This window comes from Impatiens glandulifera, chromosome 4 (assembly GCF_907164915.1).
Source record: "Impatiens glandulifera chromosome 4, dImpGla2.1, whole genome shotgun sequence".
Classification (NCBI taxonomy): domain Eukaryota; kingdom Viridiplantae; phylum Streptophyta; class Magnoliopsida; order Ericales; family Balsaminaceae; genus Impatiens; species Impatiens glandulifera.
This window is the reverse complement of record NC_061865.1, coordinates 9383579-9444566: the sequence shown is the minus strand read 5'-3', so window position 1 is coordinate 9444566 and position 60988 is coordinate 9383579. Positions and strand designations below refer to the sequence as shown.

The 60988-nt window shown below is 29.2% G+C and overlaps 5 protein-coding genes across 13 annotated transcripts; 3 read left to right on the top strand and 2 right to left on the bottom strand.

Annotated features, from left to right (window-relative positions):
• The first annotated feature begins 9897 nt into the window (after positions 1 to 9897).
• On the top strand, positions 9898 to 10440 carry LOC124934668. The gene has a single exon (XM_047475187.1). It carries the CDS (start codon positions 9898 to 9900, stop codon positions 10438 to 10440), a length of 543 nt encoding a protein of 180 aa, XP_047331143.1.
• A 5139-nt stretch (positions 10441 to 15579) lies between these two features.
• LOC124933540 (type I inositol polyphosphate 5-phosphatase 12-like) lies at positions 15580 to 16566 on the bottom strand. The gene is made up of 2 exons (XM_047473953.1): positions 15744 to 16566; positions 15580 to 15661 (listed from the first exon to the last, which is right to left on the bottom strand). Exons 1-2 carry the CDS (start codon positions 16519 to 16521, stop codon positions 15600 to 15602), a joined length of 840 nt encoding a protein of 279 aa, XP_047329909.1. The 5' UTR covers positions 16522 to 16566; the 3' UTR covers positions 15580 to 15599.
• Positions 16567 to 32036: 15470 nt separating this feature from the next.
• On the top strand, positions 32037 to 33077 carry LOC124934667. Its single transcript, XM_047475186.1, has 3 exons — positions 32037 to 32415; positions 32512 to 32657; positions 32700 to 33077. Exons 1-3 carry the CDS (start codon positions 32037 to 32039, stop codon positions 33075 to 33077), a joined length of 903 nt encoding a protein of 300 aa, XP_047331142.1.
• A 369-nt stretch (positions 33078 to 33446) lies between these two features.
• On the bottom strand, positions 33447 to 37965 carry LOC124934666 (glutathione S-transferase T3-like). Its single transcript, XM_047475185.1, has 4 exons — positions 37528 to 37965; positions 33861 to 33998; positions 33583 to 33801; positions 33447 to 33464 (listed from the first exon to the last, which is right to left on the bottom strand). Exons 1-4 carry the CDS (start codon positions 37963 to 37965, stop codon positions 33447 to 33449), a joined length of 813 nt encoding a protein of 270 aa, XP_047331141.1.
• A 9610-nt stretch (positions 37966 to 47575) lies between these two features.
• LOC124936906 lies at positions 47576 to 59922 on the top strand. 9 transcript variants are annotated; one of them, XR_007099177.1, is made up of 9 exons: positions 47576 to 47711; positions 48116 to 48147; positions 48513 to 48618; positions 48847 to 49026; positions 49606 to 49675; positions 49889 to 49971; positions 58107 to 58229; positions 59190 to 59263; positions 59345 to 59922. XR_007099177.1 is itself a non-coding variant. In XM_047477436.1 (5 exons), exons 2-5 carry the CDS (start codon positions 48121 to 48123, stop codon positions 49653 to 49655), a joined length of 363 nt encoding a protein of 120 aa, XP_047333392.1. In that variant the 5' UTR covers positions 47576 to 47711; positions 48116 to 48120; the 3' UTR covers positions 49656 to 49799. The 9 variants fall into 9 exon arrangements, 1 of the variants encoding a protein (XP_047333392.1); XR_007099174.1 differs by lacking the exon at positions 58107 to 58229 and having other exon boundaries at positions 59401 to 59922; XR_007099175.1 differs by lacking the exon at positions 58107 to 58229.
• The last annotated feature ends 1066 nt before the right edge of the window (positions 59923 to 60988 follow it).

Sequence of the window (60988 nt, the reverse complement as noted above, 5' to 3'; positions counted from 1 at the left end):
TAAACTCGACCCATTTGTTGCTTTAATTGTAAATAGTGTCTCAATCAACTCTAATTAAAGTTTGTTCGGGAGGAATGAGAAATTACCAATAATTAGGAAGGGAGTATATATAGTTGACAAGAATTTTACCATAGTTCTTTTGTATATCAAAATGTACAATCAAATTTTAAATTGTTGGTTCTGATTGATTGGTCAATTCATTATGTTTTATTCTCTTTCATTTCATTAGTCGATTCAATATATTTTATTCGGTTATGGGTCAGTTCAATAAGTTTTATTTGAGTTTGGTTGATTTATTGGTTCAATAGGTTGGTGTTCGGTTCATGGATTAAAAAAAGGCGGCGACAAAGTAAGTGTAGAATATGTAAATTGTTTAGGGCAAGATATGTGCAATTTGCAAACTGTGTACATATGGAGCTTCTTTAAACAACTTAACAACTTATTTGAACTTGAGTGCACAACTTAATATCTTAAAAGTTGAGTTACACCTAATTTTGCAATCATAAATCTACTTTTTGTCTTTCAATTGTATGCAAAGTGCACACGGTCTTGTCTCTAAACGATTTATATATTCTACACTTTGTGGTTGCATTTTTCTCTCCTTAATGTTGCACCTTTTTCTATTCCTAATTTTTTTTTAAAAATTCTATCATCAATCCAACCCTGTTTTGATAGAAATTAAAAATCATCCTCATTTTTATGAAGATTGTGAAAATTATCATTGAGGTTACATCTTTATGCTCTTAAACTTATTTGGTTCTTTCTTAGTGACTTGCCATTAACTAATTTATCAATATATATATAATAATATTTTTCTATATTTATTCATTAACGATCTGATATTTTTTATGGTTATGTCGGCGATGATATAAACATAATTTTTTTTATAATAAATGAAAAAAGGTATGAACAAGACTTACCAATTAGTTAACCGACAAAAAAATATTATAAATTAGTTAGTTTAAAACAAATTAAGCATTATTATATATATAAATTAGTTAATTAAAAAGTTAAACTTATAATTTTAAGAATAATCCACGTTTATTAAATTTGGCCTTGAATTTAAATTATAAAGTCTTATTATCCTAATTGGTTAAATGGTTGTACTTGATTTTGTTAGGTTGCAAGTTCGAAACATACATTATAACATTTTTTATTTTATTTTTATCCGAGATTTTAACAATATAAGTTCAATTTTTTTAAATAACTAATATATATATATAATGATGCTTAATTTCAAAGTATCCGGATTACCTGGTCGAGAGCTGTGGTTATTTAGATATATATGTGAGAGTAAATTGATACTTGGATCGGATTGTAAATTTAAGCCCGTTAATAATAAAATTAAAAAACAAGTACAACTTTATATATATGTATGTTTTTAATTTTCAACATAATAAAACAAGTACAACTTTAACCAAACTAGCATTTAGCCCGTGCATTTGCACGAGAAATAATATAAAAACTGTGAAAAAAATTACGGATAACATTTTTTATTTTATTTTTAACCGTTTTAAGTTTATGGGTGAGTCAATCCACAATCCGACACAAGTATTCATTTACTCAACATCATTATATATTAGTTAGTTAAAAAGTTGAACTTATATTAATATTAAAACGTCCCGCGTTTATCAAATTTGGTGTTGAATTTAAAATATAAAGTCTTTGTAGCCTAGTTGGTTAAAGAGTTGTACTTGTTTTGTTAGGTTGCAAGTTCGAAACATACCTCTAGCATTTTTAATTTTATTTTTAACCGTTTTAAATTTAAAAACGGGTCAACCCACAATCCGACCCAAGTATCCAAATTAACGACAGCTCTCGACCCGGCAATCCGGACACTTTAAAAATTAAGCATCATTATATATATATAGATGTGATTGAGATGTGGTTTATCGATGGATAATAGATCGATATCAATTGAAAGTGGTTAAAAAATATGAATAAAATATTTGATTGACCAAAGTGTGAGGTCATGATGTTAAATGTTAAAAAATATGAATCAAATATTTGATTGACCAAAGTGAAAGTGTAAGGTCACAAGATGAGATGTTCATTCAGAAAAAATATGTGATGAGATATGTAAGAAGATAAGTTGCTTTACCGAAGTGAATAAAATATGGAATGAGAGTGTTCTATTTTTTATTTTAATATATTGTGATTTATTAAGAATTTAAACATTAAATACATATTATTATTAAATTTATTTTATTTATATTTTTATCTGTTTGTATCGCGCACAAGAATTTTTCTAATAAGTTTAGAAATAGTAATGTATTTTTGAAGTTTTTACTTAGATTAACTATATATTTGGGACTTCTAAGTTCTAATTGCAGGATGATTTCTTATTGTAGGTTTACATCTTGGTTCTTCCAAAGGTTATTTGGAAGAACCAATTCCCTAACTAACCTTGTTTCTCGTTTAACTTCCCAAACTAACCTACTTTGTTCGTTCATTCCTAGACTAACCTACATTAGTATTTAAATTCAGTTTTCTTATTTATTTTTATTTTTTTAATTTATTTATATTTAAACTTATTATTATATATATCTAAATTATTATTTTATTAAAATATTTAAATTATTATTTTTATAAATTCAATTATTTATATTTTAATATATATATATTAAAATTAATATTTTAAATTATTAATTTTATAAATTTGATTATTTATATTTTAATATATATTTACTTTTAATTATTATTTTATATAACTTTTTATTTTTATTTAAAAAAGTTTAATCCTATTTTATATAAAAAAGAATTGTTTAAATATAATGACAAAAACATTATAAAAAAAACAAGATGGTCCAAAATGTCACCAAATAAATAGGAAAATAACAAGATTAAGTATTTGAGAAACAATAATAAAAACATAAATTAAAAATGTTTATCAACTAATAAACCTTAACATAAAATATAGTGTTAACGATTTCAGATATGTTTAAAAAAAATCAATATTGGAGAACTATTGGACGTTCTCCGTTGGAAGAAATATTATAATTTTATTCCCAATGAAATTTTAAGAAAAAGAAAAACTATCGAAGTCAAAGTCAGTGTATTCGAATTGAGATGACTAACGAAAAAACATAATTTGTGGGAGGTGTTGCCAAAAATGTTATACGTAGACAAATATGTATTAAGTAAAATTGTCAATAATTTAGAGAAGAATGATAGTAATTATTTTTATAAATTATTATATATGGTTATGGTTAAAATATATTAATATTTATCAATTATTTATGAGGATAGTAGAATGAATATTTATTATATTATATAGATAATAATTGAAATGTAAATGTATATATTAAAATTAATATTATAAAATTTATTAAAATAATAATTTAAAATATAAATAATAATGTAAATATATACATCAAAATATAAATAATCTAATTTACAAAAAAAAATTAATATTTTAATAAAAATGATTAATTTAAATATATATATTTAATAATAAGTTTAAATATAATAAAAATAAATAAATAAAATTAAAATATGACAACTGATTTTGAATAGTAAAGTATGTTAGTTTGGGAAGTTGAACGTCAAACAAGGTTAGTTTGGAAATTGGTTCTTACAACAGAGGAGATCCTCAACAACGTTGCCATGAATAATTCAGGTCATTTTTCTAATTTTAATTCGTTTAACAATGATTTTTTTGAAGGTCAATATTTTGTAGATAAACAAACTGCAATAGATGCAATAAAATCAAGCCACATAAGAGAATCAAGAAATTATCATGTTTTAAAGAGCACTACGGTGCTTTATAAGACAAAATGTACTATAGTTACATATCCGTGGAAAATTCGAGCTATAAAAAGTAAGCGATCTGGATACTTTTAAATCACTAAACTTCCTGCTCAACATAACTGCCTTTTGAGAACAATCCAAAGAGACCACAAGAAACTTAGTTCAAAACTGATTGGAAGTGTTATAAAACAACAAGTAAGAATATTTTTGGTATTTAATATTGTTGATCTTTTACATATTTCTAAGTTTTTATTTATTATTTTAAATTTATATATTTAGATAATGGAGGGTTCATACTTGAAAGTGAATAACATAAGGAATCAAATACTGGCAATGTATAAATATCATGTTAGCTACAAGAAGGCTTGATTGACAAAACAAAAGGCAATATCAGATGTGTATGGTGATTGGACGATCTCTTATTCTAAACTTTATAAATTTTTAAGTGCTTTGATGCATTTTAATTCAGGCACGAGTGCTTCGATTGAAGTTGTGGTCGATGTTACAAAACTCCACACGTCGGTGTTTAAGCGTGTATGGTGGGCATTCAAACCGATAACTGATGGGTGGCAACATGCTCGGCCAGTTATCAGTATTGATGGTACGTTCTTGAAAGGAAGGTATAACGGGAAATTATTAATTGCAATGAGATCTGATTCTAATAACCATTAATACCCACTTGCTTATGCTATAGTCAATGAAGAAACAACTGCCAACTGATCATGGTTTCTACGTCGCCTTCGTAGATTTATATGTCGAAGTAGAACGGGAGTGTGCATAATTTTAGACCGTCATACTGGAATCATTGAAGCAATGAAGAAAGAAAAAAATGGCTTCATTGGAGACATGGGTATACATCGTTTTTGTCTCTACCATGTCCGTAGTAATTTTAGTTCAGCTTATCCTGGATCACATTTGAAGATGTTATGTTGGGTGGCCGGAAATAATAGTCAAGTGAGAAAAATCGAAGATGCGATAAGACAAATCAAAAAGCTTAATCCCGATGCTGAAAATTGGTTACGAAATATTCCATTAGAGATGTGGACTATGTCTCACGATGGAGGATATCGTTACGGTCAAGCAACAACAAATATGGTCAAAAGTTTCAATGGTATCTTAAGGTCTGCTTGTTTTCTTTCGATCACGTTAATGGTGGAATATATATATTATCGTTCTGTAAAACTTGTTGCAGAAAGGCGTACTCAAACTTTGAATGATCTTCAAAATGGGTATACTTATTGCAATATGTCAAGAAAATTATTTGAAAATATCGAAAGCAAGGCATCAGCATACACAGTTATTCCATACAATGAGCAAAGTGGAATCTTTGAGGTGACTATTGCACGTTACAGAACGAATAGTGGTTTTTGGAAAGGTGGCAAGAAATATACTGTTCACCTATATAAAGGTTTTTGTTCTTGTGGAAAATGGTGCCGATATCACTCTTCATGTTCACATATAGTTGCTGGTTGTATAGTGTGCAATCTCGATTGGGTTAAATACATCGATACATATCACAATCTAACAACACTTTCTAAGATGTGGCAGTATGATTTTCACCCCATACCTAATGAATCATATTGGACGTTTCCAATAACACATAATTGGGAGAAATATGGTAATCTTGTTCTCAATGAAAATTTGAGAAAGAAGAAAAACCAACGAGGTCAAAGTCAGCGTATTTGAACCGAAATGAATAACCCACGAAGAACCTTCATTTGTGGGAGGTGTGGTCAAGAAGGTTATACGAGGCGTAGTCAACGTTGTCCTGAGCAAAATCGTCAATAATTTAGATAAATGATGATTGTAATGATTTTTAAGAATATTTAATTATTATATTATTATGATTAAAATATTTTAAATTTATTAGTATTTATCAATTATTTATTAGAATGTTAAAGAAAATATTTATTACACTATAAATGAGAATTGAAATGTAAATATATATATATATATATATATATATTAAAATATAAATAATTAAATTTATAAAAAAATAATTTAAATTATATATTAAAATATAAATAATCAAATTTATAAAAATAATAATTTAAAATAAATATCAAAATATAAATAATAATTTAAATATATATATATATATATATATAAGTTAATAAATTTGGAATGTAAAAAAAAAGTTTAAATAGTAAATTATGTTAGTTTAGAAATGAATGAATAAATTAGGTTAGTTTGGGAGAGTGAATTCCAAACAAGGTTCTTTGGGAAACCATCTCTTGAATGTTGACTATATGTGTATGAATAATTGATAGTTTATCATGCTTTTGTAGAATTAAGTCATGTTTAATTGTTGATAAAACAGTTTTTGACAAATGATTTTAGTTGTTTTACTAACTTTATCTCTTTTTTATTTTTAAAACAAATTTTTAAAACTGACCAAACCGAATAAACTGACTGAATCGATGATCAAACCAATTAAACTAAACCAATCAATAAACTAAAACCGATGATTTGTGATTTAGACAAACCAACCCCTAACGGTTTGCTTGTGCAGTTTGGTTTATAAACCGACTGAACCGACCCACTTACATGTCTTAACGGGGTCGTTTGATTGTTGGTCAGATTTGTATCTATGGCGGATGAAATCATCGGATTGCATAACCTCCGTTACATTAGATATAAGAGATTCCATTTTTTTTCTTTTCAAGATCAACAGTTAATAAACCTAATACATAGACTTAAATGTATTTAGTAATGGAAGAATATATATTGAAATCTTAAAACAGTGACAGAAAAGATATTGTCTTTCATCCACTGTTTCGCTTTTTTAAAGAAACTATCAATGTAACACATAATCGAACAAGATAATTGCTGTATAAGAAACTATATTTTAGTATTAGCTTAGAAAAGATTAAAAAACGGAATACAAGTTACACATATCTACTTTTTGAAAAAATAAATCAAAACATAAATTTATTATTTTTTTTATTATTATTTTTTTATTTTTTGAAATGAGGGGAGGTCTCTCAATTGTTTACATTTGCTTAAAGAGGTCTTTCACCTTTTTTTGTTTATTTCATTCATATCTATATGTCTGTTTTTTATAGGCATTGGGCTTTCTTGGTGTTGGGTTTGGCCTGCTATTGAGGCTGGGCTCAGTTTGGGCTGATCCAAAAGCTAAGGCCACTTTGATTTAAGATTTTGTAAGTCTTGTTTGGATTTTTTTTTTTATATTTCTAAAAAAATAGTTTAGAATTATTATTAATTTATTTTTATTTATTTAAATTAAGTAGGGTAAAATTTAGGTGTCTACAACTATTTTCACCGATTTTGAAAGAAATTTTTCATATCGTCATAATAATACTTTATGGAATAAACGTATAAAAAAAATGAATAATATAATAAATATTCACTTAATAATTTATATTTTTATTTTTATTTACATATTAAAATATAAATAATTATAAAAATTAAATTTTAAATATATATATATATAATGTAAATAATTAAATTTAATAATAATTTATAATTGTTAAATATAAAAAGAAAATTAAATTTGAATAAAAAGTAGGTTAGTTTTAAAAATAAATTAATTTAAAAAGTTGAATTTTAAATAAGGTTATTGAAAAATCAAAAAGATCTTCAAAAGTTTCCATTTCTCTTATTTGAAGATACATTTACAAGATATTTTAGATTGAGTTCTATTTAGCTGGATTATACAAATAAATTTAAAAATTTTAAAAATTTATTTTGGTCGATAAAATGTTTTTTATATATTTTGATTCATCTATACTTATAATTTATTATTTTTAAATTATAATTTTTTAAAATTTATTCTTTAACTATATTTTTAATTTATTTTCACGTGGATTTCAGTTTATGGTTAGTTTGGTTTAATGGGTTTCGTTCGTAAAAAAATATTACTAAATAATAAAATTATACTTAATTTTTTTTTGAAAAAAATTATATCCACCATGTATATTAGTTTTGAAGAAAAAAAACTTATAGTTCAATGGTTAAAAACTTGATTTACAATAAACATTTTGGTATTAATTATATGTTTTAACTAAATTTTTTATATAATTTTTTATTTTAACTTATGGTCGTTTGACCGCCACTAAACTGTTGAGTTGACCATTTGATAAATTGTAAGTCATTCGGTTCGATTTAAACGACTTGGTCGATTTTGCTTACACCTATGTTATGTATGTCAAAAATTTATTAAATGAAAAAAATAAATGTAAATTAAGTTAAATATGTGTGAATGGGTTCAGTATTGAACAAATCAAAACCATATTAAACCCATCATGTGTTAATCAAGTCCATGGATAAAAAATATATTAAATTATTCAAAAATATGTTAAAAGTCAAATAGATAAAAACATTTTAAATAAATAAAAAATAGTTGAATAAATTTAATTTGTCAAATAAACAAAATTTAGTGTGATTTTCTCAACTCTTACCCAATCCATGTTAATGAATAATATTAGTTGAGTAACAAAAATGAGTCATTAATTTGAATGGTATAAAAGTAGAATAATACAACGGATTTATTTGTTTGCTCTTCATATATGTTATTTCTCCAATACTCTCATAAATTTAAAAAGGACTAAAATAACACGGAAATAGCTTTGAAACAAATTTATCAATTTGGATACAAGATATTTTATCTTGTAAACTTGCATGAATTCTTAGACTTTAATATGACTCAGAAATAATGAAGAGGTAAATGTTAAAAAATTAAAATAACAAAGAAAACAACAATTACATCTATACATAAAAGAGCATTATAATATAATTTAAGGAAAAAGAACAAGAAGATTAACAAAACAAGATGATGAAACTTTGTAATATAATTGTAATTTTCAAGGGCTTAATGATTTCATTATCATTTTAAAAAAAAATCTTTTTTAGAAAGCTAAAATAAACTTTTCTAATAAAGTATTTAATAATGGGAAGAATGTCAATTTTATTTATTAAGTTGGAGGGAGGTGTCAATTGTCAAATTTGTTTATAAAGTTGTAAAATTCTATTTATATATATTAACTTGACAAAAAGTGTCAAAATTATTTAACTTAACGGAATGTTCAAACGACGTTAAATTTTTATACACGTGTCATATCCACGTAATTATTTTATATTTATATTTTTAATCTATTTTTTTCATTTCAAATATACACAAGTTCTTTCCATTCAATACATAAAAATAAATTAATAAATAAAATCTAACTTCTCTCTTCGTTATCGCCCATCAATAAACTCCCATCGGAGTCTCGGGCATCATCGGGTAGAGCTGATTGCTCGTTCCCGATTCAATATCTTTCTTGTCATAATTGGGTTGTCGGTCAATCTTTTCAAATGAAACGATGAATCAATTAATAGATTGATAAGAAGAAATGAAACCCTGTTAAAAGCCTGGATTCGAGGATCCTGCTATGAAAGATTAATGTTTAAGCTTTATAAATTTTTCTTAGTTAACTCTAGATTCTGTTTAATTATTTGATTATAAACATTCTGTTCAAATACTAATATTTAAAAAATATATACAAAATGTAAAGAATTATAGATTAAAAAGTTTCATAACTACAATCCTGCTGCAAGAAGTAATAAACATCTTTCATGGAACATCCAAAGAAGTATTCAATCTCCATCTCTGTCTTGGTAAATAGTCGCCTTAACAAGCTATAACCCTTATAGAATTTCAAATCAATCTTCCTCAAATACGGAGTTCCGTATTGAGATAAATATTAGTAGTAAGTTTCATATTTTAATAATACTAATTATCCTTATCTATTTTTGTAGATAGTTATATTTGTTTTAGAATTAATTATTTCATTATTATAAGTTAGATGTGGATTTTAAACATTACAAGATAGTTTAAGGGCTAAAGTGATATTTGTATATCAAACTTTGCCAATCGGGTATATCACCCTTGTAACCTCTTTGTTTTGCTGTTAAGCATCAATAATACAAAGTCAGTTTTTCTTCTTGTTCTTGAGTTCTTAGCTATTCTATTCATTTTTCTAAGAGATCTTATATGAAAGTACCAGATCTCTATATGGTATCAAAGCACTTCGACTTTGAAGGAGACGATCTACTTGAAGACACAGAAGAGGAGGACAAAGACACACATCAAGGGAAAACTATTTTGAATGGAGCACAAGTGTTGAACTATCATTGACGACAAAGATGAAGATGGGCTTCGTTGATGGGTCTTGCACTAAACCTGAAGATCCACAAGATGTGATACTTTGGAAAATGATTGATGCCATGGTCAGATCTTGGATCATGCATACAATTGAAAAGAAAGCAAGAATTCATTTCCAAAGTGCAACCACATCAAAGGAGTTATGGGATGAAATCAAGTCTAGGTATGAGACAGATAACTGGCCAACTCAATACAAGTTAAAAAAGGACATCTGTACAGCTAAACAAGGTAATATTGATCTTGAAGATTACTATTCTAAAGTTAGATTGTTTTGGGATGAGCAGTTAAATTTACAGCCACACCGAAAATATACTTGTGATAGGAGTCAACAAGATTGTGTAGGTTGTAAACTAGAAAAGGAAGTTATAATGGATTATGAGAAGAGCAATATGCTCCTTTTCCTTATGGGTTTAAATGATTCTTATGAGAATTTAATAGATTCAATATTGGCCATGGAATCAAAACTAACTGTGTACAAGGCATTCACAATGTTTCTTAATGTTGAGAAGAAAGAGAAACATTAATATGGAGCAGGACATATATACCTCAGTAATATTTGTGAAAGAAAATTCCTACAGCAATTCTAGAAGAAATCGAACTGAATATGTGAGGCAAAGAAATAAAACGCAGATATGTACACATTGCAACATGAATGGTCACCTTAAGGAAGGATGCTACAAGATCGTGGGCTACCCTGAATGGTGGACAAACAAGAGAAGGAAGAAGGCAAGTTCATATACAGCTAATGCAACACATTTTGATGAAGAAAATGATTCAGTACAGATTTCAAAATCTCAATACAAGGAAATCCAGAACTTTATGAAGGCTGTCAAGGAGGGAAATGACAAAGTAGCAAGTACATCTAAAGGAAAAGGAAGCTGCATTGATCTTGACTTCGCTGCAGGTAAGTCTTCGAACTCAAAGTTTTTCATATCAACTATTTATGAATTAAGCATGAGTTTAAATGATCTTGAAAACAAAAGGCATGTATGGTTAATTGATTCAGGGGTAAGTAGTCATATATGTAACAATAGGAACCTTCTAACTGAAATTAAACAAACTGAAAAAGGAAAAATTCTTTATCTAGCAGATGGTTCAAATAAGATTATAAATGAAATTGGTAATTTGGTATTAAATAACAAAATTACTTTAAAAGATGTACTATATTCACCTGATTTTAAATACAATTTATTATCTCTTGCTAAACTAATTAGAGATGAGAAAATGAATTGTATTCTTTCTGAAAATAGTTGTGTGATACAGGACCTTATAATCAGAACATCTCATTTGAACTTGGAAAAAGGATTGAGAATCTATTTTTTTTGTTATTCTACAAATGAATTTGATGTAAAAGAAATAGTTTTAGTACTTTTAATTCCTTTTCTGTTAATGATTGTTACAAGATGCACCTAAGATGTGGGCATTCTTCAAATAAAGTACTCAATTTCATTTGTTCAAATTCTGCAAATAAAGTTCCTCATTATGAGACATGTTTACTTTCAAAATCTCATCACTTACCTTTCCCTACTAGCACAACTATGATAAAAGATGTTTTTGATTTAATTCATATAGATCTTTGAGGTCCCCACAAAAAGGAATCTTTCACAAAAACACTTTATATGTTAACTATTGTTGATGATTATTCAAGATGCACTTGGATTTTTCTTCTAACTGATAAAACTCTTGTTTTCAATAAAATTCAAAATTTCTTTTTTTTAGTCAAAAATCAGTACAACAAAAACATTAAGAAAGTTAAAAGTGATAATGGAACTGAGTTTGTAAATTTGAAATGCAAAACTTTTTTTGAACAAATGGGAACAATTCATCAAACAACATGTGCTTATACACCACAACAAAATAGTGTTGTTGAAGGAAAACATAGACATCTTCTTGAAGTAGCTAGATCATTAATGAGTTATTCTGGTTTGCTTATAAAGTTTTGGCCCTTTTCACTTTTAACAACTGCTTATTTGATAAATAGAATGCCCACATCAACATTGAATTGGAAAACACCTTTTTATGTGTTACATGAAACTGAAATTGATTACACTATGTTGAAATTTTTTGGATGTCTATGCTATATGGCTAATACATTTCCACACAAATCAAAGTTTGAAAATAGAGGGATTAAGTGTGTTTTTATTGGATACCCTTCAAACAAAAAGGGTTATCTTTTATATAACTTTGATTTAGATGAAATAGTTACATCTAGAGATGTTGTTTTCTATGAAGAGATATTTCCTTCTAAAGAAGGCACAACCATCACAAATCAATACACAAACTATGATCACATTACTTTGTTTTCTGATCCCAATAATATTTCTATTGATGAAATATCACAAACAATTGATAAATCTACTTGTGATGTGTTCAATTTAGAAAACTCTAAATTCATAGACATTGAGAATAACAAAGTCAAACCTAACTCTATTGGAGCAAATATATTTCCAAATGAGAATAGTACAGATGATATTGATTTAGAAAATATTTGTAGAAAAAAAGGTTCTAGGATCAGATCTGCTCCAACTTGGATGCAAAATTATGTTGTAAACCAAGTTGAAACATAAAACAAACAAAGGAAATACACTCCTAAAACTTTTCCTTTTCACATCTCTAACATAGATGAAGAATACATAAATTTTTTTATCAAACATTGATCTTCACAAAACTCCTTCAAACTACAACAATGCATCTAAAGATCCAAAGTGGATCAAAGCAATGAATGATGAATTAGATGCTTTGAATTTAAATCAAACTTGGGAAATAACTGATTTACCAAAAGATAAAAAGGCAATTGGCTGTAAATGGGTATACAAAACAAAATTGAATGATGATGGTACTTTAAACAAATACAAGGCGAGACTAGTTGCAAAATGATACAATCAGAAAGATGGAATAGATTTTCATCATTGTTTTGCTCCCGTAGCCAAAAGTGTTACTGTCAGATTATTTATTGCTTTAACAACATCTGAAAAATGGCATTTACACCATATAGATGTAAATAATGCGTTCCTTCATGGAAATCTTGAGGAAAACATTTATATGAAACTGCCATCGGGTTTATACGAAATCCAAAATATGAAAAACAAAGTTTGCAAATTGAGAAAAAACCTTTATGGTTTAAAACAAGCTTCTCGACAATGGTATACCGAATTATCTGTATTTCTTATAGAATCTGGTTTCAATAGATCTGAACAGAATCATTGTTTGTATTTCAAACGAAATGATTATAGTGTAACATGTCTATTAATATATGTTGATGATATCTTAATTTCAGGAGACAATCTTGAAGAGATTTCAAACATAAAGAAACTTATTGATTCTAAATTTCCAATTAAGGATTTAGGAAATGCAAAATTCTTTCTTGGGCTGGAAATCAGTCAAGACAAAAATGGTATATATATAAATCAAAGGAAATACATTCTGGATTTAATAGATGATACGGAAATGATGGGATGCAAACCTGCTAAAACACAAATGGTAAAGGGTACCAAATTTGAGAATGAATCTCAAACTCTTTTAGAGGATCCATCTCAATATCGAAGACTAATTGGTAAGTTTTTGTATTTAAATTACACACGTCCAGATATTTCATATGTAGTACAATAACTTTCTCAATATATGCATAAACCACTTATGTGTCATTGGAATTCTGCTCTTTACTTGGTAAGATATCTAAAAGGAACTGTTTCAATTGGAATTTTTTATCCTTTTCAAAACAAGATATATCTTGAAGCATTTTCAGATTCAGATTGGGCTTCTTGTATAGAAACTAGAAGATCTATTACAGGTTTTTGTATTTATCTTGGTAATTCTATTATATCATGGAAAACTAAGAAACAAACAACAGTTTCTAGATCTTCTGCTGAATCAGAATATAGAAGTTTAGTTACAACTGTTTGTGAATTACAATGGATATCTTACATTTTGAAAGATTTGAAATATGAAATTCCTTTACCTATATTTTATTATATTGTGATAACCAAGTTGCTATACATATTTTAGAAAATCCTGTTTTTCATGAAAGAACAAAACATTTAGATAGTGACTGTCATGTAGTTAGAAATCAATATATATCTGGTTTTATAAATCTGCAACATGTGAATTTAAAAGACATGTGGCTGACATTTTTACAAAAGCATTTGATTTCCCACAATTTGAGATATTGAGGACTCGACTACTTATGCAAGATATTCATCTTGAGGGGGGAATATTGAGATAAGTATTAGTATTAAGTTTCATATTTTAATAATACTAATTATCCTTATCTATTTTGCAGATAATTATATTTGTTTTAGAATTAGTTATTTCATTATTATAAGTTAGATGTGGATTTTAAACATTACAAGATAGTTTAAGGGCTAAAGTGATATTTGTATATCAAACTTTGTCAATCGGGTATATCACCCTTGTAACCTCTTTGTTTTGCTGTTAAGCACCAATAATACAAAGTCAGTTTTTCTTCTTGTTCTTGAGTTCTTAGCGATTCTATTCATTTTTCTAAGAGATCTTATATGAAAGTACCAGATCTCTATACCTCGTCTAATGATTTCGGCGAAATTCGCGATGAAATATTTATTGTCGGGTAAGAGGAATGGTTGTGGCCGGTGGCCGGTGAAGAGTGACGAAGAAGACGGAGGGTTAGGTCGAGATGAAAGAGAAGATACATTTTGTTTATTTATTTTAGGTAATAAATGAAAGGGTCAGGTCTGTTTGAAATGAAAAAATAGGTTAGAAAATATAAATAAAAAATAAATACGTGGATATGACACGTGGACAATAATTTAACTCTGTTTAAATCTTCCGTTAAGTTAAATAATTTTGACACTTCTTGACAAATTTATATATATAAATAGAGTTTTACAACTTTATAAACAAATTTAACACCTCCTACCAACTTTATAAATAAAATTAACATTCTTCCCATTTAATAATAGGTAAGTTAAAAAGTATAATAAAATAGTAAAATATTGAACTAAGTATATATTTTTTAAAGAGAAATGATACATATATATGTCTTAGAACATGTATCATTACTCTTTACTAAAATAACACAATGCTGCCATAAATAATTAAGTTCATAAAATAGATTTAAGGGTCAATATACTCATAACTGATAACCCATAATAGAAAGATAGATCATGTCCTTCAAAATATCATCCTCGTCCGAAAATCACAAACCAAATAGTAAGAAATCCTCATAATAATATCCTCTTACTATAATTATTACAAACCATTATAAAATATTGATAAAAAAAGTCCATTCAAAGAAAAATTCAAAATCCGAATCTTCAAAAGTTATTTTAAATAATCACAAGATCTTGTAGAGTCGCTAAACCCTTCTTATTCGCAGACATACTCCAACTAAACAAGCTTTCTCCAAATCTGTACAGATTAAAAAATGTAGAGTATGACAATAAGTTGAAATGTATGATCTATGTAACAATATTTAGTTGCATAGTATTATACTCAATAATGAAATTTGTAATGTCTCAAATTAGTTGTTTCCAATCCTCTCATTTTCAAATAAAAGTTACCTACTCTCAAAAAGAAAAGTAAAGAAATTGTTGGGAGAGCTTTGCCTCTATTTGGGATCTTTGTAATCTAGAATATATGCAAAATATTTGTTGAAAAGAAAAAGAATGCAGGATAAGGAAAGTTACCTTCTCAGTCCATATTTCAATCAATTACTGCCAAAGTTATTAGAGTTCAACCCTTTAAATCTTTTGTTCAACCTGCTATTTTCTGCGTATAAATTAGAGGGTACAACAAGTTAGCCCTAACAGTAAAATTTTAATTGGTGTCACAATAAACATGGAAACATTACCTTGTTGTTCTATCTGATACTGAGGATCCAAGAGGTTGTCTAAACCAACTGTTATTCCTTGCTCCAATCCCATGTTCGAGCTCCCATGAAATAGCATATCCGAGCTCCCACCCATTAGCATGTTCGAGCTCCCAGCCATTAGCTTGTTCGAGCTCCCATCCATTAGCTTGTTCGAGCTCCCAGCCATTAGCATGTTCAAGTTCCCATCCATTAGCATGTTCGAGCTCCCATCCATTAGTTTGTTCGAGCTCCCATCCATTAGCATGTTTGAGTTCCTATCCATTAGCATGTTCGAGCTCCCATCCATTACTTTGTTCGAGCTCCCATCCATTAGCATGGTTGAGTTCCCATCCATTAGCATGTTCGAGCTCCCATCCATTAGTTTGTTCGAGCTCCCATCCACTAGCTTGTTCGAGCTCCCAATCATTAGCATGTTCGAGCTCCCATCCATTAGTTTGTTCGAGCTCCTATCCATTAGCATGTTTGAGTTCCCATCCATTAGCATGTTCGAGCTCCCATCCATTAGTTTGTTCAAGCTCCCATCCATTAGCTTGTTCGAGCTCCCATCCATTAGTTTGTTCGAGCTCCCATCCATTAGCATGTTCGAGTTCCCATCCATTAGAATGTTCGAGTTCCCATCCATTAGTAAGCTCGAGCTCCCATCCATTGGCATGTTCGAGTTCCCATCCATTGGCATGTTCGAGCTCCCATCCATTAGCACGTTCGATGAAGTATTAATTCTTCTATCATTGTTGGATATATCAACAGTTCCTTGCATACATGGTTGCACTGACGATGACCCTTCATTTAAAGATAAAGGCTGGTTCATATCTCCTGCCTGCAATGCAGATCCTGTGTAGTCTTGGCCATTAAATGTTGGATTTTTGTCGTCTTTCATCAGAGAAAATAGAGTGGGCAATTGATTAAAGAACTTAATTGGAAGATTTATTATGGAAAACGAAAGAAAAAGAAAAATACACCTTCCCAACAATCACAAACTAACCATATTCCATTCATAACTCTTATAAATCATATTTGTTGATACTACATTTTGTGAGTAACTTCTAGAATCTGAGTTAAACTAAATATTTTTGTAGCGAATACTCTCAAATATCTAGCAAAAAAAACATCAGCCAAAAATATTTACTTTCTAAAATCCAACAAAAATATTTACTTTCTAACATTCGACCAAAAAATATACTTTCTAGTATCCGCCAAACTGTCAAAGAGTTACATGTGAATGTAATGGTTTTGGAACTCTGAAGCCCTTACAAACAATATATAGTAACATTGTCTTTGTTCATTAAGAACAGATTAAAACTCCATTAATAAGTTAGATTAGATTTTAGTAAGTTGCATATAATTTTAAGAAAAGAGGTCTAAATATATATACATTTCATGCCTTGATATAAATGGTAAGAAACAAAAATGACTCTTTTAGTAGATTTTATTTTAACATATTTTGGTTTAGATGTTTACCTTTCTACACAAAGCACTTTAAAACACTTATACAAACAAACTCGAATTCTTCTCCAAATTCAATACAAATAGAAAATCTTCTTCACTGCAATCTCGTGTGTAAAATTCCTACTAACATATATTTTTCCAAAGAAATCTCACATCATCACATGGTTTAATCATTTAGATATATATACACTCAATTAACTACATTGTCAGGCAAGTGAAAAACTCAAAATCTTTAGTTCAATTTGAATACAAGAGATCTCATCTAATGAAAACAATCATCTTTGAGCATAAAAAGTGAACAATGAAAAAGGAGACGATTTCTTACTTGGTGGAATATGAGATCCATTGGACATGTGAATAGTAGTAGGATCGATTGAATGACCGGTAATTAACTCCACATGCCTTTCTAGCAACTGATTGAATCGCACAATTTGATCTTTCACAAGTAGTCGGTAATGATATGCCTTAAAAAATGCTGGATTTGCCTTTTCAAGTTGTTTCCACGCTGAACATATGAAAGTGATTACATTCTTAAAAAGCAGTTTAACACTAAAACTATAGGAAAATGAAAAATAAATACTTGATATAAATGAGGTCTTCATGCATTTATGTATTATTAAAGAAGATGCAATAAATTCATTACCTTTCAAGGAAATGCACAACATGTCTAAGAAAAACATAAAATATGAAAGAGGAAAATAAAAAAAATTACCAAGTTCAGTATATGCGGGTTTGATTTTGGCCTTTAACCACAGTGTATTCTTCGTCTCATTAAGGTTCATGTGTCGTTTGAAACATTGTTCCAAATAACCTTGCATCTAAAATCAGATGTAAACCAAGAATAAAAAATTAGCATGCAATTAGAACTTAGAAGTCCCAAGTATATAGATAACATCTAATAGGACAATCTAAGTAAAAACACAAATTACAATATTAATTCTAAAACTTATCAGCAACTTGATTTTAGGAAACTAACACGATTCTCACACTAATAACCCACTTCAACTTAGTGGGAATCAAATTCGTGACCTTCTCCCTTGAACTAATTAGTAAATTACTGACTATTTATGTTTTTAAGAATAACCCCGTATAATATTACAGCTACACCTAACAATAAGAGTCTTAGCCATGTAATAAGAAAGTAAAATAACATAACGAAACAAGCACTTACCACATATTCGTTGACTTCACCCGACATCGTTCCTGATTAAATTAAAAAAGAGTCAGGGACATATGTTAACAACAACTTATATATCAATGTGCAACAAATAATAGAGATATTGAACCAAATCCAACAGAACTACTATAACTTTAATACATGATAGTTAATATAAAACAAAAGATCGGATTTCTTAAGAATTCGAAATACCAGAGCAATACGAATCAAGCCACCTCCTTCAGCACTGAATTGCATGAACAAAAGCAAATATGAAGGCTGAATGTATAGAGAAGAAGTGCATTTGAGTACTCATATATATATATATATATATGGAGAAAAAAAGAGAAAAGCACATTTTTTTAAATTGACTTTGATTTATTTAGATATGATCAAATTTAAAATAATAAAGTACTCAATTTTAAATTGACTTTTTCTTACAGATATGTTTGTATACATTATTATTTTAAAATAAATAATTCACTGATAATTTTCTTTTCAGTAATATCACCAATATAATTTTATTTAATACGTAGTAAAAGGTTTAAAATATTTTAAATATATTTATTTTGATATTAGTCATTTATTTTTAAAAACAATTTTTAATAAAAGTAATAATAAAAAAATACTTTTAAAAAAGTGAGAATTTTTATAAATAAACTTTTTAAAAAGTGAGAATTCTATATACATACTTTTTGTAAATATTGACATTCTTTAAAGTTATAAACTAAATTATAAACCATTTATTATATTTTTTTCTTTTCAAGTGATGACCTAAATTATTCCTAAATGAAAATAGTTTGTCATTTTATTTTATGTATATCAACTACAAAAATTGAAAAGATATTTATAATAATAATTTCAAATCTTTGACTCAATCAGACATTGTTTAATATATATATATATATATATATATAATATTTAAAAAAAATATCTCGTTAAAAAATTTGACCCAATTCTTATTTCCCTCCCATTTCCATTTCTCTCTATATTACTTCCTCAATCCCTTCCATCTTTCTCTTCTTCCCGTCTACTTTCCCACCACCACTTCACCCTAACATTTTCGATCGGTGTCGGTTAAATATTATAATTAAGGGATATAAAAATAAATTTTATGATTGAAAATTAAAAAGAAAGATTAGAGTTTTGTAATTCCGTTCAATATCCAATTATATAGGTATATACTAATAAAGATTAAATAATGAACACAATATATATAACGAGGTTCAACTAATAATTGTCTACATCCTCCGTGAGTTGTACATTTTATAGATTTCCATGAAATAATGGTCCAAGTAATTTTAGATTACAATGTCTTTATTTATAGGAGTACATCAAAAGTCATAAACACTAAACATCCAACAATCTCCACATTGAAAAAATATTATTAAGATTTGATGAATAAATTATAAATTCAACAATCTTCACATTAACGAATTTCACGTCCCTTAGGAAGTACACAAGTCGTACGCATCAATCTCCAATTTGACAAAAGCCAAACCATTAATAAATAAGTGGGTTCAACACTTCAATCTTCACATTTGTTCGAGTCATTCATAAATTAATTTTTCATACATTCACTTTCACTCAAAATCCTTAGAAGAATAATAATTTTAACCATCAAAAGGTTATGAGACATGCATTAATCTTCCCGGCTTGAGCCATTAATGAGATAAATCATTATACATTCACTTTCGCTCAAAATCCCTTAGAAGATAAAATCATAGAGTTTACAACACCAAGTAATTTTGGAAACAACGTTACTTCAGCGACTAGAGACATTCAATAATTCTTCTCAATCTTTGTTCATCCTCATTGACATATGCGAAAACTATAATTAACAATTCTTCACTACATCAAAATCATTTTTACCATCGTTTGTCACAATGTTTTATTTTTCAATTCTAACCATCTGAGTATTTCATTTAAATTTATAGTAATGTATTTGAAGAACAAAGTGTAACGAATATAATTGCTCAAAGCCTCGATGTACCTGTAACAGAAGAGTCGGAAGAGAGAAAATTTAGAAGAAGCGGCGAAGAACTGAAAGGGAGAAACGGCTGTGTAACAAATGAAACTTAAACCTAATGTTGATATATTATATAAATATAAAATAGTCCCTGAAGTTATGATAAAATTAAATAAAGTTATTATTCTTTTAATTAAAAACAAAAGTTATCAGATTACAAAGCTATTTATATAACTTTGATCTATCAGTGTAATATTGATTAATTTTTTCTATGAAGTTACATTTTTCTCTCACCCTGTGTCTTCTTGATTTCTTCCTTCTTCTTGCAACTCTTCTTACTGTCTTATCATCCCCTTCTTTCAATTCTCCATATATTCCCTAATATCGTCACATTGGTATCAGAGCTAAAAGACCCTCCGACCTCATTCAAATCTGTACAATTTTTTTTACTCATCAAGAAGCAACTTCAAGATCAGATCAAAATGGTGGGAACTAGATCAAGATCAGATTCTGAAGAATCAAATACAGAAACAGATGAGTTATATGTTCGTGTCAACGTGCTCAACGAAAAAGTAAATAAGCAAATCAAAATGCTTGAGCATACCGAGGATTTAGTATACAAATTTGAATCCAAATGGACAGAACAACAAACAAGAACCGAGGAAACGATGAAACAAATATTATCAAGACTTGATGAACTTTCTAAAGACAATCAAGATTGAGATGCAAGACGTCATCACGATCCTCAAGAACAACCTACAAGCAATCCGGATCGAGATGGAAGACGTCATCACAATCCTCAAGAACAACGAGAATTCTATGATGTCAACAATTATGATCGTAACCCAAGAGATAGAAATAATAGACCTTACCATATACACAAAAGTTTCACCAGAATCGACTTTCCTAAATTCGACGGCAATGATGTTGATGGATGGATTTATGCAGCTGAAGAGTTTTTTGAAGTCGATAATACTTTTCTTGATATTCAGCCAAGAATTGCTCGTCTACATTTCAAAGATAAGGAAAGATTATGGTATACAAATTTTCGAAATCATTTAGATGCAAATTTTGTTATTACTTGTGATTTTCTTAAAACAGAAATTAAGAAAAAATTTGGACAAACAATTTTTGATGATCCTATGGGTGAACTAATGAATCTCAAACAAGTCGGTCCAATTAATGAGCATAACGATAAATTTATTGAAATTTCATATAGGCTTCCCCTAATGCCGAATGATTACATGCTAAACTGTTACTTAGGTGGAATAAGAAAGAAAATTGCTAATTCTGTTAGACTTTTACATCCTAATTCATTGAACGATGCTATGACAATGGCTAGAGTTCAAGAAGCAACATATGATTCCTTAAAAGTCTACCTACATAATAATGGACCTCCCTTATTACCTACTCCTAAGCCAACAAAATTTCAATGGAATAATAATAATCGTAGAAAGGATTTTAAGAAATTGGATCCCAAGTTTATGTCAGAAAAAAGAGCAAAAAATGAGTGTTATTATTGTACTGAAAAATTTAATTCTACTCATAAATGTAAACGAGAATTTTATATGTTGGAAAACTCTGAACTTATAGATGAATCACAACCTGAATTGGATGATCCACTAGCTGAAGATGTTGATGAATTATTGGGAATATCCTTGAATGCTATCAATGGTCCATCATCATATAGAACTCTTTGTCTTCCTGGAAAAATAGGAAAAATAAATGTTGAAATACTAATCGATTCAGGAAGTACACATAATTTCATAAATTCTAAATGGCTTCCTCATATTAAAGACAAATTGATTAAGACATCTACCTTTTCAGTATCTGTTGCTGATGAAAATCAATTACTAAGCTGTCTTATGTATCAACAGATATCATGCACTATACAGGATTACGAATTCATGACAGATCTTAGAGTACTAACAATGCCTAAATATGATGTTATATTAGGCATTGAATGGTTGGTGTCACTTTTAGACATACATTGTGATTTTTTACACCAAAAATTCTCATTCTTACATAAAAATGGTAGAGTCACTCTTAGAGGAAATTCTGATGCTGAAATCTGTAGTATTTTAGGAGCTCATAATTTTAACAAATATAAGAGACCCACTACTATACTAGTTGATGAACCTTTCAAACCTCATTTTTATTCCTTAGCCACAAATAATGAATATGACTTACCTAAGGAAAAAACTTGATTCAATGTTAGACGAATTCCAAGAACTATTTCAAGAGCCAAAAGAATTACCTCCACATAGACCACATGATCATTGTATCCACCTAAAAGAGGGATCAACACCAATTAGTCTTAGTCCATACATATACTCTGCAATACAAAAAACAGAAATAGAAAAATTGGTATCTGAAATGTTGGAACAAGGAATTATTAAACATAGTCATAGTGCTTTTGCAGCACCAATTATTCTGGTCAAGAAAAAAGATCACACTTGGCGTTTATGTGTTGACTATCGTAAATTAAATCATATGACAATTAAGAATAAATTTCCTATTCGAATTATAGAGGAGCTTTTAGATGAATTACATGATAGTCAAATATATTCTAAGCTTGATCTTACAGCAGGATTCCACCAAATTAGAATGAACCTTAATGACACTCATAAAACAGCTTTTAGGACACATGAAGGACTATATGAATTTCTTGTTATGCCATTTGGTCTTGCTAATGCTCCTTCTACATTTCAGAGTTTAATGAACACTATATTTAAGCCTTATCTTCGAAAATTTATATTAGTGTTCTTTGATGATATACTGATTTATAGTATAACATGGCATGATCATTTAATGCACTTAAGAATAGTTTTTGATACCTTAAAACATCATAATTTGTTTTTAAAAAGATCTAAATGTACATTTGCATGTAAAAAGATAGACTATTTAGGACATATTATTTCTGCTCAAGGAGTTGAGGCTGATCCTGATAAGATAAGTGCTATGCAAAATTGGCCTATACCATCTATGCTCAAACTTTTAAGAGGCTTTTTAGGTTTAACAGGGTATTATAGAAGATTTATTTGTAATTATGGTCTTATAGCTAAACATTTAGTGAATTTATTAAAGAAAGACAGTTTTAAATGGACCAACGAATCAGAAATAGCTTTTACAAATATTAAAAATGCCATGTGTTCACCCCCAGTTCTAGGACTCCCAGATTTTAAAGAGACATTTATAGTAAAAACTGACGCAAGTAATGTAGGCATGGGTGCAGTTCTCATACAAAAAAATAGACCAATTGCTTACATTAGTAAAGCTTTAGCTCATTCTAACAAACTATTACCTACATACGAAAAAAAGCTACTAGATTTAATATTTGTAGTTAAAAAATAGAAGTCCTATCTCTAATTTAAACATTCCATCATAAAAACAGATCATGAGCCCCTTAAATACCTTTTAGAACAAAGAATTCATACAATTAGTCAAGAAAAGTGGCTCTATAAATTATTATGATTTGACTTTACAGTTATGTACAAGAAAGGAAAGGAAAACATAGTGGCAGATGCCCTCTCAAGAAGAGAAGGGTAATTGTGGGCTTTCTCTATATACCAATCTCCTATTATTGACCAAATTACAGAATCATGGACAACTGACATAAATATGCAAGGGATAATTTTAGACTTAAAAAACAATCCAAATTCTCATCCAGATTTTACCTACCTAGACAACCAACTTAGAAGAAATGACAAATTGGTAGTTGGTTACAATAAAAAATTAAGACAAGAATTAATTGAGTCTATGCATTCTTCCCCTGTTGGAGGACATTCTGGAGTGCTTGCAACTTCCAAAAGAATGCAATTGGCCTATTTTTGGAAAGGAATGTTAAAAGATATAAGAGAATTTATTCGAAATTGCAATATTTGTCAAATCAATAAAACTAGTAATACAGTCCTTAATGGTCTTTTGCAACCTTTTCCTATTCCTAATCTTATTTGGACTGAAATATCTATGGATTTTATAGAAGGGTTACCTAAATCTCAAGGCAAAACTGTTATATTTGTAGTTGTTGATAGACTTTCAAAAATGGCACATTTTATGCCAATTAAACATCCTTATTCTGCCCAAACAATTGTTACTGTTTTTCTTGATTCGATTTTCAGGTTACATGGAATGCCTCAAGTCATTATAAGCGATAGAGATAAAGTGTTTTTAAGTTCATTTTGGAAAGCATTCTTAAAACTACAAGGAATTCCTCAAGCTTTATCTACAGCCTATCATCCACAAACAGACGGACAAACGGAAATCACTAACAAATGTTTAGAGACATATCTTAGATGTATGGTGGGACAACAACCAAATTCGTGGGTTAAATGGTTACCTTTATCGAAATGGTGGTACAACATAAATTTTTATTCAGCAATTAGTGTATCTCCATTTGAACTCGTATATGGTCACCCTCTTCCCGTTCATGTACCATACTTAGCAGGGGACTCCACTAACGAAAATGTAGACAGAAGCCTGCAAGCGCGAGAAAAAGCAATTAGTTTAGCCAAGTTCCACCTTTTAAGAGCACAAAATATGATGAAACAAAACTATGATAAAAAACACAAATTTGCAGCACTGGAAGTAGGAGAAAAAGTATACCTGAAAGCTCACCCATATCGACAGCTTACAATGACTCAGGAACGACATCATAAACTTCGACCTAAATTTTATGGTCCATTCAAGATCATTGACAAGGTTGGTCAGGTAGCTTATTGAATTGAACTTCCACCCAATGCCAAAATTCACAACATCTTTCATATCTCGCAATTGAAGAAACAAATCGGGAATAATCTCACGACTCCAGATCTATTAGACATAAACGATTCTACACATATATCTACAACAATATTAGATGAAAGATTTAATTTGAGAAACAGAGAGACAATTCACCAAATATTAGTTCAAAGAAGCGACAACGAACCTGATAAAGCTTGCTGGGAAGATGCTGACCAGATTGCGACAGATTATCCAGATCTTAGCTGGAAAACCAAAGGGAGACGAAGAAGGCGCCGTGGTCGTTCGCCTTCAAATGGAGGGAGTATTGTAACAAATATAATTGCTCAAAGCCTCGATGTACCTGTAACAGAAGAGTTGGAAGAGAGAAAATCTAGAAGAAGCGGCGAAGAACTGAAAGGGAGAAACTGCTGTGTAACAAATGAAACTTAAACCTAATGTTGATATATTATATAAATATAAAATAGTCCCTGAAGTTATGATAAAATTAAATAAAGTTATTATTCTTTTAATTAAAAATAAAAGTTATCAGATTACAAAGCTATTTATATAACTTTGATCTATCAGTGTAATATTGATTAATTTTTTCTATGAAGTTACATTTTTCTCTCATCTTGTGTCTTCTTGATTTCTTCCTTCTTCTTGCAACTCTTCTTACTGTCTTCTCATCCCCTTCTTTCAATTCTCCATATATTCCCTAATATTGTCATACAAAGTTGAAATAAAATTAAGTTTTGAAATTTCTCACTTCTTCATTAAAATTTGTGAAATTGTTAAAATCTCTTAATAATTTTTTTTTTCAATCACATGTAGTATAAACTCCATTGAATTCAAAACTACCAGGTTGCATAATCACATTAGAACATGAATAACACGAAAAAAGAAAATTATTTATTTTAGGATTGTTAACAATTTTAGTAACCATGACCTGCCATTTAAATATAAAGAACACCTTAAAGGCTGGTGAATATCTCATGCCTGCAATGCAGATCCTGTGTAGTCTTGGCCATTGAATGTTGAATTTTTATCGCCTATCAGTGGGAAACAGAGTGGGCAATTGGTTAAAGAACTTAATTAAGTGGAAGATTTATTATGGAAAAGAAAAAAAAAAAACTTCCCAACAATCACAAACTAACCATAAAGACTCTTCCATAACTCGATAGCAAATCATATTTGTTGATACTACATTTTGTGAGTAACTTACTTCTAGAATCTGTATTAAAGCCTCGGTCCTAAAATATTTGCAGCACTCGTCTCTCGGCCCTAGTGTGCATATGGGTCAGTTTATGTTTTTTATTGAATAATTTTGTTTTGCTTCATTTTTCTCTTATTTCTCTTAAACCGAATTCTGTTATTTTGGAAGTAGTTGTAACCGAATACTTTTGGGTAATTCAGCCTCTTTAAATGCTGATGCCCACCCCACCTTTTGGGGCTATGAATTGAAGTTTGTGAAACTTGTTGCTCTAAGTTATTCTCTCGGCCCTTAACCTCTTTGTTGGACTACTAGGTGTATTATAGTGGTATTCTCTTCTCACCCCAGTTTCTTCTCTCTTTAACCTCGAATTCTCTCCTCACTCTATGTCCGTTGCGTTTGAATATTAAATTTCATCATTGGTCCCAACAATCAAGAACCCGTTTCTTGAATCAAAGAACTCGAAAGGCTCGGTTATAGTTTAAAGCGTAACACATTGTTCCAAATAGAATCAATTCTCAAACTAACCTTGTTTGACGTTCAACTTCCCAAACTAACCTACTTTGTTAATTCATTCCCAAACTAACCTACTTTACTATTCAAACTCAGTTTACATATTTTAATTTTATTTATTTATTTTTATTATATTTAAACTTATTATTAAATATATATATTTAAATTAATCATTTTTATTAAAATATTTTTTTTTTTAAATTAGATTATTTATATTTTGATGTATATATTTACATTATTATTTATATTTTAAATTATTATTTTAATAAATTTTATAATATTAATTTTAATATATACATTTACATTTCAATTATTATTTATATAATATAATAAATATTCATTCTACGATCATCATAAATAATTGATAAATATTAATATATTTTAACCATAACCATATATAATAATTTATAAAAATAATTACTATCATTCTTCTCTAAATTATTGACAATTTTACTTAATACATATTTGTCTACATATAACTTTTTTGGCAACACCTCCCACAAATTATGTTTTTTTTCGTGAGTTAGTCATCTCAATTCGAATACACTGACTTTGACTTCGATAGTTTTTCTTTTTCTCAAAATTTCACTGGGAATAAAATTATCATATTTCTTCCAACTGAGAACGTCTAATATTGATTTTTTTAAACATATCTGAAGAAAAAAATCGTTAACACTATATTTTATGTTAGGTTTATTCGTTGTTGATAAACATTTTTAACTTATGTTTTTATTATTGTTTCTCAAATACTTAATCTTGTTATTTTTCTATTTATTTGGTGACACTTTTGACCATCTTGTTTTTTTATAATGTTTTTGTCATTATATTTAAACAATTCTTTTTTATATAAAATAGGATTAAACTTTTTAAAATAAAAATAAAAATTTATATAAAATAAAAATTAAAAGTAAATATATATTAAAATATAAATAATCAAATTTATAAATTTAATAATTTAAAATATTAATTTAAATATATATATTAAAATATAAATAATCAAATTTATAAAAATAATAATTTAAATATTTTAATAAAATAATAATTTAGATATATATAATAATAAGTTTAAATATAAATTAATTAAAAATAAATAAATAAATAAGAAAACTGAGTTTGAATAATAAAGTAGGTTAGTTTGGGAAGTTGAACGAGAAACAAGGTTAGTTAAGGAATTGGTTCCTGTTGTAAACCATGGTACATTAGGAATATGTCCATCCATATTTGTTGGGTCATTAGTTTGAATATTCCCTTCTTCACCGTTACTTTTACTTGTTGAATTGAGTCCTCTGCATTGTAATCACTATTACTTTCTATTACTTTCATCGCTTTCCATCTCCGGGTTTGAATTAAATCCATCAGCTTCACTTAAATTGTAAAGTGCATTAGATCTTGTCACTCCATCATTAATAATTTCTTCCATCTGAATTTGTTGTGACTCATAAAAATTTGACGAGAAATCAATTCTTGTTTCATTAGTTTGACTAGGACCAACATCAGTATATTGTGTTTGGAAAAGATTACAATCACCATAATTAGAGTAACTGTCTCCTTTGTTTGAATTTTTTTATCTACAAAAATACAATAATAATCATTATTAGTAATAAGTATTAAATAAATTTAAAAACAACAAAACAACTAAAAGTTATAGAGAAGAACATCTTTGTTTGTTTGCTTGCTTTCTTGTTTTTTCTTGCTTTCTTGTTAGTATTCTTATGTCACGGGTTTAGTATTTCCATTGCACTACATTAATTACATAGAACATAACCACCACATTTAATGTTTTACTAACCTTCCTACTAACCAACCACCATATTTAATGCTTCATTAACCTTCCTACTAATCAACCAACATATTTATTGGTACATTAACGAAAGACATGTTTTTTTACAACCCTTAAATTAAGAAGACAACACATTAAAAATTGATAAAATTTTGTTGTGAAATTATATCACAATGAAAAGTTGTCAAAATTATTTTAATAAAAGACAGCCTAATAAATATAAATAATAATTTAAATTATATATCAAATGAATAATCAAATTTATAAAAATAATAATTTAAAATATATATTAAAATATAAATAATTTAGTTTATATAAACAATAATTTAAATATATATATATATAATAAAAAAATTGAGTTTGAATAATAAACTAGGTTAGTTTGGGAATGAATGAACAAACTAGGTGTGAACGTCAAACAATGTTCCTTTGGGAAACTGTTCAACATTCAAGCAAGAAAAAGATATAATGAAAAAGCACAATAAGTTTACTAGCAAACTAGGGCCTTGTTCTCTTTGAGTTTTTAAAAATTCATCAAAAATTATTTTTCAATCAATCACTTTTCAACAATCACATCACTTATTTCATTAACCAAAATATTAAAACAAGTAATGATAGGGAAAACATAAATTTGGTAACGTAGCGAATGAGTGTGAAGGTGATTATGATTGATGACTAAGCCTAATTCAAAATATTTATTTATCTCTACTCTTTTTATTAATAATTTCTCTCTCTTCCATTTATTTATATTTTTTTTCTTTTTTTTATCTATTAATTTATAATTATATATTTATATATTTAAATTAAGAAAAAAAAATTATATATTTATATATTTAAATTAAGAAAAAAAATTAATTAGACGTATGTACTTGTACAACTAGCTCACTATATACTATCAAAAATAAGCTTATTTAACCTATTTAGTTAGTTTTTATTTTTTATTTATATATTTATAAATTAAATAATAAATATTTTTCTCTTCTTATTTATGAATTAAATATTAATATATTTCTCTCTTTCTTTTTCTTTAATTAAACCATTTAAATTATTCTTATTCCTAATTTTTTTTATTATTTTTATATTATTTTTTTCTTAATTTTTTTTTTTTAAAAGTTATTATTTCTCTTATTTTTTAAATTCTTTTTTTTAAGGAATTTTAAAAACTTATTTATATGAATTTTGTTTTACTGTAATATTTGTCAGAACAATTTAATTTTTTTTATATTTAATTTAATATAAATAAAAATAATATGAATAATTTTTTATTTAATTTTTTATTCATGACTTATATAAGTAGTAATAAATATTATTTTGTCTAATATTTAATTATTACTCTTTTATTTTTTTATGAATGAGTTGCTATTATTATTCAATTATTGATTATTAATTAATTTATTTTTGTGTTGAAGGATTTTTTTTTGTTAAAATGATAAGTCATTGTTATATCCAACCATTGGGATTAAATAATTTTAAAATAATTAATAATTAATATTAATATAAGAAAAATATAAAAATATATATATATATATTATAAAAAATAAAATTAAAATAATCAATAATAAATATTCATATAAAAATAATAATTTTTTTATAAAAATAATAAAAATAAAGTTCATTAATTAATTAATTAATTAATGAGAAAGGAAGATAGAGAAAATATATTAATATTTAAATAATAAATATATAAATTAAAAAATAAAAATTAACTAGTTTATTAATTAGAGAAGATGAGCCAAATTTTTAACCGTACATAAGTTTGAATGAACTTTTATTAATACATACGTTTAAGTGAGTCGTACAATTACATACATTTAAATAAACTTTTTTCCTTTAAATTAATTAATTTATTTATATGTTTTTTTAAAGTAATAACTGTATAAATTAATAAATATATATATAAAAGAATAATAAGTTAAATATGAATATGATTATTTTTAACATTTACTAATTTTTCTATTAATAGTTAATTAATTTATTTGTGTATTTTTAATATGAATAATAATAAGGAGAAGGAATATATCAAATTAATAAAATATATAAATGTACGTATATTTTTAAAATATATATTAAATATATTTATATATTTATAATTTATTAAATTATTATTTTTCTTCTTTAAATTTATCATTTTTATTTCTCTTTAAAATCTCTTTCTTTTTCTTATTTAATTTTCTTGTGAAATATATTAAAAATTCACGTAGTACATAATACTTTCTCTTTTATATAATCGTTAATTGATATATTTCCGGGATGGATCTGGTGTCCCAAATGAAGTTATTTTTGCTCTCTCATTTATTAAAACGATGTAATTTTGATAAATTAGACAAATAAAAAATTATATATATGAAATAAACACTAAACCTCAAATTTTAAACCTTAAATCCTAAATCTTAAACTCTAAAAATTATATATATGATATTTTATTTTAATATTTAATTTTCTCTTTCCTTTCTCCACTCTATTCTCTCTCCTATGAGTAGCAATTGAGACATTATCTTGGGACAGCAATCCAAATTCCTACATTTTCCTACTCCTATTCTTAGGGCAACATTACCAGCATCCTTATTTTCTATCCCTAAAATACTATAAAATATTAATATCCCTATTTTATAATAAAAAAATAAAAATTATCCTACATCAGACTTCCCCATTCTTATCCCTATATCAATTCATTATTAATTTATTCATTTACTTTTCAAAACTTCACTTAATTTCTCAACTACCTCAAACAACCACCTCAAAATTAAATGAAAGGTAATTAATAAGTCTCTTCATATTTGACCATATCAAGGTGTAACATTATTCATTTTTCTGATCGGATCTTCACAAATTTCTGGATCAAGTTCCATTTGAATCTTCAAATGTATGTTGGATGATATGTTGTTTGTTTATTCATGTATCTTTTGAAAATAAACTAGAATTTTATGTATACAAGTATTTTTTTATTTTTTCAAACTATGCATAGTGGGTGTGATAGATCATAATATAAATAATGTATTATTTCCCTATTTCGTTTGAGACCTTGCGAATAATGTTTTTTATTAAGATCTGATTGTTTCATTTTTGGTTTGTGCACAAATTTATATGGGGATAAATATCTCTATTTTTTTGTCAATATAAGTGTATGGTATGATTCATGTGATCCTCAATGTATGTAATACACATTTTTATGCTTTCCAGGTAAATTAACACGTGAAGGCGTGAGTTCTATACATAACACAATGAATAGTGACGAGAGTTTTCTAAATGAATTTTTGAATGGAAGCGATGATGACGATACAATTGAAATTTTAGCCTTAAGACGTGCAAGAAAAAAGCAAAACGAACAAAGTGCAAGCTCAAGGAAATCACGGAGCTATATTGACCGGGCCACTCTACAAGGGCATAACCGCTTATTCAAAGATTATTTTGCAACGATACCAGTTTATTCATCTCAAATGTTTCGTAGGAGATTTTGAATGAGTCGTGAGCTATTTATGAGGATTCACTCGAGAGTGGAAGCACATGAGCCTTACTTTCAACAAAAAAGAAATTCTGCTGGCAAATTAGGTTTATCATCACTTCAGAAAATCACTGTAGCACTACGAATTTTGTGTTATGGGGTAGCAGTTGATTTCTTGGATGAATATATACGAATTGGAGAAACCACAACTATAAAAAGTCTAAGGTATTTTGTTCAATCAATCATTGATATTTTTGGTCCTGGAATGTTGCCAATCATTGTTCTACGAAAACCAAACTCAGAGGATATTGCAAGATTACTTCAAATTGGCAAAGTTCGTGGTTTTCCAAGAATGTTGGGCAGCATCGATTGTATGCATTGGAGGTGGAAAAATTGTCCAACCGCATGGAAAGGTATGTTCACTGGTCATTGTCACGAACCTACAATTATATTGGAAGCAGTGGCATCGTATGATTTGTAGATTTGGCATGCATTCTTTGGGCTACCAGGGTCACATAATGATATTAATGTCCTAGAACGATCTCATGTATTTTATGAAATAACAAGTGGTGAGGGTTATCCCGTTGACTACTCTATCAATGGTCACAACTACAATATGGGGTATTATCTAGCTGGTGGTATATATCCCCCATGGGCAACATTTGTCAAATCAATTCCTTTACCTATGAATTGAAAGACCAAACATTTTACTGCTGCTCAAGAATCTGCAAGAAAAGACGTTGAACGCGCATTTGGTGTGCTCCAGGCTAGATTTGCAATTGTCCGTGGTCCAGCACGATATTTTGATCGTGACACACTTAATAAGATAATGATGGCATGTATTATTATGCACAATATGATCGTGGAGGACGAACGTGAACTTCATCCACAACCAGATATCTCTGAATATGAACAAATCTCTACAAGTCCTCTTGTTGCAGTCGTATCACGCACTCAAACTCCAGAACTTATGAATTTTATTCAATCGCTTCACAAAATCAGAGATAGAGCAGTGCATAACCAACTTCAAGAAGATCTAGTGGAACATCTATGGAATACATACAGCGAGTCATAAAAACTTCAAGAAGATCTAGTGGAGCATTTCAATTCTATTTCAAATTCTATTTCAGGCTTTCTTTCTATTGCTGTCATTTTCTATCTTTTTTACTTCTTGAATTGATAGTCTTGGATTCACAACAAAGCTTACAACTAAGAGATGATAGAATTGAATAGACATAAGAGGATAGAATTGAATAGACATAACCATACTGCAAGAATTCTATAAACTTAAGTGGATGCAAACCTATAAATTTGATACTCTAAATAAGTCTTTTAAAATTCTACTACAACTAGAAGAGACAATAATTACTTTTATCACTACCCAAACCAGCCATATTACTTCATCCTTGCTAGTTTATAAAATGCATCCAAAAGTTAGGGTAGCTTAGATTTCATCAAAAGGCTACAAAATACACATCAATATAAGATAACAAAAAGTACTAGTTTAATTTTCTGGCTAGAATATCAGCTTGTAGTCTTGTAAAATATTCTCGTTGAACAACATTCTCCATCTTGCTTACATCAATCATCATAGTAGCAATATTTGATTTTTCTTGATCAGCGTCCATTTTAGCCTTTTGTATCTTTAAGTGTTGTTTGGCAATTTCCACTTTGATTTCTTCATTCTTTATTTTTTCCTCTGTCCATTTGATAATAGCATTATCAAATTCAGATATATCAGCAGATTTACCTTTACCTCTTTTAGCTTCTTTCTTTGCTTTCTTTTGTCCCATTGGTCTCTCCAAATCAATAAAATCATTACTAGTATTCTCTTCATCATCGCAATTAATTGTGTCACCTGAAGATACTTTTCTTTTGTTGGTCCTTGTCGCATGTATTCGATCCACTTAGCATTAAATCTCAACTTATTCCAGTAGTTTTCTAATCGAAATGAAGTTTTTTGGATCTCATGGTAGATCTTTTTAGCATCTTGAAGCTGAAAGATAAAAGAACACGATTCAAATAGATAAATAGAAATAATTTATACATTTTGTTGGAATTTTTAAACTAATTCTATAAATTCCATTAATGAATGGAAATTAGAATATGGATAATAAAATCAAATCAAATTCACATGAAATTCAAACGTGAATTAAAGGGTGAAATTTGATCCAAATGTATAATTTAAATTAATTGATCTAAAATGCCTTGATGAACAATTAACAAAATGTTGTTAATTTGTAGTGTAACTTACATGAGTTTGTTATTATTATTATTATTATTATTTGTTATGATAATTTATATTATTATTAACAAATTGGAAAACCATGTAATGTTAGTATTGAATTGTAAATGCCTTAATTGTTTTGGCAAACAATTACTTTATAATAAAGAGAAAAACGTTAAGGTAATGAAGAGGCAGACAATGCCAACCGTTGGATCAAATGATGATTTTATTTAATGGTTTAACTTTCAACAATATAAGACCTCTCATCTCTAATAAAAAACAACTTCTTCATTTTCATTCTTTCTCACTCTAGAATTCCAAAAGTCTTCTTCTTGTTTTGTGAGTGTTCTTCGAGTTCTTCGCTCGATATTTTCCATTGAAATCCGGTGATAGTTCAGGTACTTTATCAAACTCGTTGTGTAGTGATTCCGGTGCTGAATCACTACTAGATTCGTTGTACCCTGGGAGACAGCCATCTGTGATAAGCTCTAGCACACGGGGAGACGGTAGAACTGTTTTAAGGGAAATGTGTCTAACGCATGCCTCGAATCAACCATCAAATACGGTGATATTGTTCTTCGTATATCTTATTTTATTTTTATTTATTTGTAACATCGTATGTATATATATTTTTCTGTTATTCAAGACAAGATATCTAACAATCTCTCTAACAATAAATTATCTTTTTAATGTATGATAAGTATAACAAAAGAAATTTTTAAAAGAATTATGTGACAATTTCTTGATTAGAAAATCATTAATTTAAATCATACAAATGTGTGTGTTTTAAAAGGATACCAACACGAATGTGGGGGCAAATATTGTTATTGATTATAACACAAAAATAATTGTGTATATTATGATAAATGTAAAAATAATTTGTTGTTAGAGAAATGTGTTCTTTATAAAACATAAAGTTGCGCAACTTTATAAAAAGAAATAAAATAACAAGAAAATGTCTTGTTTATATTTGCTGAGTTGGTGTTCAAATCGATATTTTTAGATTTGAGGATTTTGAAATTAAGAAACGTGTCATATTTTGACATTATTTTCATAAACTTTGAAGAACCAATGTCTTCAAAAGGATTTTATGAAATAAATGAAAATGAAAGTTTATAAAGTTTTGATATGACTTATAACAAATTTTATAATAATGATATGAAAATTTGATCATACTTTTATTAAAAAGTGGATGTGACAATTATATATATCATGAAGACAATGAAAATTATTTCATTACGTGTCTTTTGTACGATATTTTTATCGTTGAAAATTACGATAAAAATGATTAAATACATAAAGGATATGAATTGCACTAAACGAAATATCATGTTGTTATCAAATGATATATTAATATTATTAAATGAAAGACTTTACGTCTTAAAGTGAATATGTTTACACTTAGAAGTGCAATCTACGTATGGAAATCTTCTAAGAAACTTATGATGGATAGATTAAACGTTATAATCTATATTTTTGACTTATGTCAAAAAATAAAATATTTTTATGTAAAATATATAATTGTTTACACGAAGGCAGAATAGTTCAAAGACATTTTGTCTACTAGTTAGCCAAGTAAACAATATTTTCATAAAAAATTAAATGATAAGCATGTACGAATGACTATGCTTCTTATTAGAAGATGTTCCAAGGTTAACTAAGAATGTACCAACATAAATTTCTAATTATTGTGATAGTAATTGAAAATTGGACAAGCTTAGAGTCAGTGACAAGTCTAGACATACACGTCTTAGACATAATGTCATTAGACTATACTCTCTAATGGAGTTATCAAATTTGACTATGTAAGTTAAAGATAACATTGTGGATCCACTAATCAGATTATTGAATATAGAGATAGTTTGAAGTCTTTTGAGACATTAGCCTACTATAAGTTGGTATGAAGGAAAACCCAACCTATGCAGACTGGAGATCCCAAGAACTAGGTTCAATGAGACAACCTAATTGTACTAACTTGGAAATTTATTGTTGAGGATTAATCCTATAATGAAACAATATATATTTTGACGAGGATAAGCATATCGCTTTTAATGATTTTTTGTGAACAAAGAGATCACCTATGTGAGGGAGAAGTGGAGCCGCTTTGAAGGAATTGCACGGCTCAATTCTAGACCCTCTCACAGAACCAGGCGCGTGTTCCATGGCCAAAACGGACACAACCATGAGAGCTTGACATGTATCAGGGAGAATTCTATGTGAAAGTGTGTAATCGTTTACACAAAAGGCAGAATAGTTCAAGGACATCGAGTCTACTAATCAGCTAATAAAGTTATATGCTTTCACAAGGGAAGGTTCAAAGGGTTACACCTACCTATCCTATGTAGAATTCAACTGTTGAACCTTTCACCGGGTTAATCTTTCAATTTCCATTAATGTGGGGGATTGTTGGAATTTTTAAACTAATTCTATAAATTCCATTAATGAATGGAAATTAGAATATGGATAATAAAATCAAATCAAATTCACATGAAATTCAAACGTGAATTAAAGGGTGAAATTTGATCCAAATGTATAATTTAAATCAATTAATTTAAATTAATTGATCTAAAATGCCTTGATGACCAATTAACCAAATGTTGTTAATTTGTAGTGTAACTTACATGAGTTTGTTATTATTATTATTATTATTTGTTATGATAATTTATATTATTATTAACAAATTGGAAAACCATGTAATGTTAGTATTGAATTGTAAATGCCTTAATTGTTTTGGCAAACAATTACTCTATAATAAAGAGAAAAACGTTAAGGTAATGAAGAGGCAGACAATGCCAACCGTTGGATCAAATGATGATTTTATTTAATGGTTTAACTTTCAACAATATAAGACCTCTCATCTCTAATCAAAAACAACTTCTTCATTTTCATTCTTTCTCACTCTAGAATTCCAAAAGTCTTCTTCTTGTTTTGTGAGTGTTCTTCGAGTTCTTCGCTCGATATTTTCCATTGAAACCCGGTGATAGTTCAGGTACTTTATCAAACTCGTTGTGTAGTGATTCCGGTGCTGAATCACTACTAGATTCGTTGTACCCTGGGAGACAGCCATCTGTGATAAGCTCTAGCACACGGGGAGACGGTGGAACTGTTTTAAGGGAAATGTGTCTAACACATGCCTCGAATCAACCATCAAATACGGTGATATTGTTCTTCGTATATCTTATTTTATTTTTATTTATTTGTAACATCGTATGTATATATATTTTTCTGTTATTCAAGACAAGATATCTAACACATTTAAAGAGCTAAGAATATTTCATGAACTGCCAAAATTATATACCACGTCTATGCCGGTATCACCAGATTTACGGAGACTTCCTTCTCGTTGTGTGTAATAGCCGTAAAACTTGTTTACAGCTTGTTGGATTGTACTCCATCGATTTGTAAGAGATTTGTCTGTCCGTGGCCCATACTTTGTATTTTCTATGGCTGCCTTATAATATGACCCTACTTTTCTCCAATATTGAATATTTGTTTGATCTGTCCCAATAATTGGATCAATACTTGTGTTAAGCCAAGCTGAAACCAACACAAGGTCCTCCTCCGGAGAAAAGTTTTTAGTTCGAATGGATTTTTTGCAAGGATCATCCGTCTCTAACTCTTTCAACTCAATAGAGATAATTTGACTATATGATGGCATAAGTTGAAAGTAATGATCATCACTAATCTGGGATTGGTAGGGTTCACCATACACTTCACCATATAGTCTTTTTGTCATATTTATAATTGGGGAAATACCATAAATATTGTTATTCATACCTAAATGTCAAAAGTAAATGATTTCAAAAAGGAAATCAAACATTTTATAAATATTTAGAATCCAATTTTAAGTTAAACACAATAATATTAACAAAACTCATGAATTAACAAAACTCATGAATCTTCTTGTTTGTAAACCATTCTAGTACACTATGACACAAACAGGTGGTCAAACACAACAATCTCAAAAATACTCAATAATCTTTTTCTTCTTAATCGTTCTAGAACTATGAGAGATGAATCAAATTAAACAGATAAAATAAAAGTGAATGAAACAGAGAACAACGCAAACAATAACAATAATAAATTAAGAGTATAAGAAAAATTGTTAGAGAAAGGAAGATGAAATATTACGATGATGGGAGATGAATCAACAGGGAGATAAAATATTACCTGTGAGAGAACGGGAGATGAATTAATTTTTTGAGAGATAATGTTAAACATTAGTTATTGAGAGTTAATGTTGATGGCATTTTAGCGGGAGAAGGAACTCATTTGGCGGGATAGGAAGAGATGAAAGAGAAATAATAATATTTTATGTCTTGCCGATGCTACAGTATAAATTAAATATGGAGAAAGACTGTTCATCATCTCCAAAATGATTTGAGGATACAGAACCTGATAAAGTCTAAATTCATTCATTTGTTGGTATTCTATCTTTATTTTAAAGATAGTGAATGATATACAGAATCTGGTACAACTGCCCTTACTCATACTAAAATACCATTTATTTTAAATTATTATTTTTTATTTTATTTATATATATCAACACTCTTTAAATCTTTAAAAAAAATCATCACCTTCTGTAAAATTATAACCATTTAACAATCATTATTTTTTTTTATTTTAAAAAAAAACCTAAGTCTAAGATTTTTATTTTAATCTATAAAAAATCAAATTTTCAATTAATAATTTATCACCAATCATATTACTCATTTTATTAACAAAAATACTAAAATACCATGTATTTTAAATTATTATTTTTTATTTTATTTATATATATCAATATCTTTTAATTTTTTTACTAAAAATAATTATTATCTCTTCAAAATAATCACCCATCATTTAATTTTTCTCTTTCTTAATTTTTAAAAAAATCCACTACTAAATCAGGCCTGAGATTTAATGATACATGTCTAAGAATAAAACTTAAAATTGGAGTGCATCTTAGTAACGTTCTATCAAACCTTTCAATTTGATAGTATGTACGGTGAACATTTGGTGAATTAATCCGAAATTTGATTCGAATCTAAAATACTAGATCAGGATTGAGATCGAATTAAGTTCGAATTGAATTAGGATTATTTAAATAATTCAAACTATTTAAATAAAAATTAATTTTTAAATTAATTTTTTTTAGATTACATTTGACCTCAATATAATATTTTTTATTAATTTATTTCTGCATCATTTAGTCAAGAAGAAGATTTTTTTATTCCGATTTAAATTATAAATAAACTAAATTAATTATAACATTAAAAATTTAATATATTTTTTATAATTAAACATATTAAACATCAAATAATAAAATAAATTAAGTAATTAGATTTTTTTATTCAAGATAGGAGTATTTGATGTACTAATCTAAACCTGTTTGGATTAAATTCGGATTGAATTTGAATAATTCAATTAATTTAAAATTATTGAATAATTTCAAGTTGATATTTACAAATATATAAATATTTTTTAGTTTAGATTGTCCAAAACATATTCAATCCAATCCATATACGACCTGTATTGGTTTTACTCGTTTGTTCACCCCTACTAAATATGTGTAAGATTAAGCCTCTAATAGAGAAGTTAACTTCGTGTTTTATTTTTTCATTTAACATGTATTTGACTCATTTAACACATTTTTATTCGTTTAACACGTTTTTCACATTTTTGACATTTTTAATATGTTTTCACACGTTTAACACGTTTTTGACAAGTTTAACATGTTTTTGGCACGTTTAACACATTTTTGACACGTTGAACACGTTTTCTCATATTTTTGGCATGTTTAACACGTTTTTAACACGTTTAACACGTTTTGACACGTTTTTTCACATTTTCGACACGTTTAACACATTTGACACATTTTTGGCACGTTTAACACGTCTTGACACGTTTAACATGTTTTTCACATTTTTGACATGTTTCGCACGTTTTTCACGTTTTTGGCACGTTTTGACACGTTTAATATGTTTTCCACATTTTTGACACATTTAACACGTTTTCACATTTTCGACACGTTTAATACGTTTTTCACATTATTGACACGTTTCACACGTTTTTCACATTTTTGGCACGTTTAACACGTTTTGACACGTTTAACACGTTTAACACGTTTTGACACGTTTAACACGTTTTGATATGTTTAACACGTTTTCCACATTTTGAGACGTTTAACACGTTTTTCATGTTTTCGATACGTTTAATACATTTTCGACACGTTTAATACGTTTTTCACACATTTAACACGTTTAACACATTTGACACGTTGGACACTATTTTCATGTTTTGACATATTTAACATGTTTTTAACACGTTTGACACATTTTTCACGATTACGACACATTTAACACATTTTGACACATTTTTCACATTTTTGGCACATTTAACACGTTTTGACATGTTTAACATGTTTTTCACGTTTTTCACATTATTAACACGTTTAACACGTTTGTAACATGTTTAACACGTTTGTAACATGTTTAACATGTTTTTCACGTTTTTGGCACGTTTAAGACGTTTTGACACGTTCTCCACGTTTTTGGCACGATTAACACTTCTTCCACGTTTTTGGCACATTTTGATATGTTTAACACGTTTTTGACACGTTTAACATGTTTTTCAAAATTTTGACACGTTTAATACGTTTTCACACGTTTGATGTCAAACATGTGAAAAACATATTAAACATGTCAAAAATGCAAAAACGTGTTAAACGTGACAAAAACGTGTTAACGTGCAAAAAAATATGTTAAACATGTCAAAAATATGTAAGTGTGTAAAACGTGTTAAAATGTCAAAAACGTGTTAAACGTGCCAAAAACGTGAAAAACGTGTTAAACATGTTACAGACGTATTAAACATGTTACAAACATGTTAAACGTGTTAAGAATGTGAAAAACATGTTAATCATGTCAAAAACGTATTAAACGTACCAAAATATGAAAAACGTGTTAATGTGTGAAAAAACGTGTTAAACATGCCAAAAACATGACAAATATGTTAAATGTGTGAAACACATGTTAAACGTGTGAAAACGTGTTATAATGTTAAAAATGTGTTAAACGTGTCAAAAACGTGATAACCGTGTTACACTTTTCAAAAACGTGTTAACGTGTTAGTTATGTTAAAAACGTGTTAAACACGCCAAAAATGTAAAAAAAAACGTGTTAAACTTGTCAAAAACGCGTTAAACGTATTGAACATATCAAAAACGTGTTAAACGTGACAAAAACGTATTATTAGTATGAAAACGTGTTAAACGTGCAAAAAACGTAAAAACGTGCCGAAAACGTAAAAACGTGTTAAACGTGTAAAAATATGTTTTAAGTGTGAAAACGTGTTAAAAATATTTAAAATGTGTTAAACGTGTGAAAACGTGTTAAAATGTCAAAAATGTGTTAAACGTGCCAAAAATGTGAAAATCGTATTAAACTTATCAAAAACGTGTTAAATATGTTTAAAACGTGCCAAAAACGTGAAAATCGTGTTAAACTTATCAAAAACGTGTTAACGTGTTATATATGTTAAAAACGTGTTTAACGTGCCAAAAACGTAAAAAATGTGTTAAACTTGTCAAAAATGCGTTAAGCGTATTAAATATGTCAAAAACGTGTTCAACGTGACAAAAACGTGAAAAACGTGTTTTTAGTATGAAAATGTGTTAAACATGTCAAAAATGTGTTAAACGTGTCAAAAACGTGTCAAAAATGTGAAAACGTGTTCAATGTGTGAAAAACGTGTTAAACGTGCCAAAAACATGAAAATCGTGTTAACCTTATCAAAAACGTGTTAAATATGTTTAAAACGTGTTAAACGTGCCAAAAAAATGTAAAAATCGTGTTAAACTTATCAAAAACGTGTTAATTATGTTAAAAACGTGTTAAACGTGCCAAAAACGTAAAAAAACGTGTTAAACTTGTCAAAAACGCGTTAAATGTATTAAACATGTTAAAAATGTGTTCAACGTGACAAAAACGTGAAAAACGTGTTATTAGTGTGAAAATGTGTTAAACGTGTCAAAAACGTGAAAACGTGTCAAAATGTGAAAATGTGTTAAACGTGTGAAAAACATATGAAAAACATAAGTGAAACGTGTTAAAAATATTAAAAACGTGTTAAATTTGTGAAAAACGTGTTAAACGTATGAAAAATATATTAAACATGTCAAAAACGTGTTTGACTTAAAGTTTGAAGATTATTAGTTTATATTGGATTAATAATAGAGAATTAAACTAAATTTATATAATTTGGGTAATTTGGGTAACCCTAACCCAACCCATATTAACCAACCCAAATTAATATTTTGGATTTGGGTTTGGGTTAGGGTTGGGTTTGGGTAAACTCAAATTATGCTCACCCCTAGTTTCATACCTATTTTCCATCTAAATCAAAGACAGAACACAAACGGCAAACCTTGCATCACCTTCATATTCATAATGGACCTTCCTTGGTTTCCTTTTACTAAGTTTATTTTGAGCAGACACAAATGAGTAACCTAAACACAATCCTCGCTCATTTGTTGTCGCTTTGTGATTGTAACTCTATCATCATTCTATCCTCTTCTGTTGAAAACTTAACCCCACTACACAACACACCATTCTAACATCATAATCATGAACTGTTCTAACATCATAATCATAACCATTCTAGTCTTTATTATTGAGCACACATTAGGTTAAATACTTAAACTAATCTAACCAGGACAAATGGTTTCTAACTTTTCAGTTAGCAAAATTTGAATTTCAATCATAGAGCTCAAAATAGTCCCATTAAATATAGGACCCTTCAACGTAAATAAATTAGAGAAAGACAGAAAAAATCAAAAATTGTCAATACTGATCAAATATAACGAATTTACAAAATGCAAAGAATATCAACCAAAATTCTACTTATATTCAATTTCAAAGATATGTTCAATTTAACACAACTATGTTGCAAACTTGCAATTCCATTCAAAGAAAAATGAACTCACAACATCATTAGATTCTTCTTCATCGTCAATATTCTTCTTGCAAATAATAAACTGACCATAAGCTTTCAATTCAAGCTATTTCAGACAGTTGATTTCTCGATTGATCGGTTCGATTTCGATCCGGTTCTGGGCGTTTCAATCGGTTAACTTACAAGACTAGCTGTAATTAGGATAATTAGGAGTCGAATTAGGTCAACCCGTTAAAAGCCCAGGATCGCAAGCAGACCATTAAATCCAAAAGGCCTTTGGACTTCTTTGTATTTGGACTTTTCAAATTAATATATATATATATATATATATATTGGCTATAGGTGTAAACGAGCCGAGTCGAGCTCGAAATAGCCCTGACTCGAGTTCGGCTCAACTCATTTTTTATTGGCTCGGCTCGAGCTCGATCGAGCTTTCAATATTAAGCTCAAACTTGGCTCGATCAAATAACCATAAGCTCGAGTTCGGCTCAAAAGGCTCGTAAAGCTCGAATTTAAATATATTTATATATATTAATTTCTTATATTAAAAAAAACATAATAGAAGTCGAGATTCCATTCATCGGACCGTACAACACTCTACATAATATTTTTGTTTTACGCCAACTTTTCCTCAACCAAGACTTGGTTCACGTAAGAATGGACGTATTAGCAGGGACGGACCCAGGATTCGGTGGTGAGGTGGGCTTAAAATTTTTTTAGGGTGGGCTAAAGTAAAAAACGAGAAAATTTTGGATAAAACGAGTAAATAAAGGTAAGTTTTACCATTTTTTTAATAATTAAATAAATAAAATAGTGAATTCTTTTAAATTTTATTAAAAAATATATGGGGTAATGTCCCATTTTAACCGTAAAAAAAATTCGGGGGGTGGGCTTCAGCCCACTCGAGTCCCTACATAGATTCGTCCATGCATATTAGTTCGCGTAAAAACACACATAGAATACCTAAGGAGGTTTTTCATGTTCAAGCAAGTTTGATGGCTCAAATGACCGCACAAATAGTAACATTGTCTTCGAATGTCGAAAATAGCCTCAGAAAAGGAGACTCTTATCATGAACCCATTCCGTCAATCCCTTCTACACAAGCCATACATAAACATCTAGTACCTTCTAACATGATGTCTATGTACGTAGATTCCAATATTGAAAAGTATCAACCAACTTCGCAATAAGTATAGCCCAAAGAAATGGGAGGAACTTGCGGTAAAGAAAATAATCCACAATATGTTGATACTTTCATTGGCCCAATACCGACTACTTGGGTCAACGAATATACGAAAATGTACGACATAAAGATATCGCAACTGGAAGCCCTAACTTCAAAAGTTCAAGAGCAATATGAAAAAATGACTAAGGGCAAAGGAACAAGAGTCCACGACACGTAAAAGGCCTGACTAATAGCCATCGAGAATGCTCCAATTCCCCGCGACTTAAAAATGTCATCACTCGATAAATTCAACGAAAAATGGACCCTCAAGTGTACATGAAAATGTACGTAGGTACCCTTGGTTACCTACAACTCAAAAGGGAAACCATGCGTCAAATGCTTCCGAGATACCTCACCGATTCGGCTCTTCGTTGGTACCACCAACATGATATAGCCAGGATCGAAATCTTCGATAAAATCGCTGAAGCATTCATTGATAGGTTTGCTATGTACATCACATTAGAGAAATCTGAAAGGAAGCTGAAAGGCGTTAAGCAAATGCACGATGAGAAATTCTCAACGTTCATCATAAGATGGAAAGACATCGCTTCGGATATTGATGCACTCCGGTGTGAGGCGAAGCAAATTCAAATGGTCAAGGAAAGTATCAATCGGGCATATAGTGTTGGAATGACCGATAAGAAGTACAAAACCTTAGAAAATCTAATGATAGCTGAAATCGAAATGGATCAGGCTATGGACAAAGAAGATCCTCCTTGTGAAACCCAAAACAAACATGACAAGAAAACGAAAGTCGATACCCATTACGTGTTTGATATTTACATTGTAGAGGTGGCTAACAAAGAGCCTAGTCCAATACGTCAAGATTGAGGCATGAAAAGCCTAGTTAGACATACGACAAAATCCTTCAAACACATGTAAAAAAATCTTTAGACATATGACAAACCTCGTCGGGAATATGATGATTTAGGAATGATAGTGGAACAAGCATTTAAAAGACTAGTCGAAAAAAGATAATCGAGTTAAAAGATCTAATAGTTGATAAACCAATAATGGGTAGGTGGACAAACTTGTTTTGTAAGTACTGCCAATGCAAAAGACATGACACTAATCATTATTTCACCCTAAATGGCAAGATTCAAGACCTGGTTGACAAACAGTCATTGAGAAACCCTAAGACGAAACATAACCCATTGCTAAAACACGAGTAAGGGGCACGACACTCGACGAAATGATGCCTTGATAAAGAAAAAAGGGAAACTAAACATCTCACATTGTTTAAAAGATGTAAATTAAAGTCTTTATCGATTCCTTTGTAAAAATCATTGTTTTTATGTTCCACTAGACAAAATTATGTACCGATTTGATTATTCTGTAATGGAAGATATGTAGGTAACATGTTCTTAGATTCAGTCAAATGTTTATAAGAAAGAACAAGACTTTGACCACTTTTATTAGAAATAAAATAATAAAAATAAGGACTTTAGAAAACAAGTAAGAGTAGAGTGAAGATCATTATTTTAAAATAATCGTCTCAAAAAGAAACTAGATCGTTTCACTATAATTCGATTAAGCGACATCGAATTTAATTCTTTTATGTGTTTGAAGAATATGGAAAAAATTTAATTCTGGAAGAATTTTTTAAAAAAAAAAAAATTCATATATCTTATTTGATATATATATATATATATGAATTTGTAACCATAAAAATCAACTTGTTAATAAATACCTTTCCAAAAACACTTGTTTGTAAAAAATACAAATAATAACATTTGGTTCTCATTTTTAAATATTAAGGTCTTCTATTGCAAATAAGTAAAACCAAAACTTTTTATCCTATTTATATTAAATTTAGATTTAAATTTATTTAATTTGTAATTGATAAACATTATATTGATTAATAAGGACTTAATTAAGTATTATTTTGATAATTTAGTTTATTATTTTTTTGTCTCATAACTTAATATATATTTTTATTATATATATTACATTTCTTGAAATTATTATTATTATATAATATATATACACATATAAATAGAAATAATTAAAAATAAATAAATTAATATATGTTATTTTTGTATATATATATATATATATATATATATAAATATATATGATAAGATAAAATTAATTTATAAATAAAAAATTATTATTATATATATATATATATAAATGTTTATGAAAATAATTAAAAAAATAAAAGAAAATAATATATGTAATTTTTGTTTATATATATATATATATATATATATATATATATATATATATATATATATATATATATATATGAATGATAGCAGGACAAATATAAATATATATATATATATATATTATTTATATATATATATATATATATATATATATATATAAAAAGATAAATTATGTATTTTGATGTGAATGGTGAGTTAATAAAGAATTTATAAATAAAAAGAATTAGAAAAAAGATATGTATATATATATAAAAATATTTTTTTTATATAATTTATGGTATTATTATATATATAATAAATTATGAGAAAGATTATTAAATAAATATAAAAAATTATAAAGAGAACGTTTTTTATGGGGATAAATATTTTTTTTTTATTAAATATGACATGTTATATATAAAATGAGAGAAAAAGATATAAATATGTTTTTAAATATATAATTAAAACAAATATATAGTGAAGAGAACAAAACTATTTATGATGTTTTTTTTAATTAGAAAAAAATATGGTAAAAATATAAAATAATTTATAAAAGTATATATATATATATATATATTTTGTAGATGGATAGATATGAATAATAAAATTAATAAAAAGATATATATAAAAATTCTCACTTTTTAAAAAGTTTATTTATAAAAAGTTATTCATAATTATTATTTTGTTTATAAAAATAAATAACTTTTATCAAAGTAAATTTATTAAAAAAATTTTTATGAATTAAAATCTTTAAAATTATTATTCTTAAAATAATTATAAACTAGAGATGATAATTAGATTGATCATTTCTAGGATGTTATTTATATTTATATAAAAATATTTTTTAATCAAACTAATTTATTATCAGTAAAAATATTAATTAAATGATGATTTTAGATATTTCTATTAAACATTTTCTATTATTTGTTTTTAAATAATAATGTATACAAATAAATCTTAAAAAAGTTACTTTATTATTTTAAAATTGATAATATCTAAATAAATAAAAATCAATTTCTAAAATGTGCTTTTTTCTTTCTTCTCTCAATCAAAACCTATTCTCTCTCTTATTTGCTTTTGGGTCATAGCAGAAGGAAGGGCAGGACAGATTGTAAACAGAGATATCGACCTCACCAGCCTGAAATCGACGGAAATTCTGAGTAGAAACCTCCGGTAATTCGACTTCTGTAAAAAAATCCTATCTTTTGTTTATCTTTAAGCTCATACATTTTGTGCAACTTGTTAGAAGAATATATATATATATATATATATATACTGATAGATATACATCTGGATTGGTTTTCTTGATTCTTTTGATGGGTTTTCTTGGTTTGTGAAATGGGTTGATGACAGATGATGATGCTTAACATATATCTCTAAGAACATGAACATGAAAAGTTTATGCTAATAGTGTAGCTTATATCTTTGGTTTTGCTTTGATAGATTTTATATTAGCTAACATTTATTAAAGTTACAGTTGTTCTGTAGGATTTGGTTCAATATCCCTATTATTTGTTGCACCTTGATATATAAGCTGTTGTTAACATATGTCCCAACTCTTATTTCAATTTAACCAGGAACAATGTCAGGTGAAGTCAGCGATTATGTGGTAAGTGCTTGTTTTGTTTTGTTTTTTACTTTCTTACTGCAGGACTAAGACTCATGTTGTTAGGTGTAGCTGTAATATTATATGGTGCTATTCCTCAAAACATAAATAGTCAGAAATCTTATTTTAAAATTATGGTAATCCACTAGGGTATAGCTCAAGGGGCAATGTCACGAATTTGATTCCCACTAAGAATGCCTTAAGTTGAAGTGGGTCATTATTTAGGGGATTTGCTGATAAGTTTTAGGATTAGTATTGTACTTTGCATTTTTACTTAGGTTGTTCTATTAGATGTTATCTATATATTTGGGACTTCTAAGTTCTAATTGCATGATAATTTTTTATTCTTGGTTTACATCTGATTTTAGATGCAAGGTTATTTGGAACAATGTATAAAACGGCACATGAGCCTTAATGAGACGAAGAATACACTGTGGTTAAAGGCCAAAATCAATCCAGCATATACTGAACTTGGTAATTTTTTATTTTCCTCTTTCATATTTTTTGTGTTTCTTAGATATGTTGTGCATTTCCTGAAAGGCAATGGATTTATTGCATCTTCTTTAATACATAAATACATGAAGAGCTTATTCATTTATACAAAATATTTATTTTTAATTTACTTATTGTCTCTTGTGATAAGATGTACTTTATTTGTTGTTAGGCTGCTTTTTAATAATGTAACTACTTTTATATGTTCAGCGTGGAAACAACTTGATAAGGCCAACCCAGCATTTTTTAAGGCATATCATTACCGATTACTTGTGAAAGATCAAATTGTGCGATTCAATCAGTTGCTAGAAAGGCAAGTGGAGTTAGTGACCAGTCTTTCAACCGAACCTACTACTGTTGACATGTCCAATGGATCTGATATTCCACCAAGTAAGAAATCATATCATTCTTCATTGTTCACTTCTTATGCTCAAAGATGATTGTTTTCACTAGATTAGATCTCTTGTATTCAAATTGAACTACCGATTTTGTGCTTTTCACTAGGCTAACAATGTAGATATTTGAGTATATATCTAAGAGATTAAACCATTGAAATTTCTGTGGAGAAATATATGTTAGTAGGAATTTTGCACATGAGATTACAATGAAGAAGATTTTCTAATTGCATAAATTTAGTGTATAATGAAAATAGTTTAATTTGGAGATAAATAATTGTTTGCTAGTTCAATTTTTTTTTATATCCATCTATTTTATCATTCATGAATTCTCATGTTAATGAAAAATTGGAGTAAATTGGGTAAAATCAGTGTACATGTATTTGCCAATATGTTACTGATTTTGTACATGTTTTTCCCTTTCATTCTTTCTGTAAATATCATATCGTGCCATTATATATTATATAACCTATTTAACTGATCTATTCATCTGGCTTCTAGATCAATGGTTACATGTCATCTGTTTGTTGTGGCTTTATTTAAAATCATGTTGTTGATGGGCAAACTTTTGTAGATTCAGATAATGAAAGTATGGGCACAATATCTGAAAGGGTTGAACAATGATCTGTCATTGATTAAAGAAGGTATCTTTTTTAATCTTCACACTGCTGATTTCTTTTCCCTTTTACTACAACTATCTTGTTTAATCTAGATAACATGCAGTTACCCGAAAAGGTGACAAAGCTCAACTAAATTTGAGACATTCTTTAAATGACACTGTTGATTCCTATTAATTACATTATTGAATATAATATTATACAACTGTATACTTATTGATCTTATGTTTTGACTTACAGAAGCCGAAAAAAGTCTGTAATTAACTTGGATGGTTTGACAACTCTGCAAGATATTATATGGTGATTTATCGGCGTCTGATCAGGTAAAAATGAATTTAAAGTTTCGCGAACATGGGATTTTGGTTTTCTAGAGGGATGTTTTTAATAATATTTGATGAAAGTTGATGATATTTATAACTTATGAAGATTTTTACTATCTATTGATTTGTGATTTTTGGATTGAGATGATGTTGGGAGGATAATGAAATTTATTCAATGTCACCATTTTAAGTGAATGATTGATCTTTCTATTCTATTATTTGAGAGTTTCAGTAACTCACTAGAACATATACACAAATAGATGTGAAATATGTATAGTCATTTCTGGCTTGTTGGTATAAAATTGATATAACCTAAAATAGATGAAACACTAGATGAATATTTCATCTAGTTGTTGCCACCAAGTCTATTAAGTCCAATGTTTGTAGAAATGGGTAGCGACACTTGGTAGATATTGTTGCCAACCATTTCGGAACACCAAATAAATGAAGAATAGAAACACCAAAATTTAATTCAGTCTATCTGATTATGTCTAGGAAATTTATTATATCAATAAATATTTCATAATTTTATAGTGATTTTACATTACAAGTCATTTAATGATAATGTAAATATTAATGTTTTATACTTAGTTCAACAATTTTCTGTTGCACTTGCCTAATAATTTGATGTAAACTCTTGAGTGTGACATTATAGGATTTTATACCTTCTTAAATGATATTTAATGAAAAATTTGGACAAACATTTCAAATGGGAATACCCATCCATGTCTCTTTGGAGGTTTCCTTTATTGAAAATGTCAACTTTAATATATTGGGAAAAAGTAAGAACGCAAGATGCGTTCATGGGTACACAAGCAAGAAAGCAAAAACAATAATAGGAAACAACAACAAAGATAGATTCCCATCAAATTGAAATAACCCCATCTCGACTTTGATTATTTCTTTCCCGTGACTATTTCCTTCAAAGGCTTATCCTGCATTCCTTTCAAGTTGTCCAGCACATAATTAGGGGATGAACTTCTAATCGTCAATGATGGCCTTCTTGTTACAAAAACCGATCCATTGCTCCCAAAATTCAACGACCACAACCATACGTCTTTAGTTAGATTGTAAACGTGGTCGATTGTCTACTCATTCTTACTACACAAACGACACTTGCTGGCAATGTAAAATCATTTCCTTTTGAGTATGTCCATAGTGAGTGTCTCAACTCTTTTCATTAAAGTTTTTTTCATTTCTGTGTCACAACTCTTTTCATTAAGGATTCTTTCATTTCTCACTAACCCAAGGCACCGGCTACCCGCTTTCAAGTGAACTGAACTCTTGGACTGGCTCAGTGAATCCGGATATCAACCTTGACTTCGAAAAGATCTTCGGCTTCGATTCGGGCCCTATCAATTTCTTCGGAAGAAGGGTTTCCGAATTTTTGTAAGAGTCTCTGCTGGATCGAAAGAACGGAATCTCCCCCAATCACTTCATCCGCTTGATACAGGAAAGGGTTTACGGGCACCAATTGCTTGGATGCGTTTGAAAGCCTCAAGATGACTTGCAGAAAAAGTGTATTCTAGGTTTGTCTTGTGTCCCCGTAACAAATTGTCCATTTATTGATGGGCGAAAGAAGGAGTCTTTTTCTGTATAGTAAGTAGGAGAGGTCTATCAATGACTTAAAAACGATGCCCTTCAAAGCCCTTGCTCTTATGAAAGAGGACATTCGTGAACAACCCCTTGATTCGGATTAGTGAAAATCGAACTAGCTAGATTGACGAAGGTTATTAGCCTACCAGTTTTCGGTGAGGCTATTCGGAGATCCAGGAGTAGCAAGATAACCCGCCTTTTCCCTTTCATCAAAGGACCGGCTAAAAAGGCGAGCTGGGCTCAGGAACCACTCAAGGGAAGAAGAATCTCGGAAACCTGCTGTGATGAATTTGTCCTCCTATTCAAAGTTGTCATCAACCACTTTCCGTCTTGGATCTGAGTCAACGGCATGAGCATTTTCTTATCCAATTTGAAAGAATTCTTTCAATGAAACAAGTAACATTGACCAACCTATTTACTTTAAGGTTGTAATTTTCCATGCTTCAAAAGAGGAAAAAGACAAAAACAAGCATATGTAGAAGAGATTCTTCTCGAATTGATAGCATAAATCGCACCTACTTGCCAATTGAGGTCATGTTCGTCCCGTGCAAACACCCCTTTCCTTTGACTCTTCCCTTCAAAGAATCATTTGTTATGTTCCTTCCATATATACCACCACATAATTAGGGGATTGGCTTCCATCATCACTTATGGCCTTTGTGTTACACCAATCAATCTATTAATCCCTAAAGTCGGCGACAATGTGTAACAAAACCCAGTGAAATCTGAGAATACACACTTTAAGTGACCATAAGTCTGCAGTGAGATCGTAGGGGAGATTTGTGATTGTCTAATTCGTTCTTACTACACAAGCAACACCGGTTGTTGAAATCCTTTCATTTTAGGTTGTTGAAATCCTTTCATTTTAAGTTGTTGATAGTGTCACTTGAATGGCACAACCCTTTTCATTAAGATCATTTCATTTCTCACCAAATAATGGTAAACAAATAAAGTACTTTTAATTTTCTTTTTCCTTCTTTGGGTCAGAAGCGTATCTTCGAAAGTAAACCAAAGAATAACTTCATGTCTTGGAAAAACTTTTGAAGACCACATCACTTTATGCCATTGACATTTTCTTCTCTTTCCCTCAACAATTCCCAACCTTCAGAGAAAAAAGACATTCTCAAAACAGCTTTTCAAACCCATTTGTCTTGAACATTCAGATCAAGGATCATTGCTTGGACTTTTTGAAGAATTTCTCGACCCGCCGACATTTCTTTGATAAATTCTTTCCATTTTCCTCTAGAGATGTCTTCTACATTTGCATTTGTATGACTTGTGAACATAGCTTTATCTCTATATTTAGTATTTTAGATCAAAGTGGAGGAGTTTGTGTTGAATTTTTTGAATTATTAATGTAAATAATGGTGCAAATGCCATCTTTTATATAAGCTCATCAATTGGAAGATCCATCTACAGCGAGTATAATAGTATGACATACTCATCAATTGGAAGATCCATTCTATTTTAGAAATAGAAGATTCAGAAAAAAAATCTGATGAATTCAGGTACGATTCCGCATTTAGTTCTAATTTTTATAAATCAAATTAGGATTTAGTTCATCAAATTCTATCAGATCAACCATAAATCAAGCTAAAATTTAATATTCAAGGCAATACCAGTCTTGTAATCAAGTAACTTAAAAGCTAACGACATTCTCCCCACTATCAATATTGTAATAAAGTAACCTAAAAGTTAACCACCTGGATCTTTCTCAAGTACCAGGAGACATCTTTCTTATGTGAGAAAGTCTAAATTGTAGCATAATGCCTTTTGTATGGATGAGTCACTTAATAGCATCCCTTAAGCCCTTGAGCCTTTAAACCCTTAAAAAACACAAGTATATTACAAAGTCTCGTCTTGTTTCTTTATCTTATTGCTCTTTTTCCTTAACTAATGTTATAAGGTTCTGGACCATGGATGTAATTTTTATTTCCTTCTTTAATGTTTTTTAACATTTAGGGTAGCTCAAGTGGCAATAGTTGATGTCTAAGATATCAAAGGCCACATGTTTGATTCCCACTTATAACGCCTTAATTGAAAATAAAGTAATGGTTGTGGATAAAAATATTCACGTCTTCAATATAGTTGATTACGTCTTCAATATAGTTGATTAAGTATAGTCTTTATGAATTTATGGAAATTCACTAGATGAAATCTCTTGTATTCACATTGAACTAACACTATTGTGCTTCTCTTAGGATATTTCTTTAGAGAAATAAATGGATGTATCCCTTTATTACATAGGAATACACGTCTTAAATGGGTGTATTCAAATTGAACCAACACTTTTGTGCTTTTCACTAGATGAAATTTGCACACAATGGGTGTATTCAAATTGAACCAACACTTTTGTGCTTTTCACTAGATGAAATTTGCACACAAGGTTGTTGCTAACAAAAGTTCATGCCTTTTGAATAAGTAATTGGTTGCTAGTTCATATTTTTCTCTATCCATCTAAAATATAAAATTTATTTTATTGAAGCTTTATATGGTTGGTTGGTATAATTATTTTTCACATAAATTTCCTAATTGAGGTCCACTATAATTTTTTCTTAATAAAGGGTAATCTTTTCATTAATGAAAAAATTGTTGTGAATGCGAGAAGTATTCAAAAGAAACAAAAAGAAATGGAAAAGAAAAATGGAACACAATTACAGAAAATTAGATTCTAATAAGCTCAAAGAAGTCCCATCCGTTGCATATTCTTTTATTCTTGATAGTTGCGAGGGTAAGAAGAATGAAGCAATGACATGCTTTTGTCTTGAAAGATTCTACGGTTTCTTTCTTTCCAAATAGACCACCACATAATTGGGACGATTGACTTCCAACTTGAACCAATATTGTTTGGAGTGCTCCGGTCATGACATCTCCCATTGAAGATTAAGGAAATTTTGGATAACGGACCAAATTTCCTTTACCATATGACAATCCAATAGAAGATGGTTGACTGTCTCCTCGGAACTTTCACAAAGAACACATCTATTTGCCAAATGGAATCCCTTATTCTTGAGTTTGTCTTGTGTAAGGATGCCACCGTGAATGACTTCCCATGCGAATAACGTGATTCTTGACGGTAACTTGATTTTCCATAAGTCCTTCCAAGGGAAAGAAGATGGATTGATGTTGTTGAGGGAAGAGTAAATATGACTAACCTCGAATTTTGGAGAGTCGATGAGATTTAAGGAGTCGTGGAACAACGGATCAATAGTAATTTCAGAGAGTGGATCAACGGATCAATAGTAACTTCAGAGAGAAGACCTCTAAGTAAGTCAGCTGCCCTCAGACTATCGGTCGTTGAGAGACGAGATGGAATCCTCCAAGTGTTTTGATCGCCGGATGAAGTGTATGAATCTGCAATCTTGATATCATTTCGGATGGAAACCGAGAAAAGGTCGTGTAAAGAGACTGCAAGCTTACCATTGGGGAGCCAGGAGTCGAGCCAAAAGTTGATCATTCTTCCATTTCCCACTTTAAAATCAAGAAGAGGGTGAATGGTGGTCAAAGTCTTGACGATATATCCCCAAAGACTATTACCGATATATTTCCTTCCCGAAAGGGGCATCCACTCATAATCACGATGACCATACTTTGCAATCAAGCTCTTAGCCCAAAGACTAGCATCATTATTTTGAAATCTCCACCACCATTTGCACATGAGTGAGGTGTTGAAGAGGGCTAAGTTTTTTAGACCAAGTCCACCGTCGTTTTTGCACAACTTAGTTGTATCCCATTTGACCAAGTGTGTCACCCGTGAGGAGTTAAAGTTGCCCTACAAGAAATTTCGCATAATAGTCTTCATTCTTTTTGTCGTTGATGAAGGGAGGGGAAAAAGTGACATTGTGTATGTAGGAATTGATGCAAGAGAGGACTTACTGAGGGTCATTCTACCCCCTTTGGAGAGCAGTTTACTTTTTCAAAGAGTTAATTTTTTCTCTATTTTTTCGATGATGGGATTCCAAATATCGCGACTTTTGATTTTTTATCCTAACGGAAGACCCAGATATTTGGTTGGAAATTTCCCAACTTTGAAGCCCATGACATCAACGAGTGATCTGAAATGTTTCCAACAAAGAAAATTTCAGACTTGTCTATGTTGATATTGAGGCCAGAGCAAGCCTCAAAAAGGATGAGGATCCTTTTAAGATTGGAAATGACGGTTCTGCAAACAAAGGGTGTCGTCGGCGAATAGGATATGTGTAATAATGTGAGGTCTTCTAACTGTTTCGACGTAATACCCGAGAAGATGCTAGAGTTTGAAGCTTTCTCAAAGAGTCTAGAGAGCTTCCATGACGATGGTGAATAGAAGCGGTGAAAGGGGGTCCCCTTGACTTAACCCCCTGCTGCTACCAAAGAAATTGGTTACATCTCCATTAATGATGATGGAGAATTTCGGCTCGAAAATGCATGTCTTATTCCACTTGATCCATTTATCTCTAAATCTCATTCTCTTTAGCAGGTAGAGAATAAAGTTCCAATTAACGTGGTCAAACGCTTTTTCGATGTCCAATTTGCAAAAACAACTCGCAATCTTCCTTTTAAAAATCGAATCATAGCTCTCATTAGCAACTAAAGAAGCATCGGTGACCGATTTGTCTGCCTTGAACAAATACCATCTGATTGGGGGAAATGATATTTGGGAGGAGTATCTTCAATCTATTGGTAAGAGTTTTAGCGAGAATTTTGTCAAAACCTGACACAAGGCTAATTGGCCTATAGTGTTTTAATTCACCCTCCCTGAATTTTCTTGATAAGGACAATAAAAGTTGCATTCCAGCTCTTTTCAAAAGAGGCAGTGTTGTGAAAGTGTTTAAAAGAGGCTACATACTCGTCTTTAAGAAGATCCCACGATCCTTTGATAAAGGCCATTGAGTAACCATCGGGGCCCGTTGCCTTGTCTCCGTCACAATTCTTAATAGCGTTGAAAATTTCCTAGGCAAAGAAATCTGTTTTGCTGATAGCTCGTTCCTCAATGGAAATCTCGTCCCTCAATGGAAATCTCGTCACAACAGATGCCGTCAAGAGTGGGTCTACCTTGGCTAGTCTCAATAAGAAGCTCCTTGTAGTATGAAAGGATAGCGTTGCTAATGGAGTTCAAGTCCTCAATATCTTGTTTATCGATTTTCAGAATAGAAATTTGATTATATCTCTTTTAGGCATTCGCAAAATTGTGGAAAAATCTTGTGTTAGAGTCCCGTCCCTTAGCCACAAACATCTTCATTTTTGCCTAATATTTTTCTCCTTCCATTTGTAAAAGTTATTCAGTCTGTCAAAAAGTTAAAATTTACTAGCGGTTTCTGCTTCCGTTAGCTCACTTTCCTCCTCGACTCTATCTAACTCGTCGAATTGAGCACTTACTGTTACTGTTGCAATAAGATATTTAAGGGATCCAAAATTTGTTTTTCTCCATTCTTTGATAAAGGATTTGAGTTTCTAAGCTTTGAAGAAAGGAAGAAAGAAGGTCTTCCATCAACAGGGGTTGCTTGGTCCACCATTTGCAAATCGCTTCAACAAAGCTCAGGTCCTCGAGGAGTGAGTTATCGAACCGGAAAGGGGTTTAGATTGAACATTGGAGCCGTAAGAAAGAGTAATTGGCCGGTGGTCTGATAAACGTCTTGTGCAAGCTACTTGATTTTTGGGAAGAAAGAGCCTTTCCCATTCCTCGTTGAAGAGAATACGGTCGATTCTTGACATGTTGCCATTATTATTGTCTTTTTTTCCATGTGTACTTAGCCCCGTCTAAGGCGGGATTGATAAGGAAGAAATTATTGATAAATGCATTGAAGATGTCCATTTCCCTTGTATATCTTCTAGCGTTCTTCCTCTCATTTGGCGATTTGACGAGATTGAAATCGCCGCAAATGCACCATGGCAAGGGCAACTTAATGAATATCACTAATTTCGTCAATAAAGTCCGTCTTTTTGGCGTAGAACATTCGAGAAAATCCGAATATTGTTGTTGAAGATACATTTGAATTTTATGGACAGTGAATATGATCCCTTCGAATATTCTCTGCTTTGAGGAGATCATAGTTCCAAATGACAAGAATACCACCTGAATGTCCCGAGGCGTTCACTGCTGCCCAATCAAAATTATTCCTCCCAAAGAAAATAGATAGCATATCATCTTCTAAACGTTTATTAGAGTTTCTTGAAGAGTAATGAGATCACACTTACAAGATTTGATAAAGGAGAAGACGTGGCTTCTCTTCCCAGGTTATTAAGTCCCCAAGGTCAATAGATTTTTCTTCAATTGAAACCTTTTGAAACATCTGAATGTCCTTTATGATCTTCTACAGATAACATATAAAACATTTCCCTAGTTTCACTTAACTAATTGGAGAAGTGATTGAGGACTAGTTCATGTTTTTCTCCATCCATCTAAAATATGAAATTTAGTTTTCACATAAATTTCCTAATTGAGGTCCACTAGAAAAATATAAATTAATCTGAAGCACTATATTTTGACAGAACATTAATTTTTTCTTTATTTGAAACCTTTTGAAATTTATCTGAATGTTCTTTATGCTCTTCTTCTACAGGTAACCTTTAAAACATTTGGCTAGTTTCACTAAAGATGTTCGCTGTTACTGACTATGCATTAGCATAAACAAAGAAATTTTTGAGGGATAATTTTGATAGAATCGGCTCATGTATTCTTAAAGGTACAAGTTCTAAAGATAAACTTGGAAATAGTGAATTGGATATCCAAAATGATAAACAGTTTCTAAAGGATTAACCTAATTTTGATTGAAGAACCATTTCTATTTGTTACTGTTTTTTTTTATCAAGGCATGAAATGTATATTTTCAGACTTCAGTTCTGAAAATGATATGCATTTTAGTAGTATAAAATCTAATTCAACTTAATAGAGCTTCAGTCTGTTCTTGATGATCATGGCATTGTAAGACTAAGATGTAACTCTTGGACATATATTTCGGAGGATGATTAAACGTAGTATTTTTGACCGATTTTAGAAACTAGACTTTTTTTTTCTAACCACATCCATATAGTATGTGCATTGCATATTTATGGAAAAGAAATGAAGTATGCATCCTGCACACAACATTGGGCCTATTTGTGTTTAGAAGTTCATTGAACTTTTAATTCAAGTTTAAAAGATATGCACATACCTAAATTAGATTTTGTAAACAAACATAAGCTAGACACTACTAGTAAATAGCTTTATTGATCCTATGCAATCTGAAATTGTGCTACTGGATATGCGTGATGACTTGATCTTTGTAAAATGCGATTATTTGAAAATGTTAATTGTTAGATCTTAAAAATTAGACAATATTTAAGATCTTATTTCTTGTTTTGTTTTTGCATTTCCCCTTTATAAGTTTGAACGCATATTGCGTTCTTTTCAATAAAAGTTGACATTTTCCAAAAACAAATATTAGTCAGTACTTAAATTTAGATTTTACACGGATCCTAGAAGTTAGTCACTCATAAATGTTCATCAGCAATATAATTAAGTGTTTATGATTAGTTTGTGATTATTGGGCTTCACTTCCCCACTTGCTAGATGGGTGTATTTTTCTCTTTTATTATCTTTTCTAGTGTAAAATTTCAAGTTGAGATCTTTAATATATTGTCCACTTGGTTTTGCCTACTAACAGAGTCAACAGTACACAGGATCGACCTTCGAGGCCGGGATATACTCCAGCCTTAGGCTCGTCTTTATATTCAAATGGTTGGCCATCATCTGTTGATATATCTAATAATGTTAATGGCTCAATCAAACATGAAGTTGGTACAAGGAATGAATTGGCAGATGATGAAGCTGGAAAACTTGCATATTTGGACCTAATGGGGATGTTCTTGATGCAGATGGATACTTGGATGTTTCTTCTTACAGCAATCTCTTAGTGAATGATGTTGCTTATGAGAGTCTTATGCAGATTCCAAGAGTCTTCAGTCTGTGACTTAATAATCGATTTTTTCTCATTTCAGGTCTTACCCTTTTCACCATTCTCTCCGTTAAAATCTGTTTATCATGTTCATAAATGTCATGCTAATGAAAAATTGTTTAATTAAGTGGACTTTTTTAGTTTGTACAGATTTAGAGAAGTTTATTTAGTCATAGGTAAGAACGGTGTTTTGGAGAATTTACTAGCATGAGAATTTACTGTAAAAGTAACTTTTGAAGATTCATGTTACGCTTTTTTAGGGATGGATCTTATTAATAATGTTTAATGATACTTATGATATGAGGATATGAATATGATTCTATGAAGATTGTTACTATCTATTGGTTTGTGATTTTAGGATGATATTGCAAGGATAATGAAATATGTTCATCTTACCTTTTCAAGGACATGATCTATCTGCATGGGTTATATAATTGTAATATTCTCCTAATATTATGTATGATATAATATTTCTGTAATATTTGTATTCTATTTTGAATGAACATGTTTCCGAAGAGAGTAGAGTTAGTTTATGTTCATGGTGCACTTGCTTTAGTGGAGCCTTCGGCTATGAATAATGTTTGTGTTCTCCTCGTGCAGTCTATTTCGTTCGATGCGGATTATTTTTACCAAATTTTAAGATCTAGGTATTTATAGGATTTTTGTGCACCAAACTCATTTAGGAAAAAGTCTTACAGCTAAGTTAGAAGGACATAGAAAATCTAAAGTGGTTGGTGGATAGATCGAAGTTCAACCTCTTTGAATAAGTACAATTCAGATTTCAAAAAATCTTTAATCTCTAGTTTCCTTTTTAAATTATTGACAGCTTGAAACTTTTCATCATAATCATTTCAAAACGCACTCAGATATAAAAACAATATATTTGCTTAGAAATAAACAAACCTAGCGGTTTTCATGGAACTACATTATGTTTTCTCAAATTCTAATTAACAGTTTAATTGATATGTTAACTAATTAATTCATTAGTTTTTTTAGTGAACTAAAAATTGTTAACATTCTTAAAATAAATAAAAAATATTTGTTTCATGTTTTATTGTGAAATCGGTGCTATTCATGTTTTATTGTGATTCTGGAGTTTATATTACATGTGATTAGAGGATTACATATTTTTAGGAGAGGATTACATATTTTTAGGGGCAAGAAAAATTATCGATATTATAGGCATATCAAAAATATTGTATTGTAATATATCGAAAATATTATACCGCAATATATCGAAAATATTGATTTTTAAGGTATACTGAAAAAAATGTAAGATATGATACCGATACCGAAATTATTTATACGGTAAAGGTATTGAGATTTTTAAAATTTTACCGAAATAGTATTTATAAATTAATATATGTATATATAATATTTATAAGAAAATAAATAGATTTAACATTAATTTAATTATAAAAATATAATTTTTTTAAATTAAATTAAAATATAATTATACGGTAATATTATTCAATATATGTCATCTCTAGACTATAAGGCTGTAAAAA

Coding starts and splice junctions, on each gene's coding strand:
- LOC124934668 (XM_047475187.1), top strand. CDS start 9,898: ATGAAGATGGGCTTCGTTGATGGGTCTTGCACTAAACCTGAAGATCCA.
- LOC124933540 (XM_047473953.1), bottom strand. CDS start 16,521: ATGCAAGGAACTGTTGATATATCCAACAATGATAGAAGAATTAATACT. Junction 15,662..15,743: donor GTATCAGATAGAACAACAAG/GTAATGTTTCCA, acceptor ATTTATACGCAG/AAAATAGCAGGTTGAACAAA.
- LOC124934667 (XM_047475186.1), top strand. CDS start 32,037: ATGAGGATTCACTCGAGAGTGGAAGCACATGAGCCTTACTTTCAACAA. Junction 32,416..32,511: donor TTGTCCAACCGCATGGAAAG/GTATGTTCACTG, acceptor TTGGGCTACCAG/GGTCACATAATGATATTAAT. Junction 32,658..32,699: donor GTGGTATATATCCCCCATGG/GCAACATTTGTC, acceptor ATGAATTGAAAG/ACCAAACATTTTACTGCTGC.
- LOC124934666 (XM_047475185.1), bottom strand. CDS start 37,965: ATGACAAAAAGACTATATGGTGAAGTGTATGGTGAACCCTACCAATCC. Junction 33,999..37,527: donor GTGATACCGGCATAGACGTG/GTATATAATTTT, acceptor TTTATCTTTCAG/CTTCAAGATGCTAAAAAGAT. Junction 33,802..33,860: donor CAAAAGAAAAGTATCTTCAG/GTGACACAATTA, acceptor ATTGATTTGGAG/AGACCAATGGGACAAAAGAA.
- LOC124936906 (XM_047477436.1), top strand. CDS start 48,121: ATGTCAGGTGAAGTCAGCGATTATGTG. Junction 48,148..48,512: donor GTGAAGTCAGCGATTATGTG/GTAAGTGCTTGT, acceptor ATCTGATTTTAG/ATGCAAGGTTATTTGGAACA. Junction 48,619..48,846: donor TCCAGCATATACTGAACTTG/GTAATTTTTTAT, acceptor TTATATGTTCAG/CGTGGAAACAACTTGATAAG.